Source organism: Carassius auratus, chromosome 42, assembly GCF_003368295.1.
Source record: "Carassius auratus strain Wakin chromosome 42, ASM336829v1, whole genome shotgun sequence".
Taxonomy (NCBI): Eukaryota; Metazoa; Chordata; class Actinopteri; order Cypriniformes; family Cyprinidae; genus Carassius; species Carassius auratus.
In genome coordinates this window covers 13,585,455-13,657,261 of record NC_039284.1, presented here as the reverse complement: position 1 = coordinate 13,657,261, position 71,807 = coordinate 13,585,455, and the positions used below count along the sequence as shown (strand labels likewise).

At 36.8% G+C, this 71,807-nt stretch overlaps 5 protein-coding genes, 1 long non-coding RNA gene and 1 pseudogene across 8 annotated transcripts; 1 reads left to right on the top strand and 6 right to left on the bottom strand.

Annotated features, from left to right (window-relative positions):
- Positions 1-11,959: 11,959 nt before the first annotated feature.
- On the bottom strand, positions 11,960-13,011 carry LOC113060739 (uncharacterized). The gene is made up of 2 exons (XR_003278288.1): positions 12,348-13,011; positions 11,960-12,228 (listed from the first exon to the last, which is right to left on the bottom strand). It is a non-coding gene; the product is annotated as an uncharacterized LOC113060739 (long non-coding RNA).
- A 133-nt stretch (positions 13,012-13,144) lies between these two features.
- On the bottom strand, positions 13,145-14,672 carry LOC113060731 (transforming growth factor-beta receptor-associated protein 1-like; annotated as a pseudogene).
- Positions 14,673-16,181: 1,509 nt separating this feature from the next.
- On the bottom strand, positions 16,182-19,154 carry LOC113060729 (four and a half LIM domains protein 2-like). The gene is made up of 6 exons (XM_026229881.1): positions 19,116-19,154; positions 18,738-18,908; positions 18,064-18,238; positions 17,704-17,873; positions 16,651-16,837; positions 16,182-16,540 (listed from the first exon to the last, which is right to left on the bottom strand). The coding sequence occupies exons 2-6, from the start codon at positions 18,894-18,896 to the stop codon at positions 16,389-16,391; spliced, it is 843 nt and encodes a 280-aa protein (XP_026085666.1). The 5' UTR covers positions 18,897-18,908; positions 19,116-19,154; the 3' UTR covers positions 16,182-16,388.
- Positions 19,155-31,685: 12,531 nt separating this feature from the next.
- On the bottom strand, positions 31,686-36,402 carry LOC113060727 (alpha-(1,3)-fucosyltransferase 9-like). Of its 2 annotated transcripts, none has more exons than XM_026229877.1 (3): positions 36,101-36,402; positions 33,672-33,766; positions 31,686-32,953 (listed from the first exon to the last, which is right to left on the bottom strand). In XM_026229877.1, the coding sequence occupies exon 3, from the start codon at positions 32,943-32,945 to the stop codon at positions 31,866-31,868; it is 1,080 nt and encodes a 359-aa protein (XP_026085662.1). In that variant the 5' UTR covers positions 32,946-32,953; positions 33,672-33,766; positions 36,101-36,402; the 3' UTR covers positions 31,686-31,865. The 2 variants fall into 2 exon arrangements, with proteins under 2 accessions (XP_026085662.1, XP_026085663.1); XM_026229878.1 differs by having other exon boundaries at positions 36,169-36,402.
- A 4,087-nt stretch (positions 36,403-40,489) lies between these two features.
- Positions 40,490-44,446, bottom strand: LOC113060719 (glycoprotein endo-alpha-1,2-mannosidase-like). Its single transcript, XM_026229865.1, has 5 exons — positions 44,359-44,446; positions 43,004-43,622; positions 42,822-42,931; positions 42,656-42,732; positions 40,490-41,337 (listed from the first exon to the last, which is right to left on the bottom strand). The coding sequence occupies exons 2-5, from the start codon at positions 43,503-43,505 to the stop codon at positions 40,701-40,703; spliced, it is 1,326 nt and encodes a 441-aa protein (XP_026085650.1). The 5' UTR covers positions 43,506-43,622; positions 44,359-44,446; the 3' UTR covers positions 40,490-40,700.
- Positions 44,447-46,560: 2,114 nt separating this feature from the next.
- LOC113060711 (transcription regulator protein BACH2-like) lies at positions 46,561-66,321 on the top strand. 2 transcript variants are annotated; one of them, XM_026229846.1, is made up of 5 exons: positions 46,561-46,765; positions 57,653-57,909; positions 60,203-61,654; positions 65,174-65,380; positions 65,477-65,902. In XM_026229846.1, the coding sequence occupies exons 2-5, from the start codon at positions 57,667-57,669 to the stop codon at positions 65,900-65,902; spliced, it is 2,328 nt and encodes a 775-aa protein (XP_026085631.1). In that variant the 5' UTR covers positions 46,561-46,765; positions 57,653-57,666. The 2 variants fall into 2 exon arrangements, with proteins under 2 accessions (XP_026085631.1, XP_026085632.1); XM_026229847.1 differs by lacking the exon at positions 46,561-46,765 and having other exon boundaries at positions 57,667-57,909; positions 65,477-66,321.
- A 3,258-nt stretch (positions 66,322-69,579) lies between these two features.
- On the bottom strand, positions 69,580-71,092 carry LOC113060716 (gap junction alpha-10 protein-like). The gene has a single exon (XM_026229855.1). The coding sequence runs from the start codon at positions 71,090-71,092 to the stop codon at positions 69,677-69,679; it is 1,416 nt and encodes a 471-aa protein (XP_026085640.1). The 3' UTR covers positions 69,580-69,676.
- Positions 71,093-71,807: the final 715 nt, after the last annotated feature.

The window sequence follows — 71,807 nt, the reverse complement described above, 5'->3', positions numbered from 1 at the left end:
CTTTCCGAGGCTGCTGCTGGATTTTTTCCCAGTTTATTTTTGGGTGCATGTGAAACGTGCACGCCCAATTTATCATACCCTCTACTACACAAGAGTAGTCTTGCGGTATTATCACGATCAGCCATGTGCGGCAGTCAACAGCTCCTAAATCTTTACATAATAACAGAAACTCTATGGTTTAGCTCATATATGATTTTATATATGATATAGCCCTACTGTTAACTGAAGCAGAAAGACAAGATTGAATGTAAGATCCCTTTGCACACCTGATGGAAGATTTTAGCCACATAGCATATCATTAAGTGCTACTTGAACATGAACTTAGTTTCCAATTTTCAGAATTAGTCTCAATCATGTATAATTTTCCAAAGTGGTGCCTTAACATACGAAATAGTTTTGAACAGTAATTGCATTTGACAATCATTGTTTTAACATGTTTTTCTCTGGAAAACCAATTTTGACCTGGTAAAATAGACATGCTGTTTTATAGACATGGCATGACAGATCACAATATCAGCTGTTGGCAGCATGCAGTATGTTTAATTACAACCTACACTCAGACATTTCATTTATTCTAAGACAGATTTTTCCTCTTCCTTTAATTCTGATAATTTAATCACTCTCATGTTGCTTCAAACCGGTATGTTGTTTTGTGAAAACGGTTTCTTACAATGATTATTTAGACCATGTGCACACCAGCTCAAACATTAAAGAAGTCACATGCTCAGGCTGCATTTATTTGATCGAAAATAAAGTAAATAATGTTGTGAATTATGTTTATAATGTAAATTATAAAAAGAAAAAAGAAAGACAAAAGGCTGGATTTTGTAGTAGCCAGTGTTTCAGACTTCAATATCACATTGTCACGAATCCATTCCATGGGCTTTCATCTGGTTATCACAAGAGGTCGCTCTCTCTCACCATATTGACACTCACACTACACACGTCACACATCACTCTGGACTATCTCCCATGGTCCAATACACTGATTGTGCACTCACCTGCATCCTATATAACACTCACTCTGATCCTGCTCTAGTCGCCGAGTATTGCATGCATTTATCTTTCTCCAAGCAATCGCTACTATACGGAGCCTGTCTAGTTTTTAGTTCATTATATTGTCTTGTTTGTTTACTCATGTTTTGATTCTTGCCTGCTTATTTTGTTTACCCCTTTCGTTCTAGCATTCAAACTCTGTTTACGCCATGCCTGGATTATCGCCTGTTATTGGATTAACCGTTTGCCTCGCCCTCTGGACCCACGCCTGTTTCAAGGATTACTCCTCAGTCTCACCCTTGATATATCTGTTTGTCATTGTTTGACTTTTGCCGGTATTGACAATGTAATTGAATAATGCCTTGCAAGTGGATCTACTCACCTCACGTCTCTGTCACCCCCGTTGCACACACAGAATCCTTCAGAAGTCAATATATGCTGATGTCCTATTATAATGACTATTAAAAATAGTTGTACTGCTAAATGAATATTTCTCTGGGTTCTTTGATGAATAGAAAGCAAATATTTGAAATAGAAATTTTTTTTGACAATGTAAAAGTATTTAATGTCATTCATCCTTGCGGAATAAAATAAAGTATAAATCAATCTTAATAGCTCAGCTTTGTGCAGTGGCGTAGTGGACGGGCCCGCAGGGGCCCCCAAAAATTGAATCGAATAAATAATGAAAGCGTTTTTATAACGTGAACATATAGGACTTTTATTTTGGTAGTAATTGCACCCTACCGTGTTTGGCGATTATGACCATATCTGTTGTCCTTGTTATCCAATCACGATTAAGAATTTCCGCAACTGTTTAGAAAGTGAAGCTTATGAGCGCAAAATGAGTAAAAGAAAATATGTCAGCGGAGCTCAAAAATGGACCAACGGAAATCTTTTTCTAAACTAAAACTAATAAAAACCTGCATGAGAAGCACAATGAGCCAGGACAGACTTTCTGAACTTGCGATACTCAGCATTGAAAGCCAGCACGCGCATCAGATGGACATAACAGACATTGTCAAGGACTTTGCGCAAAAAAATGCTAGGAGAAAGGGGCGCTTGGAGGATTTTAAAGGTAATATATATTACCTTTATTGAATGTTAAACATCATGAATCTTTGTTGTATACTGCAGATAGAAAAAATATTTTGAAGTCATGTGCTCCCTTGCATTTTAACAAGTTAATGTAATTGCTGTTTTTTTGTTGGTGTTTCTTTTATTCTTTTTTTTGTGAAAAGTTCTTAATAAATAAATACGAAATAATTACATACTATTAAATTCCACAGTACTAATTCACGATTTTGAATGAAAAGGTGAATCCCCCATCTATGCGGTGAGGGGTCCCGCCTTCACTCTTGCGGGTGGGCCAACGCAGTTTGCGATACGCCACTGGCTTTGCGTTATGAACTAAATTAATTGAGTTTAACCAGTTGTGTTAGTTGAGTTGAGTCACTGACAAATTGCTTGTGATCTTATTAATTTGTAAGTCCATTAAAATAACGGAAAAGCTAAATAAATAAATGAAAAAAGTAAAACAATTATTCATAAATGAACTGATCTGGTTCTTCAGTTTAACTCACTGCCTCTGTGAAAAACATCAGAAATTTCTCTTTCTGTGTTCAACAATAACTTCACATGGATTAGAAATGACATGAGGATGAGGAAATAGTGAGAAAATAAACTTTTTTGAGTGAACTGAAAATGTTTTTTAATGCCATAAACACTTTCCGCTATGCTGCTGACAACATATAGTCTTTCTAAATGTGTCATCGCACCTCCTGCAGTGAAATCTCCAGCAAACAGATTTTTTTTGCAAACCTTGTTTGTGTTTACAACCCACTAACGAGGCAAGTGACTCAAAATGCTACTAACATTTAGTTTAATGACAGAGCGAATATGGGTGGACTCTGTCTTTTTGTAACATTTTCAAGGTTCAGATAATTTATGTCCTCCATTTAAAAATGGTCAAAACAAGCAGCATGGAGAGTTTTTAATTCCTCATCTCAAAACCAGAGAGCTCAAGATGTGTCCTCCTGATGAAATCATGCTTGTGTTTGCTGTGTAGGTAATTAAAAGTCCATGTTGTTAAGTGAGTGATTTAGTTTTCTTTTTATGAGCTGTGTGATAGGGCCATAAAATGACACAGCACTTAAGTTATGGTGACTTCACTTTGCAGTATAACAGAGTAAAAGATGGAGAATGAAAGAAAAAAAAACTTTCTTTCAGCCAAATAGGCCTCTGTTAAATTAATTACATTCTCTGATCCTCTTGTTGTGGTTACCATCTTACTTTATAATAACCATTATGGCCTGAATTGTAGGCATTCACAAAAGTAACAAGATTCTGTACTTCTGAATTAATGGTCTACCTACAGAAATCTACTATGTGTATTCAGTGCCATTAACACTAACATTCTACTATAATGATTTCTAAAAGGTACAGTTGACCCAAAAATTTAATTTATGTCACCATTTTACCACCCTCATGTAAGTATCACTGACTTTCTTCTAGAGAACACAAGAAACACTGGAATTAATCAACATTGATTTTGGACAAAATAATAATAATTTTTCAAAATATATATTTTTTGTGTGCCACAAAAGAAAGTAATACAGGTTTAAAAACAAAATTGGTGAAAGAATTGGGGAAACAAGTCTGTTCAATCACGGAGTCCCTGCTGGTGAATGTTGTAACTACACCATTCCTGGGGCAAAAATATTCAAAAACATAAAATTTTTTGACCATTAAAAAATGCCAGCATCATAGAAAATACTACTACTACTACTACTACAACTAAAAATAATAATAATATTATTACAGATATTTGGCCATTCAAAATATGTTTTAATCGGAAAAAATAGCTTCCAGGGCAGAAATCACAAATATTTAAATACAGTAAGTGTTTTGCTATTCAAAAAATTAGCTTATTTTGAAAATGTAGCTATATAATATAGAGATCATATTGGTAGCTAATCATATTGCAATGCAGATTTTTTTCATCAAAATACACAGATACTTTTGAATGGCAAAGCATCTAATAATAATACATAATATATATAATACATTTCATTACAGTATATATGTTTTGTACGGAGCCCGCACATGACATGCAAGAAAAAATAAATAAATTGTGCGCATGATTTACTAATTCGTTCCCTCAATGTACTAAAATGTGCACACGATTACTATTGCGTTCCCTTGATTTACTCTTGCGTTCAATTGGACGCAATTAGAAAATCATGGAACGCAATTAAAACACAATTTAGCAAATCGAGGGAACGAATTAGAAAATCATGCGCACAATTTATAAATCGAGTGTACAAAATAGTAAATCAAGGGAACGCAATAGTAATCTTGTGCACGTTTTAGTACATCGAGGGAACAAATTAGTAAATCGTGCACACGATTTAGCCTAATATTTTTTCCTGCATGTCATGTGTAGGGCTCCGTAGTTTTGCCATTTAAAAGCACATGCTTATTCTCACAAAAAAGAGAGGAATTTTATTACATAGATGTTTTGAAAAAAGGACCTAAAAAATACAAATCACAAATATTTAATTACTTACGAATTAAGGTGCATTGAAAAAAGATAAATAAATTGCAAATGTTTTGTTAAATTATAGTAGCCTATATGTTTTGCCAATCAACAGAAGAAGAAAAAAACCCACTGCGAGGACCACTGATATTGCGAACTATAGCCTACAGTACACTTTGGATGTCACGTTTTAGCAACTTGAGGTCAAGTGTTTCACTGAGGGCTACAATGGTAGTATTGCAGGTTTGAACCTCCAAGCTTCATTAAATTTAGCAATGTGATATTTGAAGATGAGCAGATGTTTCTGGCTCACTTCCCAGTGACCAGAGCACTTCCTCACCCAGGACAAGAAAATGCAATATAATAATCATTGGTTGATGTAACAGGGATCTGCCTTTGAGTGAGAGCTAAAGATACCCCATCTGGATTAGGACACAAATGTAAGATTTCAATAAACTAACTGAACCACTAAAAGCTACTTAGAGTTTTATGAATGAAAGGGTTTATGGGAAATACTCAAATAGATTGTTAGTGAAATTATAGGGTCTTGGAAATAGGCACTCTGAAACTGGTCTTTGGGACATTATTCATCAAGCATGAAACGTCAAGGGAACACTGATACCATCATTGTTATTTGTCCCAAGTGGAGTGTAAAGTGTAAGTGTAAAGATCAGAAGACATTTAAAGAACTTGAAAGTCAAAGGTGTATTCAAAGTGTCAAGCGCGCAGCTCTGAGTTAAACACATTACTGGCTTCATTCGCATTTCATCTCAGCCTGTAGGTGGGTCTTCTAAAAGCATTGGCAACTCTTTCTCTGGAGTTGGTATGTCTGATCCTCTACCTTGCAGACATGTCTCACCTTTCACTCTTTTATGACAGCATGGGAGAAAAAATATATCCTTTACTTCAGGGAATCAGAATCACTTAAAGGAATTGGTTAAATAAAGCTACCTAATGGGTTTTTCAGAACATAACTTTTGGTGGTTAAATCCTGTATTTAAAGATAATAACTGATCCAAGAGTGTCTTCCAAAGATAATTGCAGGTTTTCTGTCTGCAAGAAAAAATGTAAGCGGTTTTAGAATAAAACATCTTAAAGCCTGCAGAATAATTTGGAGTTTAGAAAAGTGTTCTGAAATACAATAGTCAAGGCATTGTGAAATAATATAATAGGCACACACTAAAAAAGACATGGCGTTATCAATTGGATTGATCATCAATCGCAAAACATTCTTTATAAACGTGTTTCTGAAAAAAAGGACTTGAAGCAAAAATGTTGATGTTAGTTTGAATAACTAGTTTTATGATATTCTTTAAAAAACAATATATTTTACACTTATAAACCGCCGCCATTCATGTGACAACCACCCCTCACCCTGTATTTGAAGCGCCAATTTTTTCAAACGTCATCAGTAATGTGGAATTGTCTTTTTGATAGTAGCATCATTACAGATTGAGACACAAAAGTGCTTTGAGTAGTGTTACACCTTGCATTTCCTCTTTGAGTAAACAATCGATTCTGTTTAAATAATCATGCTGAAGCAAGACTTCAGTGCCAGACAGTTTTAGTAACATATATTTGTGGGCTAATGCATTTATAAACTACTGCAGTCACAAACAGTTGGAGTCCGGATGAGTAGACAGGTCCTCAGCAGACAGTCTGGGCTAATAAAGGAGCTTGGCACCAAACTGTGAGACAACCTCAGTGTGACTGTGAGAGCTCCAGTGATCTCTGTAATTTCAACATGTGCCAAAGTTGCTCTTCAGGAACCACAACCGATGACCTGTTGACTTTCAAGAACCACATGTAAGATAGTCTTTCTGCCTCACATAATGATCGGAGTTTTTTTTCCTCATTCTGTCCTCAAAACAGAAGTGAACAAACACTGTGGAGTTCAGTGTTCCAGAATGAGCAAAATTCCTTTTTGTTAAGTTTTTCCCATATGCTATAGTCCTGGGTTTGTGTGATAAGACATTCCTTATAGCTTTGAAATGCAGTGTACTTTGCAAGAAGTGGCGCATTCTTAAAAGAAGCACTTTTAAGGGGGTCATGTTGGTTTAAGGGGACACCTGAGCTATTTGTAGTGATATATGAATAAATTCAGAGAGGGCAGTTTGTGGTTTTATGGTGTACAAACAGAACAGCTAAAACCACAAGGCTTAACCTGCCAGAAATGTGGGTTTAGAGCCTTTGGTAAGTTGTGTTTGGTTGAAATTCAGCTATTAGTGGTAGAAATAAAACTTCATATTTCCTCTTCTCCAGATGTTCCAGCTTAGAGCTGACAATTGCAGACAAATTACCTTCAGAAGATTTTCTTGCTCTGTTTGATTAGCTATTCCTTAAAGATTTGCCCATGTTTCTCCATTTAAATATCCGCTCCTTCATCCACAAACCAGAGTGGACAGCCAAGATCCAAGTATTTTCATCTGGATCCAGAGTTAAGTGCCTTTCGTTTTTTTTTTTTCTTCACACAAATTTGAACATTTAAAGTCAATTGAGGATTTTTTCAGTGTAAACTACATTTACAGGCTTCCGGCTGTTGTTGGTTTGTTCCATTGAAATTTGCCAAATTATACCGTTGGACCTTGGAAATCCACTGTAATCTATACATTTAGCCTCCATTATCTTTCTAAGTTCCGTGACATTTCTGAAACGCCCTTCCCAAATTAAAGGACAGAAACGCACCAGAGCCCGACATTATGAGTTGTGTGCTTTTTAAAGCAGCGCCTACTCAATCTCCATCCATCTTAATGTGAGATAAGCGGCTTACAGTCAACTTCACGCCAAGTGCTCATTATTGTGAAAATGCAAGAACTATTTTTGATATTCCTTAACTGTGACAGGTTACTAATGGTTGAAACCTTTGCATGCTTGCAAAAACATGTTCTAAAATGTATATGCTTGGCTTGGAAAATGAAGTGCAGGTTGTTGTTGTTGTTGTTGTTGTTGTTTTTAAACACACTTGCCCACTGTGCTTACTTAAAACCAGCTTGATGTATTTGAGATGAGGAGGAAAATTATTATAAGAGATCCACGATTTGGACAATATTCAGTATGAACAGCTATTGATACAATTTCTTCTGCATAAACACAAAAGCAGTTTTAGCAGTTATTTTTAATAGTAAAAAAATAAATAAATGATGTGAATTGTGAAATCATTTAAAATGGCAAAATCCTGTGATTTTCTCATCAGCCATATCATAAAATAAATGGCCATTCTTTAAATTTAGATGTAAAGTTATAGTGGGTGCGCGATGTGATGTGTTGTGCCAGGGTTCAACAGGTGTCTTCATGAGAACTTTATGAAAATTGGTGACACGTGTAATCGTTACTGTGCAACTGTGATTGGTGGTCTCATAATTTCTCAGCATGTGTAAATGGGAATTACGTGTGAATAGTTTCTCGCCCACCAAGCTACGTTTTGTTTGTATGCGTTCATTTGTGGAAAATGATGTTGCTGAATTTCTAATTACTATATTGCTGTTGCTGTTTTTTAAGTGTATGTCAAGGAATGTTAGTCTTTAATCAACAGTGTTAAATCCCAAACGAAAACACAGAGTTGCTGTAAAAGAGATTTTTGTCGGTCAGAAGAACATGTTTGTTAAATTTTGTTGGTCAGAACATCTAACTTTTACTCATGTAGAGTGCAGACTTTATAACAAAATCTAATTGAAAGTCTTCCTCGTAATAGTGCTTTATTCTCTGAACTATCAGACATTTGTTTTGCACCAGATTTAGCTTTTTTAGCCATGCACCGAATTTATGTTGTCATACAATGAATTCAATGAGATATAAATAGGAAAATCATATAGAATTATGGGTATGGGTAAATGATGGTGATTTTAACCACCCTCAGTGGTTAAAAAGGACTTTTAACAGTAGCAGAGAGTTTGAGGGTTAACGCACCAAAAACAAGGATAACAATGCCATTATGTGAACTTCCATGAGTCAGCAAAAACAATTACTTTCCTTCCCAGCAGGGTTAGGAAAAAATACTTGTGTATTACACTCAGGTCCACAAGTTCAAAACCAAGTCAAGGGAAACACCCTTGAGTATACACTCAGTTTAGTGTCAGCATGGCAATGTTGTTTTACGATCCCAAGATCTGTAAATTTCTCTATTTATTTAAAGGCTTGTTATATCATATTTAAACTCAATATCTTAATTTTCCCTTAATTAACATATTTGAACCAAGAGTTTTCTGTGGACATCGACCAATCTCACGGAGTCATTAGTACTTACAGTAACGCTCGTTATGTTAATAACCCGTAAGCAGAAGATAAACAGGTTTCCAAGCATGGTGGTGTGTTCATGAATCTATATTTACTTCTCAAAAACATCTGCATGCATAAGGCCCCATTTACTGCAAGTTTCAACGCCAATCCACCTTGCCAGCTTGCAATGCTCTCCTGCATTTCATTTTAGCCCTTAAATAACACTTTGGTGAAAAATTGGAAGGCAGCTGAAGTTTGACATTGCCATTGCTACATGTTAAGTAGACTTGATTGCATGGCCATCAGACAATGAGCATTCAGTCCATTGTGTGAGGGTACGACAACAGGCAAAGCAGATCAAATGTGAGCTGGGAATGAAAAAATCCCATATGCCGTGCTGTGGGATTATTCTACACGCCAAACTACAGGCCATGTCTGGGAGCCAGGATGCATGGTAGGAGCCTGTGGTCTTTGCCTCTCCCCCAGTGTCTCCAGTGGTCTACGCTGTGACTATCCCCTGGTGGCCTGGCTCCAAAACCAAAGGTAAAGAAAGCTATGGAAATGACAACGTTGCTTATAAGGGTTGAAAAATAGATATGTTTTGATCATCCTTTGATATCTGTTCTTGGGGTTACTCAGTGTAGCATTAGCCTCTTCAAGAAAACTGCAAATTAGGGATGGTTCTATCTTTCTTGTTTCTTTGGTACCTTACCATTATTGATACCCAAAGGTTGCAAATTAAGATGATCCTTGTGGGTATAATGATACAACATATAGTTTCATTTTTATAAAAAAAAAAAAAAAGTCTTAGTTTTGAGTTAGAAATCATAAAATGGCAGCACTTAATTTATATCCCCATTAAATTCAGCCATGAAGTAAACACAGGCATTTTAGATGTCTGCCTTTATATTTAGAAGCACGAGAGGAAAAGGTTTTTTTATTTTATTTTATTGTTTACTCTTTTCCTCTGTCCGTGGTGTCGATGTTTATAAATATGACTGGTTCTCTACCACAATTTGTTCTGTAACTGTTGATTTTTGCATCCATCCTGTTTCCTCATGTGTAAAATGACCATCTGTGCAGAAGCCTTTAAAGATCCCTGGCTACTCTCCAGGGGACATGCTGACTGTCCATAAGCAAGTATCTGCACCAGTTTGCTTTATTATTTGAGTATTGGTGAGCATAAATACCACCCGAAATGTCAAGTGAAGCCAGTTTAAATCAACCCTACTTAAACTTCTGCAATATTGCAAGCTTGTTGGTTTTTAGTCTCCTTAGTCCTGAAAAGAGCCCCAAGAGGCTTCTATCAAAGAAGGGAGGGATCCTAAAGTAAATTTAGCGTCCACCCAAATGACCATCGGCCCAGCCCTTTACACAAGCGGCCGGCTTTAACTGGGGCAGAATGAGTCACAGTCAGTGTGGTCAACACTTCTTTGCTGAACATGGACCCATATGGATGTACTTTATACTTAATCACGTAATTTTTATTTTTTTTATTTTTTGCTCTAATGCACAATTGCACAATAAAATATGTGTGCATTATTTGCAGCATTCTTCACACATAGCAAAAAGTATGGGTAATCAATACACAACTGATGCCTATTTATTAACCTACGATAAAGCAAACAAATCTCATTCTCACTACTGGAATGTTTATTTAAAATGGAATATATATTTAATTTTCCTTTTTTTTCCCATTTTATTTAAATCATGACCTAGACATGTTTACAAGAGATTTTGCCAGTGCATAACATAAAAAAATGCACAAAATATTCTCAAAATGCATCCCTTAAGATAATTTGGCTCATGAATACAGCTTATGAATACCACCATATATAGATATTAGATATTTATGTACATACATTCAAAGCCAAAAGCTTTGGCAGTGACATAAAATGTGTGCTTTGCAAAGTTTCCTTCTTAAGGGGTTTTGGTGTTAATGCTAGATTATTGTGTATAGAGGGATCAGAAGTTTCCAATCATTGTGTTCTTGTTAGCAGTGGTTACCTCCAAAGAAACACATGCAGCCATCATCACTTTGCATCAAAATGGCCTCACATGCAAAAAGAAATTGCTACAAAGAATATTGCACCTGAAAGAACCACATACTGGATCAAAACTTTTTCAAAACACAAAATGTGTAACTGTCAAAACGTATGGCCATGACTGTACAATTTACAATTTTGGTAATACAGTAAAATGAAAGCCAATACGACAAGAGTAGCAAGAGATTTATTTATACCAGGAATGGAAGACTTTATGCGACAGTGATTCACTTTGACATATCACAGTCTGTTTGGTATTCTGATTCACGTGGATAACATATTTGAGGCATTTTGTGATTTATTGTTTTATGTCCACAAACGAAATGGTCTGAGAGGTGGCTTATCTGGAGAGCACCATGTCCTGAAGTGGTGTACAGCTCGGGTTTGTCAGGCTGCCAGTTCCTCACCATGCTTGGTCTAGAAGCAGACAGCACTGAGCCAGCCCAGTCCAGTGGGTGTAAAAGGGATGTCAACTTGTTTACAATATAGTTTGTTGTTCTCTGGCCACCCATGTCGAGGCCCATGGCATGCAAAGGTCATTTTCAGCCAATGATCATTCATCTATGAAGAATGAATGAACATGGCTGAAAATAATAGTTTATTGTTATTTATACTGGCATGCCTAGGCTTTGGCTCATACTTGAATTGTATGTCTGTTATTTGCAGAGAAAGTGCAATATTTTACAATGTTGCAAAAGAGAAATATACTGTTAAATAATGCAAAAAAAAAGGTGATTTAATTTGAAAGATATTAATACATTTATTCAGCAAGTTTGCATTAAATCGATCAGAAGTGACAGTACATATATTTATAATGTCACTTTAAAAAAATGCTGTTTATCTATTCAAAGAATCCTGAAAAATGTATTCATGTTTTCTACAAAAATAGTAAGCAACATTAATAATTATGAGCAAATCAGCATAATAGAATGATTTCTGAAGGATCACGTGACACTGAACTGAAATGGATGCTGAAAATTCAGCTTTGCTTTCACATGAATACATTTTCAAATAGAACAATTTACAATTACACAATTAGAACAATTAGAACAATAGAACAAAGTTATTTTTGATCAAATAAGAGACTTTATTTCTTGGAATTCTGAGGGAAAAAAGTCAGATATAAATAGAGAAAAGAAAAATATGAGAGCTAAACTCAGAAATCTGACCCTTACAATTCTGAATCTACTTTTTAGATTATAATATGTGGTAGTCTGTCCAGTATCATCCCAGCTGTATTGTGGTGTAGTATTGACTTGTGCAGTTGTGAGGATAGATTTGAAGCAGGGAGAGAAGCATTCCCTGTGTGAACTTCCTGTCTCGTCCAGCAGAGGTCCTCCAACAGTAGCTTTCAGCAGCCTGATGATCTTTTTCTTCATGGTACAAAACCTGCAGGGCCTTTTTGTGTTTACCAGACTTCCCGAGCAAAATTGCTCTCTCCACATGAAGAAACCAGACTGTTATTTGTTTCATCCATGAACACTTGCAACAGTATCAAACACATTTAAATTTGAATTTCAGATATGCTGGTGTAATTAACCTTTCAAAGTGCTCACCATATATGACATCGGCTTTATAGAAAGAAGATTGCCAGAGTAATTGCTGAAGTTTGTCTCATCTCATGCTTGCTTGATTCATTGTTATTCTCGGTTGACTGCAGTATCTGTTTGACATACGATGTGATAAGCATGGAATGATGCTTTTCCTCCTGTGAACAGACAAATTGTGTTTCTTAAATGCGACATTCAGTCAAGGAAAACTGGCAGTAAATGGGTCGTGTAATATATTGTTACAGAAGTTCTTTAGTTTTTCTCAATCTTTATACTCTCTCTGACCCGCAAAAATACTCCTTAACCTTCTTTTGTTGTTTTGCCATTGAAAAACATCCCATGTTGTATGAGAAGCAGTTTTACACACTTACCCACATTTTACTCTTATCGTTGGTTCTTCTGGGACCATATTACAAAAACATCCATTATAGAGTCCTATCTGTTTAGTAGTCATGGTGATTTCTGTTTCAAGCTTGTTAGGTCTTAATTTGAGACTTAACTTTCTGTAATACGTGCCCTAAGGCTTAGAAATAATAGCATTTATCCTGCTTTCTCCTTATTACATCACTATGTATGTCCTGACGAAGTATCTGATCATCCAGTTCTGATGTGTAAATGTGGACAGTCATGTGTGGATGCGATGCCACAAAAGTGCAGAAGTTCAGAACGAGTCGTTTTTATAACTTAGCTTCACCAATTGTCTAAGTTTAAGTAGCGACAAAATGACTAAGAATTAAGATGTATATATATATATTTTTTTTTTTTTTTTCTAGCACACCCAAGCTTTTGATAAATATTGTACTATAGCAAAGTTGTTCCTATTGTCTTAGAGCAAATTCTAGATACTGTACATAATGGTTTTACTGTAGAGCTAGACTTAATGAATTCTGTATAACTCTGTTGTTCTGTTGGCCTGACATCTTTCAAGAAGACATCCAAAAAGATTATGTATTGTTGAAATGTCGGCCAGTTGTCTCGACTTAATGTCCACAAGTCCATGGCATGGTCCTTGTTAACTGCTGTTGTCTGAGGTGTAAAGTCTTCACTTATAACAGCCATAGCTGGATAAAGGCTCATTGATTTCTCTTGGGTCTAGTTCACCTTTACTGGAAAATAAAAGATTATACTGAAAAGGTGTTGGATTTCACACAGAAATTGCTAGTAAATGTCACTAATTGAAGCATTACAATAATGAAGTTCTTTTGCATCCAAGCTTCTCTGTAAAACTTTATCATTCCAGATGTACTGTACAGATTACATTTTTATGTAGATCCTAAACAGTGATGAGTGGCATAAATCAATAAAAGTCTTCAATTGTTCGCCATAATTTTTTCTCTGTGGGATCTCAAGTATATTATAAATTATTGTTAGTACATTCAACTAAACAATGTATTTTTTTTTTTTATCAAGCACTTACAGGCCTTAAAACACTTGAACCCTAGTTTTTTTTCTACCCCTTACAGAAAAAACACATGAACTTCACATTTGCAATCACATGTTAAAATCACATGTGAAATACGTGAAACATGTGAAATGACATGTTTATATATGTTTTACATTTGTTTCACATATTTTACATGTGATTTTATCGTTATTGCATGTACTGGCAGATTTTACCTTGTTTATCACTTAAACCTTGAATTTTGATTTATTTTATAATTAAGAAAAAATTCTTACCCAAACACTCCAGGCCCATTTAAAATGAATTCTCCTTTTCCACATTTGTTAACAATGCTACTTTGCTTTCCCAGGTTATGTGGGAAAAGATCGAGGGTGGTTTGGCTCTGATAGTCATGGAGAAAATATCTGTCTCAAGTGGCCCCACACAGACACGTCCCAGGTTCCTGCGGGAGAGCCACCTGTCTCACACACTCCCGTCTGTCCACACACACCTTATAAATGCTCACTGTTTTCCTCTTGGTCGAAGCTGCCATGAGCTCGACAGAATCAGTCTGAACCGCTGATTCACTAACATAGAAGAGTGGCACATTCTCATTATAGATGATTTTTTTCAGGACAGGAATCAGTTCCAGGGAGAACATGTTAAGCACCGTGATCCCAGAGAACTAAGAGGTGATTCAGAACAGGGACCGCCGTCAGCTGGCTGATTGCTCCACTTCGGCCCATCTGCCTCTTCCCCATCTCCCGGACTAAAAGGCTTTCTTCACCACTCATGTTATTTACAGTGAGGTACTCAACGACTCCCTCTTTAGTCCCAATATAGAGGTTTTTACCGAAACACTCAATGCTGAAGTTGTTTTTGCCTTTCCCAAAGGGCATTTTTTGAAAGACTAGCACAGGGGTGAAGACTTTCATGATTATTTACTCTTAATTTAGGTCTCAGTGGCAAAAATACACCTAAAAATAAATGAGAAACATACTAAATTGGGCAGAGAAGGAAAACAGTCTTCATTAGCCCAGCTATATACATGCTGTAAAGCTAAATAAAACAAGTAAAGGACGGTCTCACCTCATTAGCAGAGAGGCTGTCAGTGTTATGGAAGTCTCTTTTTTTACTCAAGTGTATTTTGGCCTTGCCATGTGACTCTCATCCTGAGAGGAAGTAAGTGTCAGCAGTTTGACTGCTTTTTACTCTGACTCTGAATGGATGTTTGATTGCACAATAATTAAAGTGTATGAAAGGAAACTAAAACAGTGTTTGTTGCTTCATCAAATGCATTTTTAGCTTACGTTTGCTTTTGCTCACATTATCAATTGGGATTAGTGTAGGGTTAAGTTTAAGAGTATGTTCATTTCAAACATAATACAGCATTCAAGGAATAGATTACTCAAAAATGCAAATATGCTGAAAATGTATTTAACACCAGACCATCCAAGAAGTAGATGAGTTGGAGAAAATTTAGCATTCCATCACTTGCTCACTAATGGATCCCCTTAAGTGAATGGGTGTTGTCAGAATGAGAGTCTAAAAAGCTGATAAATGCATCACAATAATTCACAAGTAATCCACACGACTCTAGTCCATCAATTAATGCTTTGTGCAGCCAAACGCTATGTGTTTGTAATAAACCACCACCATTATGAACCTTTCAGTGAACAGTTCTTAAAAGAAACATATTTTCTATTTCCACTCCAAAGAACCTTTTGTGCATAGGAAATGTTCCATGGATGTTAAAGTTTTCTTTATTTTTAAGGGTGTACTTAATTTTGAGTGTTTACACATGACATTGCAGTGGTCAGGCTGAACGGTTGGAGCTCTCAGAAAATGTCAAAGTTTACAAGTTGTAATTACAAGTTCTATGAGGACATGAACGCTTTTTACAAGTCAGAATCTTGTAATCACAGTCATTTTGACTTGGCGTAAACACACCTCTACTCACTTTATTTCACCAGCGAAACTTAAACAGAAAATGACTGAGAACACCTTTAAAAAAATGTATTTATTTTGTGGCCTTTAGATCATGTTTGTTTTTGAGAGTTCATGCTAGTTTATGTCACAACAAATTAGCCATTTTTACACATGTAACTTTCTCTATGATGGGGACAATGAACCAAAAATATCAATGATGCATCTTGTTCCCAGAGCCTTAGCTAAGTTTAGCTAAGTTTAGATAATTGGACCCCAGAACCATTCCCACTTTTTACCACCTTTATGGTAGCCATTAATATATGCATTGTAATCATAGCATCACCAAACTATGACTACAATGCATATATTAATGGCCACCATTAATGGGGATAAAAGATTGGGAATAATGCTGCATGTTTATTGTTATACTTAAAAAACAGGCAGTAGTAGAGAAGAATACATTTTATTGAACAAAAGAGCATTTTGTGCAACCAACTTCAAACATTTTTTATATTATTCCATACTGGTTTATGAAGACAGTTATTTTTGAAAACATATTAAACAATACAATAAGCATCCTTATCAGCATGCCACACAGATTATTAATCTATTCATTGTATATTCATCATTCCATTTATTTGAGCAGAAATCCAAATCTATTTTGCCCTCATATTGCTTTCCTGCTATAGCTGGACGACTGTGCTGCTCCTGTGGTTGTCTGTCCCAGTCGGGTGAGCTCACTTCTCCCTGCCACAGTCAGTGCACAGGATGTCATCCCTCTGGGTGAGGAATCCACGGCCCACCAGAGACACAGAGCACTGCATACATGTGAAACACTCACTGTGCCACTGTCGCTCCTCAAACGAGATGTACTTAGCACCTGCCAGGCCTGGACACACACACGGATGTTTTACAATCGAGCACAATGCTGATTCATTTTTTTATTTAAATTTAGAGGTGTATAAAAATAGCTGCCAGATGTCAAGAATGAAAACATACTAGTAATTGGTTTGGTGCAACCCACGCATTTCTTGGCATACAGATTACTGAAGCAATCCAGGCAGTATGGGTAGTTTTCTCTTGAGGTAAAGCGCTGGCCTGCCAGTTGTCTCTTGCATCCAATGCAAGTGAAACACTCTCGGTGCCAGGGCTTATCATGATACGTGACACCACCAGTTGTTATGGCCTACAGAATTGAAAGTGTGGATTTCATTTTAGTAATATCAATTAACCATATTGTCCAACATTAAAAACAAAAACAAAAAAGAAAATACACGAAAATTAAAATCCCAATCAAATCCTTGAGAAATGTAAATATGTTACAAATTGGCGTTTTCCTATGAATTTGTATGATGTGATTTGTACAGAAACATTCTTTGTTTTGTTTTTTTTGTTTTGTTTTTTTAATTAAGCCTGATGGTCCACCCTACATGTACCTGTATGTCAGTGAGCATAATCAAATCAACCAAAAGTGTGCAAATGAGAATTTAATTCACCAATTTGCCAAAACAGTTTTCCATGCCGCTTAAATACATAGACTGTAGATTTCAAGGTCAAAAAAGCAATCCAAAAGCATTATGTATCATATTGCATTCAATTAATCTGCTATATTCCATGTCTTCAATGGCAAATGATAGCTTTGTTGAGGATTTTGTTATAGTTATGCTGAAAAAAATGCTTTTTGAATCTTCAAAGCTCCAGTTGCATAAATGCTTTTTGATATATTCTCTCACAAATTTTCTCTTTTTGTATTCCACATTTTAAAATACTGTTTTGGAACAGCGTGAAGGTGAATACAGGTGAGTCACTTTTGATTGAACGATAACTAATGAAATGTAATAGTTTTTCATATGTCTGATTCCAAAGCTTTCAAGGTTCAAAAAAGACCTTCACCTTCACAAACTTTTTTCTGTTTGTGTTCCACATTAGAAAAAAAGTCATATTAGTTTGCTGCAATAAAAGAGTGAGTCATTTTTGGGTGCACTGTAACAGTAATACTGTTTTTCAAATATCTGATTCCTTCACAAACAATACACAAAGTAAAGGACTTACTTTTTTACAAGCACAGCATTGGTAGGCGAATTGCTTCTCAAAACAAGGGACACAGAAGTAACTGTTATCTTTAGGGATGAAAGACTTGGTTCCTATTGGCTGCTGACAGCGTTGACACAGAAAGCATGTCTCATGCCAGCTATTGCCTTTGTACTCCATTTTTCGTGATCCTTGCACACAAGCAGAAGACAACCTTTATATACTGAGATCTTTCATATTTTATTCAATTTAATAAACAACCTATTTTTAATACAAACACATGCTTTTAATATGTTTTTAAGGGGGGAAATCATTTAGTTACATTTAATTTCTCCAGAAAAGAATAAATAAAAAGAATAAAAAGAGAATAAAGTGTTCTACCTGGCATGATAGTCTTCTTGCAGGTGTTACACTTTGAGGAATGCTCATGAGAATAGCACTCAGTGCAAAGCATAAGGTCATCTTTAGCAGCAAATGCTTTGTCCACCAATGATCGACTGCACTTGCCACACTTGAAGCAATTTTCATGCCAGTGCCGGTCTTTGTAGGAGAGATCCTTCATTATGCATGCAGAGAAAGTCTAGTTAAAAGACTGCAAATCTGTTCTGACTTTCTGTTACTCATTAATCCTTTATTAATGGATCCTTTTTTTTTACATTTCTAGAGTTCTTAAAAGCAAATGTAGTCATAGTTGGGTATGCTTCTATAGGGGTGAATGGATACTACAACACATATAATTTGTGTTCCCATTTGATCCAAATGCAAAAGAAAAAGAAACCATGATAGCATTTCAATGACTTTTTAAAAAGGGAAAAAATATTTTGATTGATTACATGCCTAGAAGAGAATTTTGAAATGTAATACAAAGGAAATGTAACACAAAGTTTAGTCCTATAAATATGCATTAATAATAAAAAATAAATAAAAAAGTCTGTGTAAAGGGTCCACTGATCTCACAGGTTTTTGATTTATTGCATTGCATTAAAAATTAATTCTGTCATTTTCAAATATAAAGGTGTGAATTATGATGTCATTTAATGCTTTCTTATGCCTACCTTAGAGTTGCACCCAATTGGCAAAGAACACACCTCACAGCAGTTAGCAAACAGATTCTCATAGCACTTTGTGCAGTATTGGGTATCCTCCTTTAGGATGTATTTCTTTCCGAGCAAAGTGTCCTTGCAGTAATGGCAGTCGAATCGTTCCATAGACATTGTTGTTTATGTCTTAAAAGCAGTAAACAGAACCATCAAAATGTCACAACATACCAGGCTAAAGCAATAAGGTAATTGTCACCCACAAAAAACATACGCCTCTTAAAATAGACACAACAAGCTAAAATTATGGTCTCTGCAAACAAAATCCCTTCCGTGGGATCCTAAACCCCCTTTAAGGTATCAAGAGAACGGCTTGTGATAGTGAGTAAAACTCACCTTCAGTGGCTGCTGGGTGAGATGGCCAGTGATTGAGGGGTTGCATTAAAACGAGCCTCTATAAATACGATTGCTCTTATTAGAAATCCCTGGGGAGAACGGCCCAGTTGCTGATCTCTGCACCTTTTATGGGAGTCCAATCACAACGCATGCCTTATGGTCAAGATCTGTGAATGGTGCCACTGAAATGTTATTCATTTGTGTACTCTTAAAGTACTTTTCCATTACATATTATTCCTGTAAGAGTTACAGAAATCAGCATTTTAGCTGAATTAATTTGTGTCAAATGAATCTTCAAATGAAACACATTATCTTCATAGTTACATACTTCATGTCTCGCGTATCAGTTAAATTAGCGATTGCTCTGTCCTCGGATACCGGATATCTTACTGTATCCACATCTGAGCCCTCAAGCAACTGCTGAAGGCTTAGAGAGAGTTGAAAGCAAATGTTGTAGAGGATGCCAAGCTTCTCTGCAACCACTAAAATTGCCTTGGGTTGACTGGATTACAAGAACTATGCAGCAATTACCACAGCTAAACAGGTTTGACACCAGGGGGGCTCTTAAATGTAAATGGAAGAGTTGATTCTTGACATTTATATTTAAGGGATATACCCAGATAACAGGGAACATTCTCAGAACTTTGGCTAATGTCCTGACAAGGTTCTCTCATGAGCAAACATTCTTCCAGTCACATTAATGAAAATTTATTCATGTTTTCTGGTCTTTAATAATGGTAGCACAAAGTCCATTCTTTTTTTTAACATCATTCATGGAGTGTTTTTTCTCTAGAATGTTTTAATTGAATGTTTGACTAACATCTACGTGTCTCAGAATGTTCAGACATGTGACAGACATGAAATGTTCTCTTGATGTTTGCATAACCAAATAAATAAATGAACATTAAAACTGGATGTTTTGAATGTTCAGAGATTATAATTATATTATTGTAATTCGATTACAATTATTTATACATGGTTAATTTTTTTCTGAAATGTTTCAATAGGATGTTAATCTAAAAAAAATTGTTTTAATGTTACTAGTTTCAGAACATTCAATGGACATTTAACATTCCCATAATGTTTGCAAAATTATAAATTGGAATTTTCCCTTAATATTTGCATGATCAAAAACATTTTTAGACTAACACAGCCTCAAAATATTTTCATGTTTAATTCTACAACATAAAATACATTAATTAATTAGTGTGTCTTGAAAAAGGAGGTTGCTAACAAGTAACTAAATGGGACTACAGAGGTTATTGGGGACAGTAAACATTATCATACCAAACAGGAAAACATTTGTTGGTCAACTTATTTTTAACATTAATCCAAAAGCCAATAAAACCCTCATCACTGCAGCAATCTATATATCTGTATGTATAGTTAGGCATTCAGGCTGTAAAACTTTTTTTGTTCTTAAAGGGGGGGTGAAATGCTATTTCATGCATACTGAGTTTTTTACACTGTTAAAGAGTTGGATTCCCATGCTAAACATGGACAAAGTTTAAAAAATTAAGTTGTACGTTTGAAGGAGTATTTCTCTTCCAAAAATACTCCTTCCGGTTTGTCACAAGTTTCGTAAAGTTTTTTTCGAGTATGGCTCTGTGTGACGTTAGATGGAGCGGAATTTCCTTATATGGGTCCTGAGGCACTTCTGCCGGAAGAGCGCGCGCTCCCGTATAGCAGAGCATTGAGAGCACAACAGACTTCACTGATCAGAGCGAGAGCGTCGCGAAATGTCACAAAAGAAGTGTGTTTTTGGTTGCCAGGGCAAGACAACCCTGCACAGATTACCAAAAAAAAAAAAAAACAGCATTAAGGGACCAGTGGATGGAGTTTATTTTTACAGAGCATCAACGGAGTTGTGCAAGTGTTTGTTCCCTGCATTTCGAAGATGCTTGTTTTACAAACAAGGCCCAGTTTGACGACGGATTTGCGTATCTCTGCCTTCTTGTTAGTGCGTCCGCCTCCCATCGGAGACCCGGGTTCGAGCCCTGTTCGGAGCGAGTCGTTGTTGATGCTGCTCTCGTTCAGTTTCAGCCTCGGGATCTGATTCTGGATCATAAATATACGCTGAATCTGACTGTTAGCCATGGTTTGTTTTGGATGTTTTTTTCCTCACGGTAATGTCACAGCTTCCAAACGCTCTCAACACAAAAGCCTACTGGCGCTCGTGATTCCTTAGCTCCGCCCACATGTAACGCCTCCAGCCGGTCGTGTTTTTCCGGGAAAAATCGGTACAGACTATCTTTCTCTTATGAATATAATAAAACTAAAGACTTTTTGGAGTTATGAAGGATGCAGTACTACTCTATAGGTACTCAAGATTAACAGGATATTGAGTGAAAACGAGCATTTCACCCCCCCTTTAATGAAATGTAAGAATTTAAGACCTAATGTATCATTTCAAAATTCTAACTTATTTTTAATTTTCAGACAAGTTAGCTTTTTTTTCTTTCTTCCGTTGCTGTGATGCTTTTGCAAAGTTTGCAGTAATTTAATATATATACAGTACATTAATAGATTATATATACAGTACAGAACTGTTTCATTTGCAGTATTTGGTACTTGACATTTGAGCTGCATCCAACTTATTAAAAAATGAGTCTGAGTTTGTAGTCATATCATTTATCAAGAGGATGAGAGAAATGATCTCGGTGCAAAAATAGCTCAGAAGATCAGCAGTTAAAGAACTTAATCCATCATGCATGTGCATAGGGAGGTCAGTCTATTAGAGAAAGTAGTGATCAATGCTGCCTTAGATTTTCTGCAGTTTCAGACTCACATCATCTGTCTTCATGAATGAAGGGAAATAACCCATTCATTGCTTGGCAATTTATTCAGTGTGATAACAGTTCATTCATATGATTCTTCTTTGCAAAATTGTCTCGTAAAGTGAAGTGTCCTGGTCCTGGATGCCAAAAGTGACAGTTTGGAGAACATCATGCCACAATTACATATGCCACAATTGCATAACTCCCTGACAGCAGTATTTCGAGTCTCATTATCTGTCCTAAGCATTCATGTCTGTCTTTTTGTTCTCTTTAACAGGTGTCAACATGACTTGATAGATGTTTGATTTGATGAACATCCATCACCAGGGGTTTTTAGCTCAGAGCACGGCTGTTGCAACCACCAGATTAATCTCCAACCGCGCTGCTAGCAGCTCAGCTCAGAACAAACAAACATGCACAGACTTTCGGTTGCTAGGCATCCCAGAGCATGCTGCACCTTTGAATGAAACTAGTGAGTCCACAGTAAAATGTGTCTTTATTTATGTATTTGTGTGATTGGAGAGATTAATAGGGGAAGTGAGAGGAAGTGTTGGAAAAGAAAAATATCTTTAAACTGAAATATGAATAGATGGAGTCTTTTAAATAAAGGAATCGTAATTATGAAGTAGCATGTAGCTAATGTGTTTATTGTAATAAATCACTAATATTTCTGGACTTTATCCCATTTTGTTGAAGTGGTAGAATGGCAGAAAATGATGGAGATGTGTGACCAGAAATATATTTTAGATTTGATTGATGTGTGAGTGGATCCCAAAATATATTAGAATGCAATTCTAATACAATGCATTCTACTTCTACTTCTACAGTCAGTTTACTCTTCCAGATCAACTTCTTTCATGTTGGAGCAATTATTAATCCAATAACCAGAAACTCATCAACACTTTTATTCCTAGCTACCAAAATTTTGGCATCTTTGATTTTATAGCAGAGATATTTGAAATTAATTCTACTGCCCCCTTACTGAGGTTTGTTACCGCCACAGTAATGCAGTTACACATGTGGCAGTGTTATTTTAGCATTTATTAATATACTGCATTAGCTTTTATGTATATTTTTTTTATTAATTTTAGTTTACATTTTTAGCTTTTTTATGTGTTTCTGTCATTAGTATTTTTTCTGTTTAGCTTTGATTTAATTATTTTTAGTTAAGTATTACTTTTTAATTAGTACTTCAACTTACTCTTATTTATTTTGCAAAGTCAACATTTCAATATTTTCATTTCAGGTTTTTATATAATATCTTGTTTGAGGATTTATCTCATAGTCATCTAATGTTTCAAGTTTTCTATCTTATATTTCTATTTTATTTAATTTTATTTCAGCTTTATTTAAATTACCAACAACAGTTTTAGTTAACAATAACAACACTGACAGCTGGGTCCACAAATCTGAGACAACATTGAAAATCTGATGTTAAAAATCTAAAAAAAAAAAAAAAAAAAAAAAGTAAGATGAAGGAAAATTTTCTTTGATGTTTTTTGAAATCTTTTTCAGGTTGTTATGATCATAATTTCTAATGGAAACATTAATATTAAATGAGAAAATGCTACATTCAAGCATCTCCTCAATCTGGTCTCAAAAGAACAGTGCATTTCAATGCTTTGGCCAAATATTCATGCCTGCAGTAGTGTCTCTGGCCTTAGTGTGTCTAGAGCATGTGCTAACTTTAACAAATGTTTTTCCTCCCTTTTACAAATAGCAGAAACAATAACCACATCTTACAATCATACATTCTAACAGTCTATTTAATCTGTTGTGACACATCTGCTGTAAAATCTGCTGATCTGACACTGATTATAGGAAGGCATTTCTTCGGCTACATCATTCTCACACATTCGACTCAGGACTAAGATGCTTAATAAAGTGTTGACAGCATAAGTGAAGTCATTGTGTTGAGATCAGGTGGCCTTCACAGTAATAAGTGTTCTCACACCTTTCAGTTTCTCTGAGCTGACGATTGCCTGTCACAGCTGCCCGAGCAGGCAAGGATCAGCAGAACTCTCAGTTGGAAATAAGATAGGCTTGGTGGACAAAGAAACAAAGAGGCAAAATCCATACCCTATGATCTTGCAGAACTGTACACCCCTTCGGGGATCCTGAGGCGCTCTATTGGCAATGTCCAGGCAGGAATGGCGAGACAAGGTGACAGGAAATGTCATAAAAGCTGGTTTAACCCATCCAAAGTCTTTATGATATTCTGGTCTCTAGTTTTGAGCGAGGAATTTGGCTGTTTTATAAGATGCCATTTGTATCATTTGCTTATTTTCAGCTGAATTATTATATTCAACTAAAACCAGAAAACTTTAACTGAAATAAAATATAAAACAACTTATTTTATATCAACTTGCTGCCAAGACGTAATTTCTCATTTTCATTTAGTTTAACTTGTGTACTAAAATAACTTAAAGGGATACTCCACCACAAAATTAAAATGTTGTCATAAATCACTTAATCACCCCATGTCGTTCCAAACCCGTAAAAGCTTCCTTCGTCTTCGGAACACAATTTAAGATATATTGGATGAAAACCAGGAGGCTTGTGACTGTGCCATAGACTGCCAAGAAAGTTACACTGTCAAAGTCCAGAAAAGTATGAAAGACGTCATCAGAATAGTCCATCTACCATCAGTGGTTCAACCGTTAGGTTATGAAGCAACGAGAATACTTTTTGTATGTGAATAAAACTAAAATACTGACTTTATTCAACAGTTCCTTTGTAAACAGTCTCCTCTGTGTCTCTACATCACTCGAACTGCCTACGCTCTTCTGTGTCAGCCGCGCCACAAGGGTGCGCTGTTTTCATTCAAATCAAAGCATAAATACATGCAGAAACAGCACATCCTTGTGGACTTTGACAGTTTAATTTACTTGGAAGTCTATGGGACAGTCATAAGCCTCCCGGTTTTCATCCAAAATACTCTCTATTGACTCTCTATTGACATACTCTTTATGCAAAAAACACAACAAATTTACTAAACCTACAATAAAAAAAATACAAAATTTAAATAAAATATATAAACAGAATATAAACATTCAAAACATGAATAAAAACATACGATACTAAAATAACATTGATTTTGAGATAATGAAGTGCGAATGTACATAATTATTTTATTTTATTTATCAGTGTTTTTGAGGAGCCTGAAGCTATTGTCTATAGCTAGAGCAAACATTTATTTTATTTATGAATTCCTAATGAATTTGCCGCCTTGTGATCCTGTAGAGAAATGAAATGGCTTTAAATTTCACGGGTAGATTTCATTGCATTGCGGCAGCAGTATTTGAGTTGGTATTGTGTAAAATCTGCTTGTTGATCTACATTATTTTCTCTGTTTGTGGATTTTGTTGATCAGATCTTTAAATATCCCAGTCCAGAATAGAATTGAATTCTTAATCTCTGTCCTATATGGATTTACACACTGATTATATGCTGGTCCTCTATGCCCACAAAACACACACACACACACACACACACACACACACACACGCACACACACACACACACACACAAACATACACAAATAAAAACATGCATTCCCTCATCAACATAATACTGAAATATATAGTAACCCGATGAACTTTACCCCCTTATTTGGCATAAGGACTGAACAGCTGTGAGTCCTATTGTTTTGAGGAACAGGATAAGAGTGCATCACCTTAGTGGGTTCAGAAGGATAACTCTAAATGCCAGAGTATCAACACAGGGAGGTCACAACAACAGCGAGGGATTTGATGGCCTGCACACCAAACTGCCCCGTTGGTGTCATCATTCAGCATACAGTGGATTTGGTGGGCTATTTTTAACAGCCTGAGACATGTTGCTGAAAAAGCAAGTTGCTGTTTGACTAATGGTGGTGCAATTCAATAGGCTTGCAGCTGTGTTTTACATGCATGTCTTTTCAAACCTATTTGCCGTTAATTTATTTCAGCGGAACACAAAAATATCATTTTTGTAGAAAAATTTTTTTTCAGTGCACTTATGCAAAACATTTGCATGATTTGTAGCAAGGTACTAGTTCAGTGAAATACGATAAACAGCTCAAAGACTTGCAGAAGCAACCTAAAATGGCATGGTTGCTACAACAAATGTGTTTTTCTTTCACGGTTACTTTTGTTGTAGTTTATGGTAAGGTTTCATAAAATTGAAATAACATTTTAAAAAGTGATAGAGCATTAATCTTTTAGCATCACTTGCTAAACACTTTATTTACAAACTGCAGCAAGAAGTACAATAACTAGCATTATAAAACAGTGCCAGATTTGCATTCGCCTAGTTCAGATTAAAGTGTATGTGTTTTAGTACAACCCCTGGATATTTCATTTTGAGAGCCTAATCATTTTGCAGAAATGTCACTACAGGCATGTTTTCCCAATGAAGACATTGTGTAATGTTTAATGTTTAAAAAAACAAACCTGGAATTTAGTAATATTTAATAGTTAAATGTTTTTTTTTTAATTGCACTTATTTCAAAGCCAGAGAATAATACATTTGGCTGTATGGCTTCAGACGACTTGGTAGTAGTTTTACAAGTAATATGTACTACTTTTGTGGTATTTTTATATATTATATATATATTATATTTTATATATATATATATATATATATATATATATATATATATATATATATATATATATATATATATATATATATATATATATATATATATATATATATATATATATATATATATATATATATATATATATATATATATATATATATATATCTCTGTGTGTGTGTGTGTGTGAGTGATTTATTTTTTGTTAGCTAAAAAACTATTTGGGTTAAAATTATGGCCAAGTTTAACATTTTGGATAGATGTAACAATTAATTTAATATATAGGTGAGTTAATAATTTCTTGTTGAATTATTCAAACTTTTTTTCACACTTTTTTCAAGATGGGAAGCAAAATGTTCTGTGAATGTAATTTAATTTTCATCTCTTTATTTTACTAACAGACATCTAAATTTGGCAAATAACAATGTTTTGGTAATTAACATTGCAATGAACAGTTCTATACACCCTCGAGTTCCACAGCACAATAGGAATGTGGGTCATTTTGCATTAGAGTCCATAATGCATAGAGGAGATATCACACTCGATGCTGGCGTTAGTGAGACCAGCCTACATGTGTGAGTCAGCAGGGGCTCTTAGTCAGACACTGCTAACACACTCATTCTGAAAAAAAACTGTTTTAAAGGGTACCAAGAGCTCACAGCCAGCATTTTGTGCACAGGAAATAAAGATTAGGTTAAGAGAGAGAGAGACCACAAATCAATACAAGTCAGTAATTAATGGTCAGGAAGTAAATAAGCGGTCGCTGATTCACTTTGTACAGCAAGATGAAACAATAAACAGTTCATTCTTTTTTTTTTTCACAGGTCACATTTTAGTCACAATATGAATTTGTACTGTCACCAGTTCAATATATCACACTGGAGAGAAAGTTTTAGCTTTTAGGTTTTCCAGTCCATTATTCAAAAGACTAATTCCTAATACCAAAAATGATTTGGATGTTCATTGTGGAAACTGCTTTAGAGACAGAAAATGTCTTTGTTTTCAGCAGGAGACTTTTCTTCCTTGTTGCAAAGGCTCAGAAAGGGCTTATTTTGTCTGTCTCATATCAGGGCTTCATCCTCGTGGCATTCGCTACAGTTTTGAGATTGTCCAACAATACTGCTATTTACAATGCCTAAAGAGCATTCACGGCAAACCGATTATCTCTGACAAACACTGATCTGAGACGTGTAGTGGAGCTTGTGTTACTACACGTCATCCCGATTTTCCTCAAAGTTAATATAAAAAACTCTGGCTTTTTGTGCACATTTGAGTAATATACAGATGGACATTGTTAAAATAGCACTTCTGTTTTTTTTTTTTTTTTTTTTTAAACGGATGGTCCCTCATGTATACAAAAGTTAAAAACCCAGGCATGAAATATTTATCCGCTGATGTTACAGTTTATACAGTTTGTTCAATTTGAAAGACACTGGAACACAACAAGAACAATAACCCACAAACATGTGTGCTTCAGACATGAGAATATACATGTGATTCAAGACTCGTGAGTGCCTGAGCCTGGAAATGATTGATAATCCTTATAAACAAAATGTGTACAAATATCATCAATTAAAGTGTGCTTTATCATATAGTGCAAAAATCATTTTCTTAATCGCTTTTGCCTTGGTTTCCAAGAAAAACAAGTAAACATCCTTAAAAAAAATATATTTGCTTGAAGAACAAAATATTGTATGATCAGAGAACATATGTATAATCATTTAGAATCTACCAAATGCATTTCAGTAGTTCAAACAGTAGAGCATAGTGCTTGCAACACTTAGGACAGGGGTTCGATTCCCAGGATAAACTGTATACCTTAAATGCAAGAAAAAGCATCTGCCAAATGCATAAATATATAATATGACCTATTATTATTATTATTTAAGGCTAAATCTAGCTAAATGTAATGCTTAAAATTAGCAAAAATATATTTTGGCACATTGTTATGTCTTTACTTAAATAGATAGTTCACCCAACTATGACCGTTATACATATAAACTTCTCAAAATCATGTTTGATTTATACTTAAAACATAAAAAAAAGAAAACAAAAGGAAAAATGTTGTCTTACACAATATTTTTTCTCAGGTAAAAAAATAAATAAATAAAAATCTTGTTCTAAGGATGTTCAGATTTTTTTTTTTATATTGGAGATAAGACAAAACGTTAAGAACATGATTGTTTTTTGCAGTTCCAGTATCAGCAGCTTAGTCTTCGATCCACAGCTGAAAATGTTATCATTGATCAATAATAGAGCTCTTCAACCTCATCTAATATTAGACTGACTACATGTATGTGAGCACATCTAAAACAGTCCTTCACCATTAAATGAAAGCACATCTGATAAATGGGATGACCTGAATCCCAAAGATAAAAGATCAGTAGCATCACGTTTGAGAAAGAAAACTTTGACTGCAAACAAATCTTCCAAGCTTCCATCTGAAGCAACTTCTGAATTAGAAAACCTAGTCATTATGCTTCTCACATTATGATTTCATACATCTCGTATGAGCACGTCGAAACATTTGGCAACATTTGGAAAAAAGTCCTTTGCATTCCTGTGAATATGGCACCTCCCACACATGACTGTATGTATACCGGCCTTCTGCTATTGATTCAACACTTCACTGTTAAACAAAAGTGACATTTAGAAGACAGAACTTCACAGTACACATTGATACTTCACAGTATCACATATCCAAGCCATGTAAGCTACTTAACAGTGATATTATCAGCAGTTATTCAGTAAAAAAAAAAAAATGCTTCTGGCATATTTGTTGTTTTTCAGTGGCAAATCATGTTGGTTACTGAAATGGTAAAATATTAATTTGCAAAACAACATCCAAAACCATGGAAAATGAAAGGCAGGTTGTCTCAAAATACATACACATTACATTTACAGTACATTGACACTTTGCACAACATAAGATCTGTAAACACTGCATAGATGCACTAATGTTTTCACAATAACCAATGATATAATTAAAGCATAAAAATCTCAGTTTCAGAAAGTGCTTGGTTCTCATTAAATAAACTGATTTCCTGTATAATGTGCGGTTAGGTGCATGAAAACAGCTAAACTGAATTCCCTCTCTAGGGAACTTGCGCTGCGTCCTCTAGCTCTGAACTATCTCTGCTCTTCATGGCTCTGCTCTATGGGGACTGCCACCGTGCCTGAAACACGTGTCAAACAATTCCAATCCCATTGGCCCACATAGCCCGTGACATCACAGGCCGAATACGTCACCGAATTTTATTGTCTTCAGGAGCCGTTTGTTTGACAGTTAGTGTGAAGGCATAATGGAGAAAACCAAGGCAGGTTTCTGAGGTTTCTGACACCCGAGGACACACAATCTAAGCGTGCTGTGTCTTTCGTGAGGAGCACATGTGTTCATGCTACTAAGAGTCTGAACATGCAAAAGGCAGAAGCTTGTGGCAGATTGGACGAGTGCTTTCTGGCCAGTCATGACCTCCCCTCCCTCAGGGGACTCCCCTTTCTTTCCAACCTCCAAGTTAGTGAGATCACGGGACAGGCCATATCCAGCTCAGCTGCATCTTTTTCAGCATGTGGATTACACTAATATTGAGGGTGCGAGTGAGCATGAAAATGTGAAGATGCCCCCTGGAGATGCTAGTGAGCTATCTCTCCCAGGGTGAGTCATCGTCTTTAAAGACCTGCTTCAGACCAACTTGCGTCTGAACTGCAAGGTGTATGTGGCGGCAGGTCAAGCTGGTGGAGCTTTGTATACAATGGCTTTGTTAAAAGCTCATCAAGCTGACTCGCTTAGAAATCTAGATGAGGGCAAGGTTTTATCCCTGAGGCAGTCAAGGAACTGTGCCGCACCACAGACTTGCCGTGCAATGGCAGCAATGGTGGCTACAGAGAGGCATTTGTGGTTAATGGGATGTCCCTCATGTTTGGATGGGTTTTCCATTTTTCTGAGTTATGTTAGTGGCCCCGGGCATCAGTGGCTTACTCCCTTTCTGAGGGAAGTTTTGATGTATGTCTGTCGCTTCCCTTGGTGCTATCTCACCAGGTGAACAGGCATGCACATGGCATTGGATTAGGTCCGTTCCCCATAGTGAGGACATAGTGTGATTTGCCTAGAAGGGGATCTATGCCTATAACCATGGCTCCTCGAGAGGAAACAAGATGCTGGGTGGTCTCACCATGCCTAAATTGACTAAAGACTAAATTGAGGAGGCATTCAGCAGGTGCCCTCATATACTCCCGGACACCTGCCTGTGACATCATGGGCTACATGGGCCAATGGGATTGGAGTTGATTCACATGTGCTTCAGACACTGGTCTTGCTGGCAGCAGTCCCCAAAGTCTTTGCTAGAGGACGCAGCATCTCGTTCTCTCTCTGGGAACCACTGTTACATGTGACGTTTTAAAGCAATATTTCACACAAAGATTCTGTCATCATTTAGTCACCCTTGTGTTGTTTCAAATCTGTATGGCTTACTTTTTCTGCAGAACACAAATTAAATTACTTTTGTGTGTTATTTTGGACCCCATTAACTTTCACTGTATTGGAAAAAAAACTATGGAAGCCCATTTTTTCAAACTCATAAATTCTAACAGTTTTCTTAACAAGTTTACATATCTCTCTTCTTCGTTTATACAGTATCTCACAATTCAGACTTTGTTTCTCAGAATTCTGAGTTTATGTATCACCTGTTGTTTTTTTGTTTCCCCTGAAGAATAAAAAATAAAATTATGACTTTTTATCTCTCAGTTCTGACCTTTCTCTTGCAATTACATTATATATCTCAGAATTCTGACTTTTCTTGGAACTATGAGATAAAAAGTCCAAATTGGCCGAAACAGGATAATCTTATTTATGTTCCTCAAAATAAATACAAGTCAGGTTTGGAATGACATGAGGCTGTGTAAATGATTTTTGGGTGAACTGTCCCTCCAAATGCAAATTGTGCATTTTGGTTAAAATCTTCTTTCCCAATAAATATATACTTATTAAACACTAAAAAGCATGATTTGCATCTAAAATATAATTTACAAAATATGTTTGTGTGTGTGTGTTCCAAAGAAGAAAAAAGGTCATACAAGACTGGAACGACAAGTACGTATGTAAATGACAGAATTTCTGTTTTTTGGCCGAAATATCCCTTTAAACACTTTTTGTGCAATTTGGTCAAAATCAGCTTTCCAAATAAATACAAACTTATTAAACTCTAAAATGCATCATTTGCATCCAGATTAATAAACACATGAAACCAAACACAAAATAAATGTACATCTACTTTTTTTACATTTTACAAAAATAAAAGTCTGTAAGCGCTCACGACTAACCCTCATGAAGTTACATGAAGCTCTTATTGTCAAGCAACTTTCATTAAGCCGGTCCAGTGTTTCAGTTGTGGATTAACCCCAGTACCATTTGTCAAGATTGTTAATTGATTTGTACTCATTGTGCCTTCTAATGTAATCGCAAGCCAGACACGTGTGTTCAGCCCAGAAGTACGCCTTTTTCACCTTAAAGTGTTTACGCCAGTCAAAGTACTTCAGGTAAAGCTCCTCATTTTTATCAAGGAACAGGAGGTAATCAGCCAGCTCCTTTGGAGATGGGAAGTCATCAACGTGGATGAAAGCATTTCCCTGCACAAAGTTCTGATAGTTCTCCCTTGGTGGTCCAAGCACCACGGGTACAGTGCCGATGGAAAGTGGGTTGTACAATTTCTCAGTGATATAGTCTTTGTGAATTGAGTTCTCGAATGCCAAATAGAATTTACAGCTTGCAATTGTAGGGAAATAGTCCTGGTCGGAAATGTACTCCCCAAATGCTTGTCCGTATGCATGAACCTCGATGTGCTTGTATAGTTCATTGTAGTATTTCACTCTGACGTGGTCTGGGTTCCAATTGCTGACGATCCAACAAATCAGCTTGTTCTTGCTTGGTGGCACGAAGTCCTCCTCTCCTTGGGCCCCGACAATCGATCCATAAGGCACTTCTATATCAGCATCCCGCCGATAGTTTAGAGTCAAATTAAACAAGTTTTCAATTCCAGGTAACTGAGATGAATGCGAAGGTGATTCGAAGTTCATCCAAATCCATCTCTGCAACGTGGGCCGATATGTAGGTGGCATGTTGGACAGGTCGCTGGTGATGTCCCTGTGATGTATGACCACGGCGTCAGATTTGTTGTAAAGGTTTCGGTCGGCAGTGAGGAAGCAGCCATCAATATTGAACAAAGAGCTACAGACGTTCAGGTCGTACGTTTCACCGAAAGGCCAAAGCCAAACAAGGATGGTGGTCTGGTTCTGTTCACTTCTGGTGGAAAGGAGGCTCTTCACTCGGGCTGTGGACGTTTCTGACTCGACCGGGCCTGACAACCAGCTCGTAGACGGTTTGATGTACATTAAAAACAAAGTCACAAAGCATCCTAATAAAAAGATACCAAGCAGGAGGGGTCGTAGGATTCTGTAAGTTGGTGCAGATGGCATACTCTGGCCTTTAAAGAGGAAGTAGATGAAGATCAAAAGGCAAAAAAGGGTTATTGTATGAAACAGCTCCTTATAGACCTTATAGACCTGCCTATATAATTTAATGCACTATTTAATTTTTGACAGGTATGAAAACAATGCTGTAAGGGATAGAAGTACAGTGCATTCAATTTAATTGTGCTATTGTTTAACAACAAACTGAAACTTCTTTCTGTAAAACGTTCAGTAGACAAAATCTCCATAAAACAGTTGTGAGTTGAGACTGGGAAAATTACTTGATGTAGGAACTTTATACTGTGCGTGCCATTTGAATATATATATATGTTAAGGTATATGTTAAGGTGTCTCATCCATCAGATGATTATATGTGCACTACTGTAATGAATATAAACATAAGATGCATAAAAATCCTAGACTTTTTATAAAGAGACATTTACATGCCTAGGACGTTTGACTGTACAAGTATACTTGAGATAAAAATGCTGGCTGGTTTACACACACACACACACACACACACACACACACACACACACACACACACACACACACACACACACACACACACATATATATATATATATATATATATATATATATATATATATATATAAATTATTTAGAGAGAAAAGTATATGATTAATATATTTAACATGACTAATAAGTCAACTAATCACAAGCACAGCGAATTCCAATTTAAATGCAAAGAAAATAATCTTAAAAATTCACCTGACAGATTTGCTGATATCCAGAAGGTAAACTGATTGTATGTTCCAGGTTCTTCTTTTTATTACCAGAAGACTGTCAGTCTTAAAATCAAAGGTCTTCTCATGAGGGGAAAAAGACATAAAATAGATTTTCATCACTGTACAATCAACAACTATCAGATGTCAAGCATTTTAATGAATAAAGCTGCAGACTGACTATAAAACTGAATATCAATATCTATCACTTTGTTTAGAAAGGGTGTAAACAAACATTTTAGACTGGGGGATACAAATGTGAAAGTTTAAGATTTTGTCATTAAAAACTCCATATTATTTGACCACTGTTCAGAATATTTAGGGAGATGCACTTCCCTCATCGTCTCTGGTAGTCCTGGGCCTGTTGTGGGATTGTATACTTAAAAATAATTCTGGATCATTGCAAGAACAATTAGACAATCAGTTATACATATGGAAACACTGCCATCTTTAGGATGTCAACAGATAATATAATCAAAAGGCCTATATTTACACCAAATTTTCACCTTGACAAGATGTTAAAATGAGCTTACAGTTTAAGGATCTAGAAACACTAGATTTTGTTTTCAGAATACATTCCCAGAACAGAATCCAAAATATTTTTTCTTTCCTCCCTTTTTCTTTTTTTTAAATGAAAACCATGGGACTATAATGCAATACATTTCCCAGTCTTTCTTAAAACCACACTGCCCATTACATCCAAATTCTTCAAAAGTGAACCAATGACTTCAAGAGGCTTAAAAAAAAAACATTATTATCAAAACATACCATTAAAAATCAAATAAACATTCACTTCACTTATTCAATTCACTTCAATGGACTGAATCAACAGCTCAATTAACTGTACAGTTTCACAGGAACACCTGCTAATAAAAAAATACATCTTCACAGCTTTCACCCTGTTCTGTTTAATAGATGTGCTAACCTGACACATATAAGCAAATTAATAATTGAAGAAATCAATTAACAACCAATAAGTCACATTTCTTTCTATTAACTTTCACAGCAACCCTTCACAATAAGGTTCCATTTGTTAACATTAGTTACTATACTATAACAAATGTATTGCTCATTGTTAGGTAATATCAGGTGACACATTAAATAATGTTAATGTAACCTCAATGCAATTTGTTACCATTTTTACATTGTACATGTATGTGGACTTAAAAAGGCAACATGACAATAAAACGATTTGTGATATTTCCTGTGAGAAATATTGCATCTAACACACCTGTTACTCATTCATCTCATATTCATAATGCATTTCAGTTGTGGGGTTTTACACACACTACACAACACTGTTGGCTGATAAATGAGCTTTTTTTAATCTCTGCAGTGTTCATTCGCTATTAATCCAAGTGTGGACACATGGAAGAGCTGTTTAAAAGGTTTAGTGCATTTGTGACTCAATCATCTCACATCACAGCAAACGCTCTATGTAAGAGCGGACACAGAGAGGGCTTCTGGGAAATATATCATACATATGCTAAATCAAACATTGCTCATCCAGTACATGATCAAATATAATTATCCTAATGGATTATATATTTCTCAGAGTTTACAAACTTTGGGCAATAATCAGCTATTTTAAGGTCCTGAGGGGAGGATCATTTAAGAGTTTGGCATTTCACATCTTGTTTCCTATGCAGGCCTATATACTGTATATATTTACATATTTTTGGCCATACATACGATGCATGATTTTATTAAAGTAAACAAAGATCAATGAAGTTGCATAATTGTGTGTCTCTCTCGGAGACACAAACGGTGACTATTCTTTGAGAAAGAAAGGCCTTTTGTTTTAAATGTATTGTGATGTATTTGGGACACAGAGTTGCATGCTGGTAGTTGGCTTCGGTGTTGACGTCTAATAAATAGAAGATGTGGATGAAGGACATGAAGATGAAAAGAAGAACCATTAAATATGAAGCGTTTCTGTAGTTTATTTAGCTTTACCAATTCGTGTCTGTCCCATCAGTGATATGGAGGTAAAATATTTAATGAACACACCTCTAAAATCGTTCATATAAACAAAATGAACGTATAATATCGTGCAAGGTGTTATGTTTTGGCCAGTGATGCTGAAGGTCATCTTAAAACAGACTGTCACACACATCTGACATTACTACACAAAATATGTCTATTCCTTAAATATGACACGTTTCCTCTTTCCAACATCTCGACTGCTTTGTCTGTTTTAAGCAAACACGCATTGTATCCAAAAAGGACGCATGAAGCATCCCTTGAGAATGATCGTCCCTGCCATGTTTAATTATTATAGCTCAAAAATCCCCCACGAGATGAATGAAAAAATTATTTTGCACGCAGTGCGTGATATTTAAAGCCTGAAGTCGTGTCCTGCAATATATGCAAAGCATACAGGTAATATTCATATCGGTAAATCGCTTGTCTCACCTGTCCATCAGCAAACATCCTCGAGGGAAAGCCACATCATGCGCTTCTTTTATCTACATCCCACATACCTCGCATATCGGGATGGTGCTGAAAAATCTCCAATGATGGCAATATTCGGATAGGATGTAGGCTACCTGGACCCATAGTGTTCGCGTCAGGGATTCACTGCATATTGCAATGTGTCCGCAGTGATGACAGACTCAAATCAGCGCGTGCAAGTCAAAATGTACGATCCTATGGGTCAGAAAAGGAGAACGCGAGCAAGTGCATCGCTGGAAAGGACCCCACGTAACGCGGTGTGATGTGATGTATAATAATGTCCCCGTGCTGTCCATATGCATGGATGTAATTATAGGGCGTATATGGGCGTGCGTGCGTGTTTGTGTGCAGTTAATAGGCTACATGCAAGAATGCAAATATATGCATGGAAGGGGAAATTAAATTTGTAATTTGCGTTACACTGGATTATGTATGTACTCGTGGATTATCCCTTTGTTTATCATTGCTGTTTGCATTCAGTGGCTTACAGCCTATGACAGTCAGATGTGTATTATTTATAAATACATGCATGCTGTGTATAGAAAAAAATGTGGGTTCACATATAAATTTCATGTAATAATTTGTTTTAAAATCGGTTTAATATAATAATTTAAACAATCGTAGATTAGTAAATAAGCAATTACACAATCAATTATGTGAGCAAATGATGACCGAATGGCATTTATAGTTTATTTAAAGTAAATATCTCTGAATGCAATTGGATGAGTTTAATGAGTCAGGTTTCCATAAAAAGGAGTTAAAATGCATGCAAGTAAAACAAATGCCTACGATACAAAAAATAACAAAATAAACCGTGGCCGACTTTTATATTCCATTTTGAATTGTTAAATATATTTGATGGAATATATGGATATTTTGAATGAAAATGCACAACACAGTGTTTTTTATTTTACATAATTTATTGTTCATTTAATAACTCCCATTCTTATAAGAAATAATCAATTTAATTTATTTTGATGCCAGGGAAACTGCGTTATGTTGGTCACACTTTATGTTAGGTGGTTTTATTACTATGCACTTACATTAAAATTTAAAGAATGTGACACAGTGTGTCATTGTTGTCACACACCTGGACTCATTTAATGTGTTTTTGCCCATGACCCAGTTTCTGTCTTTCCGTGTTTGATTAGTTCCCAGGTGTGTCCATTCTCTTCCTCATGTGTTCCATGTCCCTGCTAATTTATGATTCCATCCACCTGTGTTTCCCCAATTATCCTTTGTACTTAAGCCTTGTCTTTTCAGTTCTGTTTGGTCGGGTCTTCATTTGCACTCACTTGTGATCCTCACTTGTGATCCCTTGCTACTTACGTGTGTCTACCTCTGTGCTCCATGTTGGATATCCCCTGTGTTGGATGTATTAAAAGCCTTATTCCGTTTATCCTCGACTCCGTCTTCCTTCAGGCAGCGTAAAACCGTGACAGAAGACCCGACCACATAAGAGAAAATAGAAAACTGCATGTTCTTCCCTCCGTTTTGTTTTTGTGTTTTCAAAGTCTTTTCTTTTCTTAGTGTTTCTATGGATCCCCTCTATCGTCCCGAATTCCTCATCCTTCTGCTGAAGCAGGAAGAACGCTCTCTCGAGGACCACACCAGATGGTTTCTCCTATTAGCAAATGCCACCAGCTACCCGGACGGCGCGCTCTGCACCTTCTACAACACCAGCCTGAACTCCAAATGCAGAGCGTTGTCGTCCGAAGATGGTCCTCGAGAGAATTTCGCCGCATACGTGGAGTGGACTCTGGCGAGAAATGGCTCATCTCTCACCGTCTGCCCCATAGAGGACCTCGCCAGCCCCACTCCCGACCCAGAGACCAGCCAGCCACCATCACGCCGCACGGAGCCAGAGCCCACCGCAGCCGCAGAGCCCGAGCCATCCACTGACAGGGAGCCGGAACTCGAGAGCGCGACTGACCAGGTGTGTGAGCCGGCAACACCGTGCATCGTGGGAGTCCTCGTGGAGATCGAGGGCGTGGAGGAAAGCCCTGCCCACACTCCTGCGACTGAGGGTGAGCTATATGCAGTCTCTGAAGATCGTATGGAGCAAGTTCTGGATCTGATGGACTGGTCTATGGAGGTAATCCCAAATTTTCCTGTTTCCCCGCTGGTTCCGTCCAGCCCTGATTCCCCTGTATACCCTCTCAGTCTCCCACTCCTACCTCCTCCAGTCATTTCCTCTGCTCCATTTCCGCTGGGTCCATCCAGCCATGAATTTTCTGTTTCTCCGCTGGTTACGCCCAGCCCTGAGTTTTCTGTTTCTCCGCTGGTTACGCCCAGCCCTGAGTTTTCTGTTTCTCCGCTGGTTACGCCCAGCCCTGAGTTTTCTGTTTCTCCGCTGGTTACGGCCAGCCCTGAGTTTTCTGTTTCTCCGCTGGTTCCGCCCAGCCCTGAGTTTCCTGTATCTCCGCTGGCTCCGCCCAGCTCTGAATCTTCTGTTTCTCCGCTGGTTCCGCCCAGCCCTGAGTTTTCTGTTTCTCCGCTGGTTCCGCCCAGCTCTGAATCTTCTGTGTCTCCGCTGGTTCCGCCCAGCTCTGAATCTTCTGTGTCTCCGCTGGTTCCGCCCAGCTCTGAATCTTCTGTGTCTCCGCTGGTTCCGCCCAGCTCTGAATCTTCTGTGTCTCCGCTGGTTCCGCCCAGCTCTGAATTTTCTGTGTCTCCGCTGGTTCCGCCCAGCCATGATTTTTCTGTTTCACCACTGGTTCCGCCCAGCCCTGAATCTTCTGTGTCTCCTGTATTCCCTCCCAGCCTCCCTCTCCCGCCTCCTCCCAAACCTGCTGGTCCCTCTACTCTTTCGCTGGTTCCGTCCAGCCCTGATCCTCCTGTCGTTCCCCCCATCCTTCTCCTCTCTCCTCCTCCTAGACCAGCCAGTTCCTCGTCATCCCTGCTGGTGCCAGTCAGTCCCGCAGCTCACCCTCAGTCCGCGCCATCGGGGCGCGGTGGTTCGCCGCTGGACTGCCAGTCTCCAGCTCCGCCTTGGCGTGTTAAGGCCCTGTCTCCGCCTCCAGCCTCCGAGCCCTGGACTCCTCCTCGGTCCTTCGACCCAGCGGCTCCGCCTTGGCTCTTAGCTCCCTCGTCTCCACCGTGGCCTGTCATCCCACCTGCTCCACCGGGCTCCCTCGTCCCTCCGGCTCCACCTTGGTCAGTCGTCGACCATCCGCCACCTCGGGACTCCTCTCCTCTGGTTCCACCTCGTCACTCCATCCCTCCGGCTCTGTCAGGCTCCTCCTTCCCTCTGGTTCCACCTCCATCCTCGGTCGCCCCGGCTCCACAGCGGTCTGCCAGTACCCCGCCTCCGCCTTGGTCGCCTGAGCCTTCTGCTCCACCTAGGCCCTCCGGAACCTCGTCGTCACCCTGGCTCTGCGGCTGTGCTGCTCCATCTTGGGCTCCTCACCCACCGGTGCAGTCTCCGCCTGTCGGCTCCCTGGTGTCGTCGACCCTTCCTTCACCATGGCTCCTCCCGCCGTCGACTCCACCTTGGATCTCCGTCCTGGCTGGTCTCTGGTGGACCATCTGGCTCTTCCTGCTCCTGTCTCCTCCCTGGCTCCTTCCTCCGTCTCCTCCCTGGCTCCTCCTTCTGTGGTCCCTGTCTGCTGGCCCCCTCCGGGAAGTCCGTCCTCCACCGGAACCTCCTCCCAAGTTCCCACCTACGCCTCCCCCTGTTGTTTCTACGGTGCGAGGACGCACCTACCGGGAGGGGGGAGTACTGTCACACACCTGGACTCATTTAATGTGTTTTTGCCCATGACCCAGTTTCTGTCTTTCCGTGTTTGATTAGTTCCCAGGTGTGTCCATTCTCTTCCTCATGTGTTCCATGTCCCTGCTAACTTATGATTCCATCCACCTGTGTTTCCCCAATTATCCTTTGTACTTAAGCCTTGTCTTTTCAGTTCTGTTTGGTCGGGTCTTCATTTGCACTCACTTGTGATCCTCACTTGTGATCCCTTGCTACTTACGTGTGTCTACCTCTGTGCTCCATGTTGGATATCCCCTGTGTTGGATGTATTAAAAGCCTTATTCCGTTTATCCTCGACTCCGTCTTCCTTCAGGCAGCGTAAAACCGTGACAATTGTATTGTTCTGAGAAAGAAAGCTTATGAATGTCATGTGAATCTTTAAAGACTTTTCATCGAACAGTAGATTAAAATGCATATTTACAAATAAATGTAATCTATTTAAAACTCAAATTTAAGCTAAGTACACAGTATATTATAACAATAATTTTTATTTCAGTGTTATTTGTTTTTTCTTTTTAATTATTTGTGAAATGTACCAGCAATTCTGAGTGCAAATTGTTTCTACATTTTTTTTTTTTAGTGTAGTTAAAAACAGTATAATGTAGAACTAGGTTTTATTTACAATTTCAAGGTAGAATATCTCTGATTATGATTTAGTACTATTTGACAAGTTTAATCAGTCAAGTTATCGTAAGAGGCATGTAAGTAAACCAAACTGCACACAACTCAAACAGACCAAAATAAAACAAACCATGGCCCTTGTCAGCACTACTTAAGGCAGTATTGCTCTTGAAAATATTAGACTTTTCTTTACTCCAGCCATTTCTTCTGCTCCTCACTGAATTTTCTAGCCCATTTTTGTGTCTTCTCTAAATAAACTGTAGGTTTATGAGGAAGGTAGTCAAGATACACAGTTTTACCCCATGTCTTTGGAATGGCCTTTTCGATTTGTGTTCCTTCATGCCATTCATTGAATGAAGTTATAGAGATGATTTGTGGCCTTGCCTCCACAGCCACATTAAATGAGGTCTCATAGTACTTGCCATTAATGCGGTTCCTTGTATTCTGGGAGTTCCAAGGTCTAATGCTAGTGTCGATATAACCTGGCCCTACACTTGGAATGAATATCAAGTTATTATAGTCACAGAAGGTTTTGATGGATCTCCAGTTGTGATGTGAGGAGCCATAAGTAAAGCCATTGGTGGCAAAATATGTGTAGATTCCATCAAATCCAGCAGTCTGTATGTCCTTCTTATGGCTTTCTTCCACAAGAAGAGCAATGAAGATGCCATCATAAAGTGTGTTCCTGATTGTCGATATACCGTTTGGCTTTAACAGCTGTGCCCAAACATCTGGAGTTTGTAAGTAGGAGTCATATATATAATACAGTGGAAGAAATTTGCCAGTGCTTGTTTTGTATCTATAAAAAGCAGGATGGTTTCCATACCTGTAAAACACAATAAACAATAAGTGAAATTAAACACCTCTGTGGAATGATTTTCTTTATTATTTAGATTAACTATAGAACAATTGGAGTGAATGGGTGCAGTCAGAATGAGAGTTTAAAACCATCACACGAATTCACAAGTAATCCACATGACTCCATTACATCCATTAATGTCCTGTGAATTAGAGATCTGCACGGTTGAAATAAACAATTGCAAACACACAGACAAGCATTTGTGGTTAAAAATATATACACACTTTTAGAAAATGATTGTTTCGCTAGAAAAGACTCATGCTGGGATCATGTGGAGTTCTTTGAAGCTGCATTGAAAATACAATTTGGACATTCAACTCATTGGCCACCACTGAAGTCCATTAATTATTCTGTTATCAGGAAATGTTTATTCTGGAAGTGATCTAATCCTTGATTGGTTTCTTACAAACACAAAACCTTTCACTTCACAAGATGTTAAATAATGAACTGGAGTCGTGTGGATTATTGTTATGTTTTTATCAGCTGTTTGAAATCTCATTCTGACGGCACCCATTCACTGCAGAGGATCCATTGGTGAGCAAGTGATATAATGCTAAAATCAGTTGGATGGCCTGAGGTAAGTACATTTTCAGTACATTTTCATTTTTAGGTGAACTACTCCTTTAATATTAACCTAGATTTATAAATGTTGTAGAAGTATTGTCATTGTCCGCTGATACATGATAGTTTTAAAGCTGTGGTAGGGAACTTTTGACGCTCTAGCAGTTAATAAACAGAACTGCTTGCGTCTTGCGGAAGAACATTGTAGCCGGAACTACTTCTCTCTGTTTATGTCTATGAAGAATCACAAAGGTACTGGGTTACTCCGCCGCGGTACCCCCGAAGCAATCTAAAATAGTCCGAATATAAACACTTATTATAGGTGCACCCTAGTGATTCAAGACAAGCTAAAAACACGGTTTGGAAAATGGATTCATGGTGTACTCGCTTATTATATACATTTTTCTACATTTTGAACACAAACAAAGTTACAGACCGCAGCTCTGATTGGTTATTTTCTAACCGGGAGTGGATGAATTTCTGCAAATGGCAATAGGACAACTGGGAGGAGCCAGAGGAGCTTGATTTTTTTCACAGATTATCTGTCTCATATTCTACTGTCAGGACATAATGACAGGTTTAATAAATATGTAAAAAATATATTTTTACAAAAGTTACCTACTGCAGCTTTAAGTAACTAATGTTAAGAAACTGAAAGTGTTATTTCTTTTATATGTTTTCTAAGTATGAATAGATAGAGTTGAATGAAAATTATCAAACATACCGCTCCACAATATATTTAATATTTTCATGCATATTTGCATCATCTCGCCCTTTGTATGGTTCAATGTGAAAAGCAACCTGTCAGGGACAATAAAAAAATAAATGCATGAGACACAAAAGCAAAGACTATGCATTTCAAACCTCCATCTGTCTCTACTGTACACCACCTTCAATTGATATTTGTCAGCTGCATCCAGAACCAAAGGCAGAAAATTATCAATTTCTTCACCATTGTCGTCATTCATACTAAGTGGATACCACGAAACTGCTAGAACACCTAAAATAAAATAAAAATATTCAGTAGATGGAGCAAATACAGTAAAGAAAATGTTTCAAAGATGATTCTCACCAACATCAGCTGTTCTCAGCTGTCGCATGTGTTCCTCTAAAACTGATGGATCTCTGGAGCTGTATGGACCTAGCGCAGGGTAGAAATTGGCCCCGATGTCATCAGGAGGGTGGTGTCGTCCTGTCGAATAACCTGAGGCCACCTTGGGGTCCCAGTGTGGTAAGAGTGGATGATCCCAGTGAACATATTTTCCATCAAACTGTGGGTTCCCATACCACACATAGTAGAAAGCGTGCACATTGTAATTTGGCTCAGGAAAATCTTGCATTTTGTTCTCCATTCTATCAGCTTTCTCTGCTGGTATCAGCTGTGCAGGTTTAGCAGACACAACAACGCTGTTATCTTGTTCCATTTGTCCCGGAGGTGGAATAAGTCTTAATGCAAACTGACTGTTAAACTGATTATCCTCAGGGTTCAGAGACTTTAAGATGACTGTTATAATAAACACGGCCAAGGCTAATGCGATAAGTGCACAACATGACTTACGCCTAAAACGTGCCATTACCCTGGAGGATAGTTAAAGTCCATTCCACGGAAGATGTTCAGTCAATGGTGGAACAAATATGTTAATTGAAACCCTCAAGGTTCATTCTTCATCTCCAAGCTTCTACAAGAATAGCTGTAAAATAAATAAATAACTCACTAGATAAATAGATTTTATTTACGTGTATATATTATATATAATATATATATTTTCATGTATTACAATTATTTGTTAATATAAATGAAATAAAAAATATACACGTTTAAATAATACTCTTGTGAGAAAAGACTTGTAGCCTACATTTAGTTGCACAACTTACTTTTATGACACTAATCATTAACTTTCAGCCTACGATGCTTTTTATACTAAGTACACGTACAATAAGATAGAAGGGCCATTTTAACAGTTTTTTCTATCAACTTATAAGTCACTTCTACATCGATTTTAGCCAAAAGAATACTTGTGAAATTCACTGTATTCATTTAAATAGGCAGTATTAGTATGTTGATATATATATATATATATATATATATATATATATATATATATATATATATATATATATATATATATAGAAATGTTAAACATAAGACTTAAATATATGACAAGTGCATGTATGTCATTGCATTTAAATGGTTACCTATTAAATGAAACGTATTAAAATAATCAAGACGTGTTCCATTAAAAAATCTATAAATTGCTGTTACAAATAATTCATATTTTTAGAGCTAAAACGGGAACCAGTGAATAGTTATTACAAAACCTCATAGAAAAGAGGCACATGGAACAGCTATTTAACACTGACACATATATAACTGAGACTGAAATTAATTTTATATTATTGTATTTTAAAACATATGCAGCATCATACCTTTGTTGAGTTGTTTTATAAATATATTAATATATCTGACTGACACTTTAAACTAACGCGGAAAGATCAGTGTCAGTGACCACAGACAGTAAAAGTAACCAGTATTTGCTTCTGTCTTGTTTATTCAGTAATTGTAGATATGAGCGATCTTTACTGCATTCTACTGGACGGGAGATGAATTTACGAATTCTATTATGGCGAAGACTGAACTCATGAATAATAATTAGGAAGCGTTTACGTAGTGTTCGTAAATTCGGTGTCAGACGGGTTATAGTAATTCATCGCCTCATTCATTGTTTGTTACAGTTTGCATCAGCTAATTTCGGAGATTAATGTTTTCTTTGAGAGGAAAATAAATATGTGTAATATAAGTTCAGTTGCAGCTCACAATTGTCACATACAGAAAAATAAGTTACAAAAAATGCCTACAGCAATATATCTTTGTCGTTTTAGTCCAACAGAAGATTTTCGTGTTTCTTATTTTTATTCATTAAAATTTGTTTTTTTTTTATAGTCGCATGCGCGGCCATGAGAGGGTACTGTTTGCATTCAAATGAATGGGTTGCGAGGGAAGAGTCTGGCTACATTAGGCACACAGTAGTTATGTGTTTGTGCAGTTTTCTGAATGCATCTTGAACATCGATATATTCATAATAATCATATACTTCAGGAACCTTTTCTTGTGAATTTCCACAAGACGGCATCAATAAAATAAAAATTAAAATAGGCTAATAAGTAAAAGTAAAAAGATGAAGTGCTGGGTCTGCACGTCTCAAAATATAAGCCACAATACATTTTAGACAATTCCACTTTAAAATGTAGTTTATTGGATATAGATTTAGACTACTATATACACTCCATTGTCAACACTGAGCTGCTTCAGAAGTGACAAACAGTCCCTGGTGTCTGAAATGACTTCAGTTAATCAAACAAAGCTTGCAAGCAATCATTTCCAAAGTGCACTATGTACACACAATATGGCAGGTTCTAGTGATGCTTTATGAGGACGGATGCAGAGCTGAGGGATTTTTCACATCTTAAAGTCTCCAATTTCTCTGATAAATAAGACTTTGATGTCGGTGCCACTCTGTGCCTTTGAGAATCTTTCACAGTTATTTTTGAACCTAACAGTGAAATTATGGTTCGTTTGGATCAGAATCAAAGGAGAAGCAAGAGCTGTCTGCGACAACCTGATAATTCACATAATTGCTTGCCAGCTCCCTTAGGGTACAGTGAGATTAAGTGCTGTTATGCTTACTCTGCCCTTGCTCTAATCTTAATATACATACAACCATTATAAAATTGGATCAGTTTTTTTTTTTTTCAGATTTATTCAGTTTTAATGTATAACAACCTGAAATGTGGTTGCAATCCAATTTTCTATTTTTTATTTTTTTATAACAAATAAAAACAGTAATCCATGGTTTTGGAAGTTACAAATAATAATAATAAATGTTATTAATGTTATTAGATAATACCGATTATATATTACTCATTGTCACAGATTGAGTGCATGTGTTCCAACATATAATATTCATTTATCAGGCTTTTTCTTATTTATTCATATTTTAAAACATGAATAACTTACAGAATAATGTTTGTTACAGCTACAGTTTTACTTTCTTGCATAAGGTTTTAATAAAATTAATGCAAATAAATTATTTTAATAAAGTGTAATAAAATTAAATTATAAAAATAATTCAGAATTAGTTTAATAAACAACAAAATTAAAATGCTTATTTACTTTAATAACTTGCAATAGGTTTCTGCTACAGTTTTGCTTTGCTAAAATTAATTGATTTAAATGAGTTTTAATAAAATTAATGCAATTAATTCATAATTAATTTAAACATGGAAATAAACAAATTAAACTTAATGAATAATCTGCTAAACTGATTCAGTGTAATTTAATAAACGATGAACTACAAACCATTATTTATATGAAAACCTTACAACAGGTTGCTGCAGGCTTTCTTTCTTGCAAAAGGTTGGAAATGGATTTCAATGAATAATGCATTTTATACATTTTAAGTGATTAATTTACAGGTGTCAAGAAGTTAGTCCGTTAGACTCACAAATATGTGAAAACGTTGAATGGCTCGTGCTATTTTTCCACTTTTTTTTTTACTATGGGCTCATCGCCATGACGTCATTGCCCCAATGTCAACAATGTTGCAATTTAGAGGAGGCCCGTGCTGGAAATGCCACAATCAGCAAAGAGCAAAGCAAAAGCACGCGGTCTCGAATGTAACTCAACATAGACGAAGACTAAACACAGCGTTCCTCCGGCTTCAAAGAAACGAACAACCGTGCACGCTCCTCCAGCTGTTTGAGAAACGCGAAGAAAGAGACCATGTGAAAGCGTCTTTTGAAGAATATCTTCGTGCGGGAACGACTGAAAGTTTAGGTGAGTGACCAAGCCGACTGTGGTGCTGTTACAGTTTATGTGCGTCTAATTATTAAGAGTAGGTTGTTTGTGGTCCACGCATGCCTTGCGCACAGACAGAAAGCTTACGTCAACGGTTTTGGATGTACAGTCAGTCAGAGGAGCTGCACTGGCGACTTTAGGTCTGCAGGTTCGTGCTTCATACAGTCACTGGTAGCCTCCTGTAGATGTCAGGTACAATTATGGGCTGGACTGGATGCACTCTGACTGAGACAATGGGAAGCAGTGATTCTGCAAGACAGTGTTTCATGCGTTTTTGTGTAATATAATGTGTGTGCTCATCCCTGTCAAACTTCTATCTATCTATCTAGTAGTACTGCCATGCAAAGGCAAAATGAAAAAAAAAAAAACATTAATCCCAGGGTTATTATAGTTAACACACAAAAACTTTATTTAAAATAAAATTTACATCAACTTAAGTAAATATAATTTATATATATATATATATATATATATATATATATATATATATAACTTGTATAAAAAATATGTGTATGATGACTTTGGAGGAAGTAAAGCTGGTAATGGTCAACCGATAACCAAGCCTTTGGAACAACGAAAACATAAATCAATAAATAATAGACTAAAGTGTTTCTTAATGTTTCTTATTTTTGGAATTTTGGAATTCAAAGTAGGTATGTTGAAACATAAACATACTATAACATATTGTGTGTTAAACTGTGTTAAAAAACTGTGTGCAGCACTGTGTTGTAATGAAAGAAGTGTGAGAGGGCATTGGTTTTGTCATCGTGAATCTTTACTGTCAGACATGTCTAACACTTTAGAATATCTTATGAAATATCATCTTTATCCTATCTATTCCGTTACTGTTTATGAAACCAGTTGCGTTGCACCACAGATCCAGATTTGATGCGTTTTTGATTATTCAGTAAGGGTGAAGAAGATATGGTTAATGAGGGGATGAGTTGTTTGTAGTTTACATCCCGTGAGATGAGATGTTCACAGGTCTTTATGGTGCGGCATATAGAGTAGCTAATTCCCTGTGTTCATTGTAGAAATTCTTATCTGATTCGGGAAATTTTCAGACTGAATCCACCTTTAGCTTTCATCTTAATAAATATGCTCTCTCTTTGACACTTTTGAATGTCTTACCTGCATCTTTATTTAGAGCTGTGACCTTAGTGTGGTAATATCATGAGACATCTTGGTCTTAATGTGATAATGAGGTTGAACTGCACTGCATTACCAGTTACTGATGTTAAGTGCTCTCATGATCTTTATAACAGTAAAAGATTTGGCTTAGGGCTTGGATCTGTTTTATTGTTCATCCTTATTCTATACTCCCAAAAGTGTTTAGATGGGTCAAATCAATGGCCAGTGACTAATCAATGGTTCGTCTTTACTGTTGACTGTGCAGAAACCTCTCCTTAGTCATGTAACAGTAGTTTGTTCTTCTGATGAAAGCACAGCAGTTATGGGTTTCCCACTTATCGCTGGTTGAGAAACAGATGTTATTTGTCTTCTGCTTGTGTTTGCAACACATCAGTTTCTTCATTGGCGGAAAACTGCTTCTGTAATGAATTAGTTTGATAAAGCAAACTCAATTCCTGTTTTTTTTTTTTTTTCATGAAGTGCTTGAGTTACAATATATGTGACATTTAGTGTTCAGCAGTAGATAGAAGCTGAAATATTTGTCAGGTAGGAGCTTCTCTGTGCACAGGTCATCATCAGCATATTTTTAGACAAAAAAATCATAGCACTTTTTTTAGTGTAAAAAAAGTACAAGATGTGGTTGCTAGATTTGGTTACTGCCCATTTCAAAAACACCCACTTTCAGTAATAAATCTTTGAGAAGTTTGATCCCATTTTGTCCAATCACTTTGAAAATAAATTGCAAACCTTTCCTCAATCATGATTTGAGATATAATTCATATCTGTAGCATGAAGTTCACATTAATGCAATAAATAATCCTAAGTATGAGCATTAATAAGAGTGTTGCTTGCTACAAACACTAATAAGCCCAAAGACTGCACTGGTGTATGTGCAATGCATGTCAATTATATTGAGTCTCAACACCATTAAATCACTGACTGATGTGTTCAGAGTATTGTTTTTGTTCATTTAGTTTCAGTTTGGCTGAAACTAAATTGCGGGTATGATTTTTTTACCACTGTATTACTAAGTAATTTCTTTGCCTCCTCTGCACCCAAACATATTATGCTTGAAGCTAATAGTAAAGTATCAGGTTGTGATATAATGCATCTAAAGCCCACAGATGAGAGAAACAGAGCTGGAATGCACTTGGACACAGCTGTCATTTATTAACTACGTGGACTTCATGAACCCATTGAGTACTGGTTCACTTCCTGTTGGACGGCTAGAGTAGAGTTAGCCAGAGACATTGACACAATCCAAGATAATACAAACACAGCTAATGGGGCTATTCAAAGATTTTCTAATGGTGAAGGACATTTGTGTTTATATTACACAGAACAGACTGTTAAGGGAAATGTTGCTGTATCCTGAACCATCAAAATGTCACCTGCTCACGTACATAAATACACACACACACACACACACACACAAACACACATATATGTAAAATACATCATTTTATTTCTAAAATATATTGTATATGAATATAATGCTTATTATTTTCTACATTTGTTTTTAAAATAATTTGGATATTCAAATAATTTAAAATACAGAAGTGTGTTAATCTACAATATATATATTTTTTTATAAAGTTTATAAATATTTATGTACATTTATTAATGTATTAATAGTACACGAGTGACATTTTAGTAGTGCAGGATGAAGTTGCTTGAATCACTTTTCTTTACTTTTTTTTGCATATTTGACAAAAAAAAAGATTCCCAAGACAGTTCTATAGCTATGTTGCAATGCTTTTTATGAAATGATGCATATCTCAGCCATTACAGCTTCGGTCTGGAGATCCAAATATATAGCCTCAAGATGCATTCACAATGGAAGAGCTTGCTCAAATATCCAGCTACTCCCCATCTCATCTCTCTTATCCCTTTGAATATAAGTGTCACAATGCTTACTGCTGTGGTTTTTGTATTTTACCAGAATCTTTTGCTTTGACGGACAGATGAAAGAGGAGCTGTGACTCTTCTCTTCTTTGAAGTAGGCCATCAGCTGACTTAGGTAAAAGTAACACAGCTGAATATGAATGCAGGAAACCAGCTGCATCGTAAGCTATAAATGTGTAGGAATTTCAGTATGACATGTGGGTTACATTTAACCCTGATAAACTCTTTGGTCACGCTCTCTATGTCATGTGCGGTTCATGCCGTTATTTCTAGTTTTCATAGTAGTTCAGGTACAAATGTAGTGTAGTGCAGTAGTGTGGGTGTAGTCACAGCTAAAGGACATTGAAAGGACAGTAGTTCACCCAAAAATGAAAATATGTTAAAAACAAATTTACTCACCCTCAGGCCATCAAAGATGTAAATAAGTTTGTTTCTTCATCAGAACAAATTTGGAATAATCACCTGTGGGTCCTCTGCACTGAACGGGTGCCGTCAAATCAGAATGAGCTTAAAATAAAATTAATTGATCCACAAGACTCCAGTCCATCAGTTAATGTCTTGTAAAGTAGAATGCTGTGTGTTTGTAAGAAACAAATCCATCAAGATGTTTTATGTTTGAAACATTACTTCTGGTCCATAATCTATAATAATGCTTCCTTCAATGAAAAAAAATCCATTACTTGTTGTCCGCTTACATCGAAATCCACTGACACATCTGTTTATCTGACATGATCTGTCTTTTGCTTGTCTTTGACTGTTTTTGCTTGTAAACGGTGCTTGATCTGTGCAGATTTCTCTCTTGATTCAGACAAGACAACTTTTTCTATTGAAAGCAATATTATGGATTGAGAAGGATCCACTGGTGAGCAAATGATGTAAATGCTAAATTTCTCCAATTCTGTTCTGATGAAGAAACAAATCCATCTACATTTTGGATAGCCTGAATTCATTTAAGCACAACTTGCCACTGTATCGAAAAATCATCAACCAGAACTGGAATAATCTATTTCATAACGTGAATCTGATCTGATCTTTGCATTGACTGACTGCATGTGTGTGGTCCAGTTCTGCTCTCACTGCATACAGATGAAACATACCTCAGGCGAGATGTGATGTCAGTGTTTCAGCTGAAATAAGAGAGGTATAGACAACATCCTAGAAAATGGAGTGACCGGAAAGAAAGGTCATTCCCAGTGGATTGAAATACCTGTGTTTATTTTAGGAGAGATCTAATGAAATGACAACAGTGAACTTCAGCTAAACTTCAGGGCGGTGATTCTAAATGTCACTGTGATATTGTTTTCCACAGTTTAAGGAGTCTTGAAAAGCAAGACTGTGCCATGAATTGTAATTATAACTGGGAATTTCTCATAAATCAAGTCCTTAATTAATCAACCTGTTTTGTCTAATTAGCAGTCTAAGCGAAAAAGGAAATGCATCAGGAGACAATAAATTTTTAGGACACTAACATGCTTATGGTATTATACTTGTAAACATTTCTACCTTGTCAAATGTCCTTCGTTATAACAGAAAGAGATCTTACCACAAAAATAAATGAGAAGAGATGATGCCAACCCCTCAGAGGACCTCAGATGATGCTAGCCTTGAAACAACATTTTGCTATGTTTGATTGCATCATATAATAATTGATGTTAATAATCTTCATCGTCTGTTTGATTTACATTTTTTATTTTTCCATACATTTCTGTCATATGCACATAAATTACAGTCACCACTGATAAGCTACTACTAATTATTATAGAAGCGTAATTTTCTGTAAAGTTTCTTTGCAATGATTTGAATCATAAAAAGCACTAAACAAATAATTCAAGTTCATAAACTTGAATTGAATTGAAATGTTTCAGAGATGTTCTTTAGCATTTCTCAACAGTTTGTTGTCCTGGCATGCCTTCGCACAAGTCTAGGTTGTCTTACATGGATAAAAAGTAGTAAACTGTCTTCAAATGTGTGTTTATGCTCTTCATCAGATTTGTAGAACATGGTGAAATTTTAATAAGCGCACAAACCTTTCAGCATTTGCCTTTTTTTGCATTCCTTCTTTTTGATGTTTTGCAATCGGTTTATGAGATCACAGCAGAATGAAATCTTCAAAGCTTTTCAGAATTTCCTAGTTGATTATGTTAATAGTTTCTTCCAAGCTATTTGAGCCCATGGTACTTGTGTGATATTCATTTGAAATTCATGATATTTTACTGTAGGGAGGAAATCAGGTGCAACCTGCTGCCTGAACCGTCAGTCACCCTCAGTTGGTTACTGCCTCCCATGCTGGCCTCAATTACCATCTGTTTAGAAAGGATGTCCAGACCTTGGTCATGCTGACATCTCGTCTACACTGTATGCAAGCAACATGACGTGACAAAATTAGCATGCTCCAGTTTTAATCAAGAAAGCTGTATAGACCACAAAAGTGTGAAAAGCAAAACTGCAATGTGCAGACAGTGTAGGCAGCTTTGTTGATTATATCGGGACTGTTCTAGTTTTGTTGTGTTTTCAGGAATTTCTAATAGTGTAGATAAGTTACAAAAGGCAATGAGAAAAAGAGTTCAGCTTTTTAATCTCATTTCAAAAGCTGATCTGTGCTTATAGGCAAAATAAATGTAGGCATAACAGTGTCAATATTGCAATGCTTTAATTTTTGTGTGTGTGTGATATTTAAATAGTGGCTTTCAATTTATGCTTCAATAGCAAAACATATTTTGCATTTAAATTTTACATTAAATCTGCATTAAATCTCCTTTAGCAAATTGCTTCAGTATTAATTTTCATCAGTTTTCTTGTAGAAAACAAAAAACAATCAGAAGTTTAGGGTCATTAAGAATTTCTTTTTTAAATAAATTATTAGTATTATTCCTATAGGTATTAGTACTTTAGTTTTATTTAATCATTGAATGGATCAAAAGACTAAATGATGTTATAGACATTTATGTTACCAAACATTTCTGTCAAATAAATGCTGTTCTTTTCTATTAATCAAAGAATCCTGGCGGAAAAAAAGCATGTTGAGAAACAAATCAGCATAAAAAAAAATCAAATGATTTCTGAAGGATTGTGTGACAGTACTGGCTTCTGAAAATTCAGCTTTGCGTTAGAGGAATAAATTACATTTTAAAATATATTTAAATAGAAAACAGTAATTTTGTTTTGCAATAATAAAATGTAATTATATTTCATAATATTTCTGCTTTTACTTTTGATCAAATGCAGCCTTGGTGAGCAAGAAAACATTTTCACTAGCATTTAATCTAACAGTTTATCTAATGTACTAATTATTTATGCCAAATTAACTGTAATTCACAGTCCCTTGTGATTTTTAGTCTAAAATATCCATGATCTAAGTTTTTAATGACTCGTTCATGACCATCTGCTAATTGTATTATGTACCGCTTGTATTGAAGTATGTTTATCCAGCTCATTGCAAGCTTCTAAGTATATTTATAGCCTGCTTGCTGTGTTTTTTTTTTGTTTTTTTTTCATGGTTGCCTCTGCCCATATTAAAGACAGTTATGAGTCACTTCTCACTTCAGTCTGGGAAACCATGACTCATTCAAGATCTGTTTCAGCAACCAATGCCCAAAATACTCTGGCATGGAGTCACCCCATCTTTAAGTTGGAAAGCCTGCTTAGGAATGCCCTGATTGACTTGAGGAGTGGAATTTCAGCTGTTTATCTCACACCTGTTTTTTGTTTTTTTTGAATAAGCAACAGTAATTTGTAGAACTAAATTAACTGGCACAACTGCATTTACTCCTGAAGGACTTTGCCATTCTATTTCTATATTACAAAGGGAACTGAAGCAAGCTAGATGTGAATGCATTGTGGGACATTTCCCATGAAGTGGCAAAAAATAGCTTGCTTTTTTCAAAGAGATCCATTCTTTCAAACACCATTTGTTCACATCCTTTATACTGGCATGTGAATATGACAGTAACCCTCTGAATAAGAGACAGCTAACCTTATTTTGAGCACAATAGTTCATTGTTGAAACTATTGATGTCATTGTTGAATTTTCCAGCTGGAAAATCCCCCCAAGATGAGCTCTTATCTTAGTTGTGTTGGGTCATTCTGTTTAGTTGTGTCTGGTTTTTCTCCTGACATGCAGTCTCAAGCAGCCACGTCCCGCAACACAAAGTGTGAGCTCATGCAATCTGCAGATAGTGGTTCGCTTATATATTTCACAAGGATATGCACAATGATTCATCAAATGTTCTCACAACCAGAGCATCAGACAGGCATAGAGTTCATGTGTAGGTCAATGACCGTTACATTGGTGTGGTGCATGGTTAACAAATCTAATGTACTTAATTTGTAATACGTTTTATATCGATGTTATTATATAATATTTACTGTATATATAAAAAGTGAGAGAGCGTAATATTTAAATCTTTAAATGTATTCTTTTATTGGAGACATTTGTACATGCATATATTCATTTATACATAGATATATTTGTATATATTCTGAATTTTTTTTATGTTTATTCTAAACAAACACTCTTGTTTATGTTTATGGAAAACTAAACCAGCAGAAATTAATGCATTAAATAATTAATTAAGGTAAACTTAAAAACATAAAATAATTAATGTAATGTATAATAAAAAATCAGTTTAGGACTAAATGTTTTTTTGTTTTTATAAAAGTGATGATTTAAAAAAAAAAAAAGAAAGAATTGTATTTGTTTTATCAAGTCATACATTCCTGTATTTATGTTTGATTCTTTCTTTCCTCCTTTGTTCATTGGTCAAGTTTTATAGTAAGTTGCTTTGGATAAAAGTTTCTAAAAACATTTTATCATATTATTTTAGTTATTAGCTAATAATTTCTCCTTTTTACCTTGTTAAACCATCTCATTTCAGCTTGTTTTAAAATACAGCATACTGTGATTCTCAGAAAGCTCTTCAGTGGTTGTGACTGAAAGAAGAGCTGCTGTAATCAGGTCAGGATGAAATTAGGCCAGGCTTCTCTTGGTGGTCATAACGGCCATATTACCCCCTGAAGTAGGAGGCCTTGAGTTATATGTACTTTTTAATAATTGTCTTGGTGATTGTGTGGAAAATGGGGTCACCACACTTGTGCTGTGTTATCAACTGTTTAATGTTTGTCCATGTGGGATCTAACGGACTTCTTTACTTGAACTTAACTTTTGTTGAGTTTAAATGGAAACCCTAAAGTAAAAATCACAATTACAACTGCTCTCTGAACCAACTTTGAAGGGATACTTCACTCAAAAATAAAAATTCTGTCTTCATTTACACCAATGATCCTCAAATCTGGCTCGCGAGATCCACTTTCCTGCAGAGTTTAGCTCTAACCCTGATCATACAAACCTCAGTCTGCTAATCAATGTCTTTAGGATCATTAGAAAATCACAGGTAGGTTTGTTTGATTAGGATTGGAGCTAAACTCCGCAGTAAAGTGGATCTCGCGAGCCAGATTTGAGGATCACTCATTTACACAGTTGTAATTTACAAACAACTTGAGGGTGAGTAACTGAATTTCCATTATTGGGTGAACAATCCCTTTTAGCATTGAACTTTAACTTGTTCCATTTGTGTTTTGTGGTACTTACAGAAAATGTAAAATTGAGAAAAAAAAATTGTGCTGAAATGAAATCTCTTTGTAATAAATTAAATTAAACTTAACTATCCAGAATTTTATGTATACGCAGTTTATCTGACTTTGTTCCTAGAGTGTGTACATGCTCATTTCCATCAAAGGAGTTTTCGCTCTTGCATTTGAATCCATATTGCTGTTGACAGTGGATCTAGGTCGGGGAATTAGGGGCTTAATAAATTAGGGAGACTGCTGGGTTGGTCAACATCGTGGGCATTTTAACAAATGCTTTCTAATTATATTTCCATTCAGTCCTGGAGGAGCAGAATCCGAATAGGCTAGTACTGTACCACGTTTGTTTCCACAGCAACCGGTTAAGCCTAGTTTTGCACTTGAATGAGTTTTTAGTGGACCACTTTTCTCAGAATAATTTGTCTTTTAATAACCCCTTTTCATTGTACTGCTTGTGCAATACACAATACTTCGAGCAGCATTGTAACGATGCTTATCTGCATCATGGTCATGGTTGTCTGACAGAGTCATGCATCAGTGTTGATGATGAAACATGCTGTAATTCCCTCTGTTTATGTGCATGGTATTTTTCTTTTTCAGAGCGCCATCTCTGAATGAATTGTCATACTGGTGATATCTCATTAGTGTGCGTAGAGCGAGCGAGTGACAGCTGCTATCAGACATTTCTCTGTTATGTGCTTTATTGGGAGATGTGTTAATGATTCACAAGCTGATGCTAAGATAACCAAAGCCAAGATGCTGAAATGCCATTTGTTAGAGTGAGCAATTGCTATTCAGCAGCAAATCTTTACTAGAATGGTTCAAAATAATTGGAGCTCTTACTAGGTCCTCCTTTCAGCTTTTCACTGCCTCTAGGAATGAACATAAAAAAGTGTGATAATAGAGTAGAAACTACCATATTTTCTGGACTATAAGTCGCACTTTATTTCATAGTTTGGCTGGTCCTGCGACTTATAGTCAGGTGCAACTTATTTATTAAAATTAATTTGACATGAACCAAGAGAAATGAACTAAGAGACCTGAACCAAGAGAAAACATTACCTTCTCCAGCCGCCAGAGGGCGCTCTATGCTGCTCAGTTCTCCTGCAGTCTACACTGAAGACATAGAGCGCCCTCTCGCGGCTGTAGACGGTAATGTTTTCTCTTGCTTCTAAATAAATGCAACTTATAGTCCAGTGCAACGTATTGATGTTTTTTTCCTCATCATGACGTATATTTGGACTTATGCGACTTATACTAAGGTGCGACTTATAGTCCGAAAAATACGGTACTTGTTTTGTTGTAGAAGTAGACGTGAGGGATAATGCACAGTCAACCAATTATTCCTGCAAAATAAACCTGGATCAGGTCTTCTGTCATCCTCAAGAAATGTATTTTGAAGTAATGAATATAAATATGACCACTTGTAAAAAAAATAAAAAAAAGTGGTTATTTGTGTTATTGTATTATATTACTTGTTGACCTCTGCTTAGAAGAAATATTCTTGTGTTTATTACATGGATTACAAATCTATGAATATAGTTTTTTAACATATTTGGCTAAAATCTAAAGGTTTATGCTTACTGTATAATCTTCAATAATGTAAAACATTCTATTCACACGTAGTGCAGTTTTATATTGTCTTGTTTGTAGATTAACTTCTGCTTAGAAAAATAGACCACTATCAATGTCCTAATATTACAATATTAATCTAGATAATTTTATTAATCTGCCACATTACTCTTAATTTATTCTTGCAAACTAGGCTCCTACTCTTTTGCCTTTATTGTGGTCATGCAGAGCCATCGTTGTGTACTATTGTACTATTATACACTCCATTTTTTACGGTTGCCAACATGTTTTTGGCTTTCTATATTAAGCAACTGCCCTGAATTTGAACTTGCTTGTTTTGAGACCATTACCTTTGACATACTAACACTTTTGCTGTTTATGTGTGACAACAGCCTCTTTGAAACTCCACTAGTGTCATTTTGGAAATTCAGATATCAAAATCCTAATCATTAGTCCAAAGTTAGTTTAAAGCTGACACATGCTGCTAATTGGCCATCAGCTCATCTGTGCGAGCAATTGTGACTGAGACATCAGCAATTGTGCAGTTTTCCATTATTGGTTTTGAAGAACTGCCATTGAGATGGATAGCATATATGTTTTTTTTCTAGCTTTCACATGTGCAGTAAATATTTAATAAAATGTGGAGCAGTCATGTCATGTCACTTTTATCCACAGGCTCGGAGTAAGGAATGTCTACGGAGGAGAAGCCTGAAGCTCCCATGTATGTCTATGAGTCGACGGTGCATTGTGCCAACATCCTCCTGTGCCTGAATGAACAGCGGAAGCAGGACGTCCTGTGTGATGTGACAGTGTTAGTTGAGGGGAGGGAGATCCGTGCCCACAGGGCAGTGCTGGCAGCTTGTAGTCAGTATTTCTCCCTGCTGCTCAGGGGCCAGACGGAACATGAGCCGCTCATCAACCTGCCACAGAAGGTGAGTGTCCTCATTTGGCAGAAGTACAGATTCAGCATACATTAACACCCTGCGAAGATACACCTGAATGACCTGCACTGAAAACCTCACAAATATCCCAACGGTGCTAGATTAGGTTAACTATGAGATCTATGAAATCCTTTATTTTTTGAAGATGACTGCATATAAACATCTTTATTGTCATTTCTTTGTTAATTCATTTAGTTTGTCAGGACTACTTTTATATTTTTGTGGATAAGGTCATTGATCAGACAAGTTATTGCAGAGATAATTATGCCTGCCTTGAAAATTAAAAGCTGTGATTTCAACAGAGAATACATTTTATGGTTTGCATTATTTGTGATTGCGTTTAGAGTGAATGTTGTGTACCATGTCATGAAAAATACTGTGTAAATTGAAGAATGTCTGAAATAGTCATTTGAAAATGTCTTGACATTTCTGTAGTGAATATACAATCACTATCTTTGATCTTTGATATATATATAACTGTATCAACTTAGTTTCCTTTTAGGAATATTGTTTTCTAACATCAAGAAATGTTTTTCTTTGTGTACTGATAGATAGACCAGTCCAACAGGAATGTGTCAGTGAAGAAAACATGTTCATCGTCTGCAGCTTTGAGTTGGCTTAATTGCTTATGTTGTTTACCAGGACTGTTACCTCTCAGAACTTCATTCAGCTTGAATGAAGAATGATTTATTTATGGCTGAGCTTTTGTGTTGTAATACTTTAGGTGCTTTGCGAACTCAAGGCAAGCTCAAACTTATATTACAATATCCCAGATATGTCAGAAGCCCCCTTTTGCCTCTGTTTATATATTAATTATCCTTCATCTTCAAAACACTTAATGTCAAATTGTATTCTACAATGACCGGGAAATTGGCTTCATATCTCATTCTCTCCTCAGAGCCATGCTGAGCTGCTTTATAGTGTGGAGTCTCTGCTTTCTGCTTTGTGTGTTAGTGTGTGTGTGTGTTTGTGTGTGTGTGTGTTTGTGTGTGTGTGTGTCCCTGCCCGCTGCCCTCATTAGGATTGCTGGTTATAACATTAAAAGAGTCTCATATGGTGCTTGGCTTCCATAAAGACATGCTTCTGCAGGCGGCAGCTGCTGATGCCAGCTGAAAATAGATCCACAGAATGCTCAGCAACACCCCCCACCCACCCCACCCCAAAGCTTTTCTATTTATTAGCATCTCTGGGAAGACGGACTGAATGTCTGGGAGAGCTGTATTTTCAGCAGGATGACTTTCTATTTTAGAGATGATGTTCTTGGTGTGGTTGCACTGCCCCAAGCATTCATGGATCCCTGCGAGAGCGATAGTGATTGAAAGGGATGAGAGGGGTTGGTTTATTTTAGTTCCTGACACTCTGCAGCTCACTTAATTTTATTACTTCACATAAAGCCTTGTAAGACCTTTATAGGAAGCTCAGATACTTTGTAGCATAGACGCAGTTATGATTTTAAATGTGATTTGATGATGATCTGATTATTCTCCGTCACTTGTGGTCACAGTTTCTACAACAATATAAAGCAGCTGTTTTCGAGATTAATAATTATTAGAAATGTTTCTTGAGCACCAAATCACAATATTAGAATGATTTCTGAAGGATCATGTGAGACTGAAGGCTGAAAATTAAGCTTAGCCATCACTGGAATGAACTGCATTTTAATATATATTAAATTAGAAAACATATATTTTAAATTTTAAGAATTCACAATATTTTTACTGTATTGTTGATTTAAAAAAATGCAACCTTGGTAAGCATAAAATAGTTATCTCAGAAACGTTTTAACAACTTCACTCCAAACTTTTGAACAGTTGTGTGTGTGTCTATATATCATTCAATATTTAAGTAATTTTTGTATGCTCCGCTCTACCCTTTGTCATCATCTAACACTTAATCTTTACAAAATGTGTATAATTTAATAAAACTGTAACGTAATCGTTAGCAAAGATCAAAATAAACATCAGTTTTTCATACTGTAGAATGTCATAACTACATTCAATTATGTTTGAATTATTTTCATTCTTTTTTTCTTTTATATGTTTTTAGACAAAGTATTTTCAGATTTTAATGTCTACCATTAATTAGAAATATCAGTGCATCACTATTATTTAAGTCTTAAAGGTACAGTAGTAAACAGACTTTTTTAAAGAAGGTAGAAAATGAGTTGAAACCTTGAGTAACAATATAAGTGCTGTTTGGGAAAACAAATAAAACTTCACAAAAGTGCCGCTGAAAATAACACCGATGACCCTGGAATGTCAGCTTGTTTTGTTTTCTTTCTTAGATCACGGAGAAAGGCTTTGCTCCACTGTTGCAGTTTGCTTACACAGCCAAGCTGCTTCTCAACAGGGACAACATCCACGATGTTATGTGTTGTGCAGAACTCCTGGGAATGCACAACCTCGAAGACTCCTGCTTCCGCTTCCTACAGGCCCAGATGAAAAGTGAGGTTCCTGGCATGCACACCAGCAAGAATCCCCTTTCACCTCAGACCCTGGTTCAGAAGCATCCCGATAATGGGTCAGTGGACCCGAAGGTACGGTTGAGTGTTTCCAAACCACCAATGTTCGGATCAAGCCTGCACCCTGAAAATTATCAATTAAAAGTCACCAACAACCTGCATCAATCAGACCAACCTCCAGATTTTGACATCCCTCATTATCCCAAATATAGAAAGTACCATCAGGTTCTTGCAAAGCGCACCGCAACCACCTCCTCACACAGCAGTACCTCAAGCTTACACGGATCCCTGCAGGATACCGTCACCAGCAGCGATGCCCAGGGCCTTGATCTTTCCAAGGTCAAAGCAGAACCAGCAAGTGGGGAAGACTGTGTGCCACTGGATTTGTCAGAGTTGGAGCAGGACAGTCTGGTCAGGGGTAAAGGGAATGAGATGGAGATGGAAATGGAGTTTGAAGGAAGACAACTTAGTTCAACACCCATGGAATTGCCTGTGAGCAAACATTCACCAGTGTGCCTGCGCTCCCTTGTTAAAAAAGAAGCCACGTCTTCGGATCATTGTCTTAGCAGTGATCTGCAACTCACCAGCAGAACCTCTCCCCTTCAAGAACAAGTTGCTCCAAATCAGGCCTTCATTGGGGGACTTGAAGTGACATCCTCAAAGAAGGCTGAGAAATTAACTGATGGCGTGTCGCTCAAGTCACTTTCCTTTGAGATGATCTGCTCTCAAGAATCTGAACAGGAGAGCGACAGAAGAAGTGTCATCTTCTCCTCTCAAGCCCCCTACCATCTGGCGGCACCCGTTCACTCTTATCCGGGTGAGAGCTGTTTGGGCCAGGAGACTCCGGAGGACTTATGGGCAGGTTCCAGCCAGTCATTCCCCTGCTCCCAAGCACTGTCCCCAACTTCTGTCACTCAAGAACCCGCATTGCCCTACCGCCGTCGGCCAAAGAGCAGCTGTCCGGTGCCCATTAAGATGTGTCCCCGTTCATCTCATACCGAGAGCCACATCAGAACCTCCAGCTCTTGCTCTTCCTACTCCTACGCTGAGGATGGCAGTGGAGGATCTCCCTCCAGCCTGCCACAGTTTGAGCTCTCTACCTCTCCTTGTTCCACCATGGCAAGATGCCTGGTCCTTGAACACCAGGAGCATAGCATGTCGGGGCCACCAAAGATTAAGTTCGAGAAGTCCTACGACACTAATTCCAGTGATGAATCTGGATCTTTTTCTGATGGAGATAGCGAATCCTTTCCCTCCAAAGAGCTCAGTCAAGAGGTTGGTGTACGTTTGGAAATATTAGTTTTGGTCTAATGCACTAATATTTAGGATTATTTGGAATAATTGTTGCACATTCTGTGTTCAAAGTAAATAGCAAAGTGGAAATTAAAGCTTGAAGTGTAATGCTGAAATTGAGACATGGCTTAGTGCAATTATCAAATCACATAAATATAAGAGCTGCATGTTCACGATGGTTGCATGGCTTTTGGCTTTCATGGCTCCCTTTGTTTTTTCCACCAAAAATCAAACCTCAATGTTTTGAAAATGTAAAATTTAGAAATTGAGACAGCAAAATGTTTTATTAGTATTTATTACATGTACAGTCGTAATGTAAAATAAAATTATTATACTTTTTCTTTAATAATACAGATTTTTATTTTTATTTTTCAGTTAAGTATTGCAATAGTAATATTCCTCGCCAAAATGGGCATCCCTGCATGCAGGCACAACAAACCAGGAACCCCCTTTTTTTTATCAGACTATATCATGATCACAATTTTTATCATAATAATCACAAGTTCATTTTTCTGTTGCCTAAATAGTGCAGCCCTATTGGAGTGGTTAGCACACATATGCTGTTCAAATCCAAAAGAAAAGAAAAATCCACATAAATAATTATGAAAAAAATAAAAATTACAAAACATTCCCACATCCGATTCCTGAGCTTCTGAGATTAAGCATCAAGAATCAACTTGGCTAACGCTGGAGGGGTGCCATGGCAATAAGCTCTGAGCCATTCTTGTTTCTAAGGTCCCAATGACATAATTGCTCCTCCTCCTGACAACAGACACATTGCAAGTTCAAGAATCTGTGTATGATCATTTGTGCTCTGATTTAGTCGTTTGATTTTTGATGACCCAGTTGAGTAAGTTGTTGTCTATTCAAGTGACTACAAAGATTAAGTGTTTTTTTTTTTGTTTTTTTGTTTTTTGTTTTTTTGTGGAATTCTTAAAGTTTTGAAAGCGGCATAAAAACCCAGATATTTCACAGCAGCTTTATGAAACTGATAGCTTCTACAATATGATTGAATGATCTTCCTTCTACATTGCTTTAAAATAGAGGATATATGTGCGCACCTATGACCAAACTTTAGTTCTGTGTATGTATGTATATATATATATATAAACAAGATAAACTGACTTGAAGCTACACTGAACAAGATAAGACTTGTTTTCATAGATTGTATCTTGAATATAAATAGAATCTCTCTTTAATTTTTTATTTTAACTTCTTTGTACTTCAAAAATGAAAAGAAAAAAAATCTCCAAGTAGGTTAAAATGTACTCTTATTAAAGATTAAAGAAAAAGCATTCTCTGAAAACAATATCTTCTGGAGTTTTGTTTCTTAAAGTGATAGTTCACCCAAAAATCGTCACTGTCAATTTGTTCCAAACCTGTATGGATTTCTTTCTTCCAAGCAGTTTTTTTAGTCCCCACTCTAGAACACGAAAGAATATATTTTGAAGAATGTGGTACTCAAAACTGGTTAAAATAAAAATACTGTAGTATTTACATTAACATTTAATCATTTAGAAGATACTTTTATCCAAAGCGACTTACAAATGAGAAAAATAGAAGCAATCAGACCAACAAGAGAACAGTATACAAGTACCATGCCGAGTCTCAGTTAGTCTAGTACAGAACACGTAGCCAGGTGTTGTTGTTTTTTTTAAAGAATATAATAGACAAGAAAAGAAAAGAAAAGGTAAGTGCTAGTACTAGTTGGTACCTTTTTTAGGTAACTTCCCATACTGTTGAAACTCTTACAGGTTTGGACATCATGAGGGTGAGTAATATTGACAGAATTTTGGGGTGAACTATCCCTTTAAGTACGTTTATCTAATTTCAGGTGGTTTTAGATATTAACTAGAAAACTGTTTATAATGATTTTCAGTGAAAATAGATGTTAACTATTTAATGAACATTATGGCAGAAAAAAATAGAGCCATGGTATTTAGATGGTACTTCAAAGTATCCAAAGCACTATGGTAATACCATGCTATTTTATTATTAGTCACAAATTAAAGAAAAAAATAGGTTATGACAAAATGTTAAATTTGACCCAATAAAGTGTAGAAATCGCTGCAGAAACGATCTTTCTATAGCCGTCTTTATTCTGCCCTTCACTCTGCCGGAGTTTAAAGCTCCCAGCTGCAGGTCCCCAGACAGAAGTGGGGCACCGGCCCCCAGGCTGCCATCTGATAATGGGCCACTTCACCTCACTGGCTAACAGATGAGCCCTACTTCATTGTATGAGTGCTTTCTCCCAAAAACCACCTGACTTCAGAAAGAAGGAGAGGAGAAAACGTGCCTGTGCAGCTGGAAGCCTAATCTGTCATTCTAGCCTTATTACAGAGCTCTCTGTAGTAGAGCGGTTAAATATAGACCTCCATTTTACACAGACTGAGCAGTGGCACAAGGACACAGAAGAGAGAGGGAGTATTCGTCATGGTGATCACTGTGACCAACTCCCTCAGCAGAGTTTTGAGTCAGGTTTCATCTTTGTCATTGCATAGAAATGAAATTTCAGTCGCTCTATTTGCAGAATATGTAATTGAACCATAATGTGTAGCTTATTACAATCACATATTACCAACCCACATAAAATCCTTCAGCACATATTAAAGAACAAAATGTAGACTCAGTGGCTTGCCGGAAAGGAAATTTATATATGAATTAATCATAAAGCATTTAATTATTAAACATCATTATTTAAAATAACTATTTTCTATTTTAATATTTTTTAAGATATTATTTAATCCTGTGATGGCAAAGCTGAATTTTTTAGCAGCCATTACTGTATACTCTAGTCTTCAGTGTCACATGATCCTTCAGAAATGATTATTATCATCAATGTTGAAAACAGTGTAACTGCTTAATATTTTGTCTGGATTCCTTGTTGAATATATAGTTCAAAAGAAAAGCATTTATTTGGAAAATAATATTTTGAAACATCATGAATGTCTTTGCTCTCAGAGTATCCTTGTTGAATAAAAGTGATCATTGTTAATATAAAATAGTAGTGATAAGATAAAAAATTGAGACAGAATGACTGATCTGATACTGAATCATTTTATCATTTAATAGCATTTATATGAAGTCTATCAAGAATTTACACACACACACACACACACAGAGAGAGAGACACACATATATACATATATATATATATATATGTATATGTATGTATGTATGTATGTATGTATGTACGTATGTATGTATGTATGTATGTATGTACATGTGTATACAAGTTTATTTTCCACTGCCTTTATTATCAGTGCTCTGGATGCAAATAAATAAAACATTTCATACAAGTTAGATGGCAGTGTCATCTAGTGGTGAAGCACTATAAATTCTGTGAAGAAACTGTCAAATTTTCTATATATATATATATATATATATATAATTATTATATATTTTTTGTTGCCGTTTTTTTTTATTTGATGTTTCTTCCAGTATAAAGTGTTGCATGCTGTAAAATATACATCTTAACCATAATGTGCTGTACACTTGCAGATCAAACTGCCTTTCTCAATAGACCATATCACAGAGCTTCCACGCAATGACTTTCAGCTGATGATTAAGATGCATACACTGACCTCAGATCAGCTAGACTTCATCCACAACTTGAGACGCCGCAGTAAAAACCGCATCGCAGCTCAGCGCTGCAGGAAAAGAAAACTGGACTGCATCCAGAACCTGGAGCGTGAGATTCACAAACTGGTAGGCCACGACCAACGAACTAAGAGCGTTTGCTTGCATAAGAATCTAGATTGTTCTATACCACCTTCATTATAGCATCTGTTTCTCCTCCATTAGGTCTGTGAGAGACAGAAGCTCCTAACTGAACGCAGCCAGTTGAAGACCTGCATGGGGGAGCTGTGGGAGAACTTCTCCTTTTTGTCTCAGGAGGTCTGCAGGGAAGAACAATGGAGTCCAGAACAGTCTCGGTCTCTGTATAATCTACACCCAGAACCAGTTTCATCCAGTCCAACCGATACAGACCTTAGAATCTCTCCCAATCCCACCAGTATAGACGTTACTCTCACCTCACACAACAGCGTGGTGTTGTCTCCAGGCTTAACTGGCTGCCAGGCCGTAGCCGAACCGCCAGCACACTTACACCTAAGAGTCACTTCTGAGAGGTCAGAACCTTCCCACGTGGGCAGCTCAAGTGTGACAACTGATTTCTGCCAGGAAATGACAGAGAAGTGTACGACAGAAGAGCTGCCCGAGAGAAACTAAGTCTGGTCAATTGCATTGTTATCTGTTATTATGACAATTGGTTCTGTGTTCAAATGTTACTTTTTTCCCACTACGTTAAAGGACTGTTCTGTCGTTATCTTCATGGTGCATCACCTGATGTGTTTTGTTCGTGTGCGCATATGGATTTGTTCTATGATGATGCTAAAATCATTTCATTTTGAACAGTACCTTCATTTTTTTCATATTAATTTTATGCTATCTAGTTCTCATATTTATCTCAGGAATTTCTGATTTTTGGCACAACTTTAAATCAAGCAGCATATGCAAATGTGACATTGAGTGTTTGAAAGTGTTTTGTATCTTTTGTGCATCAAAGCATTCCTAACAAAATAGAATGATGGAGAAAACTAAACAGCTGCTCACCCCAATTTGCAAAAAGCCAAACAATCTGTTTGTCAGCATGGAGAAATCAACATCTGATCATCTCTTTCTAAACTAGCATAATGGAGAGCTCTTCTACAGAATAGATGATGAAGCAGTGACGATTAGCCTGCATGTTCCCTCAAATATTTTGTGATGAAGCATCATTTGATATGGAAGCAATTTTCTACAGAAGTTCGGTTTTCTAGACTTTTCAAATGATTGATCAGGGAGGTCTGTTGTATAAAACTCCCCAAGCAAACTTCTGACTTTCAGTTATTCTGACGTTCATTTTGGCAGCTCACACTTAGATCTCTCAGATCTGATTTGATTCCTTCAGGGGGTTATGCACATGATCATTTTACTGCAGTCAGAAATCAAAGCAAATCAATATTATTGATTTTTTTAATGGGTGGGTTGCAGTCCTTTATCATTTTTAAAATGTTAATAAGTGTGTATACTTGTCCATAGTCCACTTTCAGTGTTTCATTAGTTCAATGGTCATAACAAGTTCTCAATTCACTGCTTCCTTCAGTTCGGTGTAATTTTCGCTAGTCTTATAACACTTTTTACATGTTTGATTTAATAACGGGGTGAAAAATCAAGCCTTAAGGTAACAAGAGTTGAAAAAGCTTAATGCTGCATTTCTATTTTTGTTTCTAATGTTGTGTTTTAAGCTACCGTGTGTAAGAGCCACTCACATCTGCTTCGTCACAATACTGAAGTTCAAAGCAGAGATGGGGTATATGTTTTCATGTTTTAATTAATTTAGTCTGTTTACTTTAAATTATTGTGAACTGCACGGTTTAAGATTTAAGGCATGATTAAGCTTTGTTTAATATTTGGTTTTACCAAACCGTTTGGGAATCTGATTAAACATTGATTGAGCAAAATCAATCAGAAAAGCTTTGGCCTTAAAAAAAAAAATTGCATATAGTCATCTTGGTTAATTTGTGCACCATAAAAGAGGATTCTCAAATAATTGACTGTCAGGACATCAGATATGTCCTCATGATGTTTATAGAGTCTTCAGCAGGGGCGGAGCCAGAAGATGTAAACATTCGGGGCTTAGCCCAAACCTAGGGGGCTGCAGGGGTGTACTCCGCAGGGGAGATTTTTTTTCCCCCATTTATGTCAGCTAAATGCACTATTTTTCAGGCTGTTTGAGATAACAGAATGCCTAAAAATCTATACACTATCTGGGAAAATGATGGTTACTCAGAAAAAAAAAAAAAAATATTCACCCAGTAGAGCCTACAAACTATTTTGTATTTAATTGTTCTCCAGCTATATTTCTCAATTAATCTATCTTCTTATCCCACTAATGTGCCTGAGAACAGTTGTAAAACATGCCCTGAAATAACTTAGCATTTGATACATTGGGATATATTGCTTTTGAATCTCTCTCTGGCCGGTGAGGTTTGCTGTTACGAGTTCCTTTTTAAAAAAAATTGTTATGTCCATAATGTTAATTTCAGGCGGTTAGTCAGTGAGCTCGCTACGACTGCGGTGAAATAAAAAGCCCACCAGCCCCTAATGACAACGACGAAGAAGATGATTTATATTCTTCTTCGTTAGTTTTTATTGGCAGTTGCCAAACAAGCGAAGTGATGCGTGATGCTTTACCGTCCGCCACAACGCACAGTAATAGAGCTTTTGTTTCTTTTTTTTGCCGCTCCAGTCTGAGAGACTGAGAGGAAATGAAACAAAGTTGAAATTATTTTAAAAAAGCTAAAAGATTCGGGGCTTTTGCCAAAACATTCGGGGCTTAAGCCCCATTAGCCACCCCCCCGCTCCGCCCCTGGTCTTCAGAATTCTGTGCATAATCTGAATTTGTATTCTAATGAGTATGGATTTGGATAAATCAATTAATCATACCTTTGTTATATGATGCACCACAGTTGTGATATGAATATTATGATAAGGGGCAAAATTAATATTGATTATTAGTTTACAATGCAGTAGGGAGAGTTTTGAGATCCACCGAGCTACCTGTAAAATCGATATACCTCTCATCACGGACAAGGTCTGTAGCAGAACTGGTTTACAACCTTTTTAAAAGTTGTTTTACAATCATTTATTTTATGTAGATTTTGTATGTATTGTACATATTCTGTTAATAGGTATTTGTGGAATTCTTTGAAAATGATTGTTTCATTTTCTTTTGTTAATTAAATCTCAAAAAGTTGTGACCTCAATGTTCATAATCTGTATTTGTTTCATTCTTGAACGTGTCCACATTGAATTTGTCTACTAGGATATTAAATAAATTGCCAAGCATGTTTTATGCAGATTGAATGCGTTTTGCATCATTTGCTCTGAGGAGTTTAAAATAGGCACGATCTGTATTCACCCTGAATTCAAACACAAACCCTTTTGGAAATGAGAAAACTTTTATTTTCTTCTGAATTTGATGTAAGAGTCCATCAGCTTGCATCACATTTTATGGATGCAAGCGAAATGATTTTAAAATATTATTTTTTGCCAGCTGTCGAAAGGTCTGAAGTTTTTATAAATATGCACAGATGTCTTTGTACAGTTTCTTAGAGAGCTCAACGCGCTGCAAATTATAAAAGCACCTGCAAATAAAGAAAACAACTTAATCAATTAGACAACAAACACACTGCGAATACTCACAATAGAAGCAAATGAAAAAAATGCACTACAAATACAATTATTGTGTGCATTTTCATTTTCTTTATTTGTTTTCTTGTGTGCATTTGTTGCACCTGCTGTCAAACTGATGAAGAGGGGTGTTTTTTTTGCTGTTGCTTTATTTGCGTATGTTTTCTGAAGTTGCAACGCATTAAGCTCTCTCAGCCACCATACCTTTGGCTTCCATAATTGGACATGGAAAAACGGTATAACATGATTTACTGGTAAATTAAGGTGCTTAGAATAAAAAATGAACAGTACAAAACAGCACAACTTATACCACGTTGAAACTGTGTTAAACCAGTGCTATCCTGCAGAGCATTTGTCGCTGATATCTCCATTCATTTCTGCTCATGAACGGCCTGTTACATTCCTGTTGTCCTTCTGCGCTTCTTAATTTCACTTTTTCATGATGGAAGAGATATCCAAGAATACACTCTGTAAAAAAAAAAAAAGAGGACATTTTTCATATCAGTAAACAAATTTGGCACACATCTGAGAAATAACAATCACCAGTAAGTATCTATTTTTAGTATTTATTATATATAAAATCTAAAACATAAACACTCATTAATATAAACAAAATTTTGCTATTAATATTTATTATAATTAATAAATAATGTTGAATGTAACAGGCGGAATCTGATCTAGAAATAAATACATTTTTCTGTTCCAAAATTTCATTTTGGATAAAGAAGCCTATGAAAGCCTCTATATGACCAGTTTAGTAGCTGGATGTCATTTGTGTCTACTTGCCATAGACATCCGTCTTCCTCCCCCTGGTGGTGGGTTCATTGGCAGGTCATTGAGGGAGCCCAGCTCGGACTCTGAACTCCTTGTGGAGGGACAGGATGGACTGCCAGAAAAGCTGTCCGAGGGCATACGGACCATAAAACTGGCTTTCCTGTTAGGTTGACAGAAGTCGCTCTCTGAAGACTCCCCAGCATCGTCCCCCAGTTCTGGCACACGACTGGGCCTGTGCAGAACGTTGCGAAGGCAGGCTGGTATTTCTGTATGAACCTCAGGACCCAGATGACCCGAGTTAAAAGGCATAACATCCCTCTCTGAGCCGTTACTGCTCTCTAGACGCTGGCCGCGGTTTTCCCGGTCCTCTAGTAACTCCATGGACCCTTGGGAGTGCAGTTCATGGATCATTCCCTGGCTTGGTTGCCGCATTTGCCGGGGCTGCTGGGTTATGCAGGACACTGGAAGGGTGGCTGCGGTGAAACTGTTGTACTGTAGCATGTCGTTGCTCGAGCCGACACAAGCACTGGTTAGGAACAGTGGAGGGTCCATTTGCCCCTGTTGGATAAACGTTTTCAACTGGGGGTTTTTGTGGGGGGACATATTCGTCATAACACACAGTTGCTGAATGGTCGAGTGCTTGGGTTTGCAAAGACTTTTGTCCTCAACAAACTGGAGTCCTCTTAGAGTCTGTTTAATTTTTTTCACCCCCAAGTGGGATATTTCCAAGAGGTTCAGGAACAGCGAAACCCCTCCGATGACAATCATGAAAACCATGAAGATGGTCTTCTCCGTCGGCCTGGAGACATAACAGTCCACGCTGTTCGGGCAAGGCACCCTCTCACACTTGTACAAAGGATCCAGTCCAATCCCATATAAGATATACTGCCCAACAATGAATGCCACTTCTACCACTGATCTGGTAAGGATATGAATTATATATGTACGCAGCAAGGAGCCCCTCAGAGGAGCCTTACTAATTTTCTTTTGATCTTCTAGTTTCCTCAGTTCCTTCTCCAACTTCTTGTGCTCCTCCAAGAGGGCTTCCATCTCTTCCAGTTCAGCTCTCAGCTGGATTTTCCTCTTGTGCCGTTCTTTCTCCAAAGCCCTCAGCCGGTACAGAGCATGTCCCATGTATACCAGTGAAGGTGAGGAAACAAAAATGATCTGCAGTACCCAGAAGCGAATTAGCGATATTGGGAACGCCTGGTCGTAGCAGACGTTCTTGCATCCCGGCTGGTCCGTGTTGCAGATGAACTCACTCTGTTCGTCCACCCAAACGTCCTCAGCCGCCACGCCGAGAACCAGCATCCGGAATATGAACAGGATGGTCAGCCATATTTTACCCACGATGGTGGAGTGGATATGGACCTCCTCTAAAATGCTCCCCAACAAGTTCCAGTCCCCCATCTTCACCGCCACATGTCCGTGCTTAGTTTAAGACAAAAAAATAGGAGTTTAGACTACTGTTCAAGTTGGTTTATTCTTTTCTTTTTTCGCATTTATACATTAGCCATCATGCATAAGGCTTTTTGCATGGATTCGGCAAACAAAAAAGCATAAATTCCAAGTCTAGAAAGTCATGCACATCTATCAACAAACTGCTTGTATGTAATTTTGCCCAAATAATAGTCCATAGCCAGTCAAAGCTTTTTCCACAGAACCAAACTAACATGAACTTACGTTTCAGTGAGATTTGCTGTCTTGTTTCCTTAGTATATAAACAGTCATGTTTTCCCAAACAAGGAAAATCATTTCTTCATTTTACAGCCATGGAGTTTGCACATTAAAACGCAGCCGGTCTCTCCACATAATGTCGGCGACAGTGAATGCTCCCCACAGTTGTCGCATGCAGCGAGTTCACAGGATGTAGAAATTGATCAGGAACTGACAGGACAATGCCCCATGGCAGATCTTATCAAGCAATTGCTAAAAAACAGCACCCACACACACATAAAAAGTTGCTCGCGATGCCAACCAACCAAATGTCCCCTATACAGTCAATACAGTATATTCTGCCACACAAAATGTCATGATATTTTTCTCTAATGAGCCATTTTCTTGCAAACCCAACTACATATTGGCTCGAACAGAAAATGGGTTTCAAACTTTTGTAAGCATGTAT

Bases quoted from the DNA above. Each gene is read 5' to 3' on its own strand.
- LOC113060727 (XM_026229877.1), bottom strand. From the start codon at position 32,945: ATGCCATCTGCACCAACTTACAGAATCCTACGACCCCTCCTGCTTGGT.
- LOC113060711 (XM_026229847.1), top strand. From the start codon at position 57,667: ATGTCTACGGAGGAGAAGCCTGAAGCTCCCATGTATGTCTATGAGTCG. The intron at 57,910-60,202 runs GTGAGTGTCCTC...TTTCTTTCTTAG, and splicing joins TCATCAACCTGCCACAGAAG to ATCACGGAGAAAGGCTTTGC. The intron at 61,655-65,173 runs GTTGGTGTACGT...GTACACTTGCAG, and splicing joins CCAAAGAGCTCAGTCAAGAG to ATCAAACTGCCTTTCTCAAT.
- LOC113060719 (XM_026229865.1), bottom strand. From the start codon at position 43,505: ATGGCACGTTTTAGGCGTAAGTCATGTTGTGCACTTATCGCATTAGCC. The intron at 42,733-42,821 runs GTGGTGTACAGT...TGTCCCTGACAG, and splicing joins CTGACAAATATCAATTGAAG to GTTGCTTTTCACATTGAACC. The intron at 41,338-42,655 runs GTATGTTTGATA...TGTGTTTTACAG, and splicing joins ATTAAATATATTGTGGAGCG to GTATGGAAACCATCCTGCTT.
- LOC113060716 (XM_026229855.1), bottom strand. From the start codon at position 71,092: ATGGGGGACTGGAACTTGTTGGGGAGCATTTTAGAGGAGGTCCATATC.
- LOC113060729 (XM_026229881.1), bottom strand. From the start codon at position 18,896: ATGTCTATGGAACGATTCGACTGCCATTACTGCAAGGACACTTTGCTC. The intron at 18,239-18,737 runs GTAGGCATAAGA...TGCATAATGAAG, and splicing joins CAATTGGGTGCAACTCTAAG to GATCTCTCCTACAAAGACCG. The intron at 17,874-18,063 runs GTAGAACACTTT...CTTGTGTGCAAG, and splicing joins CAAGAAGACTATCATGCCAG to GATCACGAAAAATGGAGTAC.